This window comes from Gopherus evgoodei, chromosome 24 (assembly GCF_007399415.2).
Source record: "Gopherus evgoodei ecotype Sinaloan lineage chromosome 24, rGopEvg1_v1.p, whole genome shotgun sequence".
In the NCBI taxonomy this organism is placed as follows: domain Eukaryota; kingdom Metazoa; phylum Chordata; order Testudines; family Testudinidae; genus Gopherus; species Gopherus evgoodei.
This window is the reverse complement of record NC_044345.1, coordinates 7,240,151-7,296,803: the sequence shown is the minus strand read 5'-3', so window position 1 is coordinate 7,296,803 and position 56,653 is coordinate 7,240,151. Positions and strand designations below refer to the sequence as shown.

Sequence of the window (56,653 nt, the reverse complement as noted above, 5' to 3'; positions counted from 1 at the left end):
AGAACCACCCTCCCTTTGGCCACGCCCCCTTCTGACCACGCCCCCGTATGTGGGAGGGGGTGGGGGCGGAGCGGGCGGAGACAGCCTACCCGATGCACCAGTTGGCCCCGCCCCTTTCCCCTCCCTGCCCAATGGGGAAGGGCCAGGGCGAGGCTCCCGCCCCCGCAGCCGCTGATGTTGAGCGGACAGGTTCGGTTGCGCCGCAACGGGGAGGGTTTTGCTGCGCCGCCATCTTGGAGGTGGCAGTGGGACTGAGCGAGCGAGCGGGGGGGGCGGTCCCGGGACCATGGCAGCCGCCGGCAACCCGGGTGAGCGCAGGGCCCGCCCGCCCGCGGCAAGGGCGCCGGGGACCCTCAGGGGCTGGGGTGGCGTTAAGGGGGAAGGGGAATGGATGTGAGATGGGCCTGGCGGGGGGACTGATGAGGGACCTAGTGGGCAAGGCTTGGGGGAGGGGTGACTTGAGGGGAGGGCCTGGGTGACCTGGAAGGGAGGGGAGGCTGGGGGTGGGGTGCCTTGGAGGCGAGGCTGGGGGAGGGGAGGGGAGGCGAGGCTGGGGGAGGGGGGGCCTGGAAGGGGAGGGGAGGCTGGGGGTGGGGTGCCTTGGAGGGGGAGGCTGGGGGAGGGGAGGCGAGGCTGGGGGAGGGGGGGCCTGGAAGGGGAGGGGAGGCTGGGGGTGGGGTGCCTTGGAGGGGGAGGCTGGGGGAGGGGAGGTGAGGCTGGGGGAGGGGGGGCCTGGAAGAGGGGAGGCGAGGCTGGGGGAGGCCTGGAAGGGGGGCGCTGGGGGAAGGAAAGCTGGGGAGGGGTGACCTGGAAGGGGAAGGGAGGCTAGGGGTGAGGTGCCTTGGAGGGGAGGGGAAGCGAGGCTGGGGGAGGGGTGACCTGGAAGGGGGGGGTCTGGGGGAGGGAAAGTTGGGGAGGGGTGACCTGGAAGGGGGGTGCTGGGGGAGGGAAAGCTGGGGAGGGGTGACCTGGAAGGGGAGGAGAGGCTAGGGGTGAGGTGCCTTGGAGGGGAGGGGAAGCGAGGCTGGGGGAGGGGTGACCTGGAAGGGGGGCGCTGGGGGAAGGAAAGCTGGGGAGGGGTGACCTGGACTGGAGGGGGGGTGCCAGGGATGTATGATCTGAACTCAAGGTGGTGGAGGTTAGAAACTCTAGACCTCAGAGTTGGGATTGGTGTGGGTCCCCCTCATATTTAAGCTTGGGGGTGTAGGCTTAGCTGGGGCCTTTAATGGGGAATACACGAGGTGAGGCTGAACTCCCCTCACCCCAATGAATCCTCCCATATTTTTTTCCTTCTGCACTTCAGTTTTGTGCACCTAGTTGGGTTGTGTTGCTGGCTAGCATGTGCCTCAGTTATACCCTGCTTTCTTTCAAGGTCCCCATCTGTATACAGTCCAGACAGTATGCTTGGCACCTATGTCTCTTTCCCAACCTCTGTAAAATCATGACTGGTTGGCATGCTGTCGGTGCACTCCAGAGAATTCTTATTTTTGTGATTTTTTTTTAAATGGCTAATATTGGGGTGTTATTTCCAGATCTTTTATGTTGTATGTTGACTTGTTTTTGCCTTAGCAAGAAACAAACTCTACTGTTGCTAATTGCTCAAAATGTATGGACTTTTCACATTGTAATTCATATCAATAAAAACAACATCCCATTTCATCATTTCTAAACTGATTGACAGGCAAACCTGACAGCACACAAGGGCATGAGTTTGGAGTGTGTAGTCAGTTTCTAACTTTCTCTCTTTGTAAACTCTAATTTACAACAGGAGCTCTTTTTGTCTGGGTGTAGGGTGAAATCTGGTACTTCTGATACTTTCTGATTTAAAACTGAATCTTTCATACCTTGTAGATTTCTGGCTAAATTCTTATCTCATTTGTATTGGTGTATCTGGTATAAGTTCCTTTATGTCAGTGAAGTTATTGTTGATTTACAATGTTGTAACTCAGATCTGAATTTTGGGCTTCTGCTTGTGTTCCTTTGAACTGTGGTGTTTTTGTGTATTCTCATTTGTGGCTTGAGGCTGATTAGGGGTCTCAGGCTGCCAGAGTTCAGGTTCATCTAGTACTGTTCAATAAAATTTTGAAGGATGACATTTTCATCCCAACTAAATACTACTTGGATATAGTAACCTTTTGTGGCTTTCAAGATTAAGAAATCGTCTTTGGTCTTTAGCTTGTGGTGATCTTGAGGTGAGGGTGCAGCGCTGACGTCTAGAAATACATAGTTGTGGTTTCGCATACGAAGAACTGAAATTTTACAACCACCTAAAGCTAGAGTTCCCCATAATTGAGTCATTGATGCTTGTGTTGCCATTCTGTCAGAATATGGCAGCTGAGATTGAAACTTAGACCCCAATCCTGCAAATACTTACCCATGTGCTTAACTCATCAATGAGACTCCTCAAAGTAGTAAAAAGTTAAGCATGTACATATTTGCAGGATTGGGGCCTTATTAAGACTTTTCTTGTCTGCTCCTTTCTTGTCTGCTTAGACAGTTGTTGTATTTTAGTATTGAATATTGTTTTCTCTTGCAATTTCATGAGCAAAAGAGATGTAGTTAAATCCTCAGCAATAATTGCTTGGTGCGGTAAAGCTAGAGAAAAAACATTTGTAAACCAGACTTTGTAACACAATTACGTTTCTTTGAACTACAAAGGAAATACTCAAATGAGTGTTTTTGTATTGTTCACACATGACAAAATGTTTATGGAACTTCATCCTGCTGAGTTGCATGATATTTAGCATTATAGAGGCACTCTTTAAACATTGCTAAATTCACATGTCAGGAACAAGTTTTCCATCCGTGGTTAATGTTTATAACTGCATGGCTGCAGTTTGACAAGCAGAGCAATAATAGCTTGGTTCTCTAAACAGGAAAAATTATTTGCTCTCTGGGTAAGCATTCATTATATACACAAGGATAATGATTGTAAGATAATTTATTTGTCAGCTGCTGTCCTTGCAAGCATTGACCCCCCCCCTTTTTTTTTTTTCCTCCCTTTGGTCTTAAAAAATGGACTGCAAAGTTCAAGTGAATCACTGCATATTTCTGGGCTTAACTCAATGTCCTCATATTAAGGAGGCTGTGAGTGTGGTGATGGGTAAAACTGGTCACAAAATATGTTGCAATTTACAACTTGTTAAAAGCATAGAAACTTCAGCGTTAGGCCCGGATCCTTAAGTTCTGCACAGGAAGACCACTGTGCCCTTGTGGACCCTCACTGGCTTCACTTTCTGCAGGTGCTGGGTATGTTTGTGCCAAACAGCTTGCAGTGTCGAGTCCCAAGCTTGTTTAGAGGAAACATTCAGTGCAGGTTTCTGGGCTTAACTCTATTTTCACATTAGCCTTGCTGTTCATAAGTGCTTATGATTCAATCTAAGCAGCAAGCAATAACATATTGCTGAGTGGACTACAGTTGAAGCACCCCTTTTCATTTTAAAAAAAGTACTTCTCACATTTTAAATTTCTCCTTAAAGCACCATATCTTTCCACCCCTCAGTCCTCCAGCAGTTAATCTGTGGCTCCCCCATAGCTTAAAGTTTCATTGCTTAATGGAAGAAGGATTTAAACGGCTGAAGAGAATTACATAGTATTTTAAGGATAATTTTTAATGACAGATTTTGCTTGTTGGTAAGATTTTTGATTGGAATGGCGGAATAACATCCGGAGAATAAAAGGGAATAGTGAAAGGAAAAAATGCCTTTCAGATGGAAGTGTGCAATGAGGCCTGCTTTACTCAAATCAGTCTACAAGTGTAATATCTATTTGGATTATGGGAACACTGTTAAGGTCGATAGGACAAATATTTGACTTTCTAGTTTTGTTATGAACCTCCATTCCCTGTTGTGCATATCTGCTTTTTAAATATTGGCAGTGAAGTGAAAGGTACAAGGTTTATTTGTTGTTGGATTCTTGTTAATGTCACTTTCTTTTCCTAGGAGCCTCCTAAAGTGTAAACTGTGTCCTGACTCATAATAAATGCACCGCTTTTTTATTTTTTAAAAATATGCTCTGTTTTTTAATATACCTGAGATACTAAAGGTGACCAAAACATTTGGAAAACTTGTAACTTTTAAGGGTAATCAGTTTTTTTTGCCAATTACTTAGGTTCAGGTTTGCTGTGATTTCTTTCCTACCTTTCCTAAACAGGGGGAACCTATTAACTTCGGCTTTATTTAAATGAAACAACACCAGTATGCAATTTCCTTCTTAAACTTAGTTATGCAAACCAGTAAAGTCAGGCACACTGTTCAAACAGTAAAGCTTGCAGTTCTGTGAGTGAAATAGAAGAATGCAATAATCAAGTCTTATAACTAGCTAAACATACTACTCTGTTGTAGCTGCTCTGTTGTAGCTGATACTGATCAGCTTTTTTGTAAACTTCCTTGCTGTTTCCATACCTAGCCTATTGTCAAGTTTCAGTCAAATAAGTCTTGTGCTAAAATATGCAAACCTGATACTAAGCTGGCTAAACTGACAAGAGCAGATCTCTTAAAGTACACAATTCTGAATTCAGGCATTCTGTCTTTCAAGTTTTTACTTCTGTGGTATTCCACCATTTTGATGCCACCAGTTGAGGCATCCTCCTTCACAAACAGAATTGATGTGCAAATCTGGATATTCAATTTTAAGTGCTAGAAGAGAAGGAAGGAACTGAAGGTCACGTTCCATCAGTTATGTTTCAGCCTCTTCCTGTTCTGGATGGAAGTTATGGTGTTTTATATTTGCAGTCAGTCGTATTGGTTAGAAATGCAAAAGATTGATAGCTTCTCTGAATCGTTTGATTTTTGTTTTGTTCTTTTGTGGTCCTGGTTTGGTGGTGTTCATTTGATATAATGGGTGTTGAAGGCAAACACGTATTGCTTCTGTATGGAGCTGCTGGAAAGGCTTGGAACAAAGACTTACATCTTATCATTCTGGCTATGTTTCTGTGATGACGATAATGTAAAACAGATCCTGTTTGCAGGGTCATGGAAGATTTGTCTTTTCCACTTCAACAGACAAAAGTTTCTCTCAATGACGCATTTGATCTTGCAGAAAGTTGGTTTCTTCACACTTAAGAACATGACTCTTTCCTGTCTTCCTGCTTAACTCCCGACAGTGTTTACAGTTTACTTCAGTAGAATAATGCTATTGTTGCGTCAGTTGATCTGTTACTTCAGACCATTCAAATGCTTGTTTTCTATTACTTCATCTGTAGGCAGCTTTAGTCAAAACTTCATACACCGGCATTTGGTAAGCACTAATTTTTAGTTTGCTGTATTGGTTAGCAGCTTCCACATTTAATACAGTGAGAATAAGAAACTACTTAATGATGTCAATGCTGAAGACTGAAAAAGATGAAGAATCCAGTGGGATGCCCAACTTTCATTTCAGTCATTTCTAGGTTAGCAACATCCTGAACAGTTCATAACTCCACCATTTTTCTCTTGACCATTGATCCCACCCACTAGCCATGTCCTTCTTTTCAGTCTCTCCAGCCATTTCCCTTCACCTCTAGGCTCTTGGATAGTTTTATAACTTTAATGTTCCCTAAGGCACCACAAGCCTTGGTCTCATCACTTCCCTTCTAATTTCAGTATAAAATTTGTATTCAGATTAAGATTGGAAAAAAGACTGGCGCCTGATGTTTAACATTTGAAAGGGATTTATGATCATATAAATATTTCCAGATGACAAAAGTTCTCATATTTTTAACACAATTTTGAAAGAGGGTTCCCCCCTCCCGGGTGAAGGGAACACAAATGGATTTTCCACAGCCCTCTCCTTTTTATCCCTTTAACACTTAAATATGGGCCTTGTCCTTCTGTAGTACTTTCTACCCTCTGATCTCAAGGCACTCTACAGACTGAGTTTTCTGTCCCCTGAGGTAGGCAAGTGTGCAATGCAGTTCCAGTTTTTACAGATAGGGAAAGGCAAGGGATAAAGTGACTTGCCCAAATTCACATGGTGCATCTGTTTTTTAAAAACAAACAAACAAAAAACCCTGAAGCCCTGAGAGCTAAAAGAACAGTTCTGGCAGTGGCCCTTGGAAATGCAGTGAACATTAAGAAAGCTCTTTTCTGATATCTGTTTAAAATAAATTAATTAAAAATTGCTATTTTGCTCGTAAATCAGTCTTAAAAATATACGGTCATTTCCTTCCTCTGTCTTTAACCGGAAGTTCATCCCGTCTTAATAGAACAGTGACATAGTCAGTTTCAGGAACTCCAGAAATGCAAATATCACGGTTTAAACAGGAAAAAATTACATGCACCATAAACCAACAACTCCTTGAGCAGCCACATATACACAAGTCTAGACAAAAGGCAAACTCCTCCTTCGAGATTTCTTCTAAACAGATTAAATTACCCTTAAACTGAGGATTAGGTTTACTAAACAAATGAAGCAACATCAAAACCATATCTCTGAGTGCTGTAGGCTTTAGATCTCTAGAGACAGGAGAGGCTATGTATTTAAAAAAAACAAACAACCTAAATCAGTTTCAGAACTATTGTGTTCCCCACACATTTAGGCAATTAAAACATTTAAGAGCCTTATGCAGAATAGGTGGTCTAGTCACCAGAAAGGAGGTAGGGGAAGGATGTTTTTTAGGGCTTGGAAGCTCCAGGTCTTTCCAGACGCACCTGGAACTCACCACTTTGTGGGAAAATTCTTTGAATGGGTTTTATTTTTAAAATATCCATATAAGTTTGACAGGGAACGTAGGTAAGAACCTAACTGCCCTTTGCCCTTAATCTACTTTGCCATATTGAATTCATCTGCAGAATGGGGTTTTCATGCTGACAAAGTTTTGGGGCTTTTAGTAAGCCGTCAGTTAAAAAAAAAAAAGAAATACCCTTTTCTGTTGCTATAGTAAAGTATTTATTTATATCAGAATTCCCATGCTGTTGATAAGGCTGAGAATAATGGCTCTGCTAATTGCCAAGCTCAATAGCTATTCTACAGAGCCGTCACTGCTGGTAAATTCTACAAACTGGCATAGCCTTGCTGTGATATTATGCAGCGGTATGAACCAAACTCAAGTTGGGAATGCAAAAGAGACTAATGCATGCTGGCAGTGTATTTTGGTGAAATGTTTGGGTAGAACTTCAGGTACTGTTTAAAAATGCTTTGGAGTATTAGGCTTTAATCTCTTTGAAATCAGATCACTTGAATTATTGCACAGATGCATAACAAAAAATGTTTCCGACTATTAACAATGACAATTGTTAGCTTATTTCTTTTTGTTGTGTGGGGAGTGATTTTTCTCACAAAATGGCTTTAAAAATCCCCCAAAACTAGTCTAGTCGTGGAATAGATCATTCATATTTCACGCCCAATAGATCTAGTATATATTTCTTGATTGATTTGTGGCTGAGTGCTGTTCATTTTACTCCGAATGGATGGATTTTATGGTTCATAACAAAATGTCTTGATTACAGTATTCTTGGCTAGCTAATGCAGTTATTGTAATGATCTATAGTGATATGAAAATTTGTACAGTATAGTGTGTTATGCTGTGTAGTATAATTGCAGCAAGAGAACAAAAAATGATGCTGACTACAGTATTTGTAGTACTGTAAGCTGCCAGAGACTCACTACTTTATTTGTATTGCAGTAGCACATAGAGGCTCTAATTGAGATCTGGGTCCCACTGTGCTAGGCACTGTACAAGTTCCTGGTAAGACAGTCCCCTGCCCCAAAGAGCCTACAGTCTAAATAGGCAAGAGAAAGTGGAAAGGGAAATGGAGAAACAGAGAGGAGGTGTGACAGAGCCAGGAATAGTTCCCGGAATGAAATCCTGGCCCCACTGGCTTCAGTGACAAAACTCCCATTAATTTCAGCTGGGTCTCTTGTGAGTTCCAGTCCAGTGTTCTATCCACTGGACTACACAGCCTCTGTCTCCCCTATCCCAGCCGGCCTGATGAGGCTGAAGTGTTTTTTCACCCTCAGGACATGCTGCAAGGCTCAGTTTGCCCAGGCTGTAGTTGGCGAGTTCAGTGGGATTCTTTAGTTGGAGCGAATAGCTACTTTGGTTGCTTTGTCTAACACGGGTTAACAGTTGCGTGAGCTTGGTTATAAGTGAACCTAGAGGTTGGTGACACATTATAGAAATGTGAAAGATAAATACCTGTCTAGTGCCCTTCATACACTGCAATTCAAACCATGCTAACTAGAACGGTACGCCAACACTTTTCTTGCTAGCAATGCACTTTCATAATTTCTGTGTAGAGCAGGCCAGTCTGAACAGTGGTGTTAGCCGTTTGACAAAGCATACTATGTGCTCCATAAATAAGCTTGGCAGAATTAGAGTTGATGATTGATTGTTTGTTTTGTTTTTTTATAACTTCAGTGGATATCAATGGGTTTTTTAAGCTTTTTTTGTTTTTGTTTTTTTCCAATTTAAGTTTTCACTGTTGCAGGAGATTGTCAGGGGAGTTGTAAAATAACTATTTAGTGATAGTAGACTTAGATTCAAAAGGTTAGTTTTAGAGCCATTGCATTATAAATTGTCAACATCATATGTCAAAATATACAAAGTAAACAGCTGAAATCAAATGCTAAAGTTCTCATAGACTTTAAGGTCAGAAGGGATCATTATGATCATCTAGTCTGACCTCCTGCACAATGCAGGCCACAGAATCTAACCCACCCAGTAACAAATCGCTAACCTATGTCTGAATTATTAAAGTAATCAAATCGTGGTTTAAAGACCTCAAGGTGCAGAGAATCCTCCATTTGTAAGTTCAACTTTCATGATAGAGAGATTGCACTACAGTACTTCTAATGGGGGAACTGAAAAATGCTATTTTTTTACAGTGCATATATTTGTAATAAAAATATAGAGTGTGCACTGTACACTTTGTATTCTGTGTTGTAATTGAAATCGGTATATTTGAAAATGTAGAAAACATCCAAAATATTTAAATAAATGGTATTCTATTTCTCAAGCAGCAATTTTCTCATTCTGCCTATCTGTAAATTTTAATGGAAATATTTTTGGTTGGTTTGCATGTGTATAGTGAAATTGACATTTACTGATTTAAAAATCTAATCCTTCTGAGCCCATCTATAAAATAGCTTAGGGCACAGAGCCATCCTCTTTGAGGGCCAGGGAAATCCTGCTTTGTGCCAGTGCACAGACTGCTTTCAAGCTCAGTGCCTGAGCTTGCAAGTAACTGAGAACCCTCCACTCGTATGAGAGTTGAAAGCTGTTGACATTTAATAAGCTTGGCCCCATAGTTTGAACTGTGAATGAAGAACTTGAAAGCTCTTTGCTGATAGGTTTCAGGTTGTTTTCAGGTAAGAATTGTTGTATTCATGTCTTAAATCTTTCACGTTACCATTTTGAGCATCTTGTATTTCAGGTGTGGAACCTTTTTATAGAAGTTTTATTTCGGTATCAAGTACCACAGTCTCTGAAGACCATGATCATTTCCTCACATGGTTCTTCTCTCTCTTCTGGTTCCCTTCTGTGTTCTAACCTAATGTAGCTTATCCCAATTAAATAACATGCAAAAGATTTTTTTGTTCCAAAGATGGTCCTAAATAGGAGGAGTAACTTATGCCTTGTTTAGCCAAAGAACTGTTTCTGGGTGAGGTTTGTGTGACTTGCATCTTACCATAAAGCTTTCAGTCTAAAAACAAAAACACAAACCACGAACTCATCCCATTCTGACATTTGATTCAATAATCCTTCAAATGGTGGGCAGTAGGCAGGTTGGATCCTTTGTTACAATGAGGAGATGCTTTTTCTATTATGCTATTATTGTGAATGTCCTTCTCTCTCAAAACCACAAACTTATCAGATTTGGTATTCCCAAGATCTCTTTTTTTCCCTCTGGTCTATTTTATTGAAACGTACCATGCAGGCACTACAGTTACTGACTTTTTAAAGCAAGTAATGTGATTAACATATTCATTTAGAGATTTATATGGTTAGACACAATTCTTACTTGGAGAATGAGCTATGAATATGTTAGAAAGGGGCAGGAAACATCTCATTAAATTTAATTAACTCAGCTCAATACAAAATGTGAATAATTCAACTGGCTTTGAACTCTAACGTGCATTTTTTAAATCTGGCTCTTTTCTTGTGCTCCCAAGTTGCTCCGGGTTAAAATCTTTACTTCGGCTTAGAGGGTTTGCAGCAAAAACCTTAGTCCCTTAATAAGAACTTACTTATACTATGCACTTTCAGTAAAAGGAAATCTCTTGGGTTAATTGTTGTGGCACCAAAAACGGGGACAATGCTGCTATGTCAAGTATGCTTTCTCCTCAATTGTTCTGCCATTTGATGGAGGCACATGGTTAATATATTTGTGGTCAGATGGAGACAGTGCTGTTTAGCTTTGAGTTTCAGCGTAATTCCTCAGTGTGAAGTTGTTCTGGAACTGTAGAAGCAAGCAGGGATTAGATCACTTCGTAAAGGACAGACAGATCTTTCTGACTCAATCACCAGTTTGAATCCAGCCCAGATTGGTAGTGACCATAGCTGCTGCTGTTCCATGTTGTTGAGGATAGGTAATGAACAAGAGTGGTGACCAGTGTTTCAATCCTCAGCCTCTCTGAGATTGTGTGGTTTCAGGGTGTCTCCCTGGTCCAATTCAGCACAGTTACTTACATAATAAAACTCCACTCTTCTACCATGTTTCATCTGTAGATTTCAAAAGGGTTCTACAAACATTGGTTGGCTGCCCAACACCCTTATGAAGTAGCGTCCATAAGAAAAATGCATGAAAATGTACTTCCTAGTGCCAGCTCCAACATGAGTTTGATTCTTTCCCAATTGTATTAATCATTTTAGTAGCTCACAGCTTTCCTTCCCTATCCCTTCTGCATACCAGAGTGGGGCCAGCTAGTATTTGAGACAGTCTCCGCTTCCATCCATGACCACACCAAGCTCCTCCTCCTCCTTAAAAGGAGAACATCTTTGAGTTTGATGATCTGAGCTTCTGATCTTATGAAAACAGCATGTGCTTAGATCCTTAATACAGGCTCTGAAGAGGAGAGCTCAATGAGAATCCGACTTGCACATTGTATAAAGTCTACCCATTTAAATACATTATGGACTTAACTGCATTGGGGCTCAGATTTAATCGTTTCTGATGGATAACGTGCTTCAAAATCTGAAACCTAGTGGGACTTGGCATAATTGCTTTTTCTCTCCTGCTCAGAAATGGCATCGGATGTTCCCTCTTTGAGTGCAGCAGTTTCTTCTGGGAACCCTGGACCCGGTACACAGGCTGGAGTAGCCATTGTCCAGAGGACAAACAAGAGACGACCAGGGTAAGTTGTAATCACTAAAAACACAGTAAGCTCCTTGAGACAGTGTCTACTTCCTTGCAGAGCAATTTGTGTAACCTAGCAAGGAGTGATCAGCCTTGTAATGAGGAACCATCCTTCCCTTTGAAAAGGATTTAACTATTCCTCTGTCACTTCAGCTACCCTTTGACTTCTGTTTAGGCCTTGTCTACGCTGCCATTTTACAGCACTGGAACTTGCATCGCTGGGAGCAGTGGGGTTACCCCCCTGAGCAAAGAAAGTTTCAGTGCTGTAAAATGGCAGTGTAGACAGTGCTGGGAGCTATTCCCCTCGCAGAGGTGGATGGGTTTTTTTCAGTGCTGGGAGAGGAGCCGTGACTACACAGCCACGTTGCGCGTAAACGTCGGTTCTGTAGACAGACGCTCAGTCTTTTTATCTTGTCTTTTATGCAAACCATATCCCCAAATGCCTCCAAGTTAACACGATTAGAGTTAAAGGGTGCAGTCACAAGAAGTTGAGTTTCAGGACAAAAGAGAGAAGATGTCTTCATCCAAGGCTGGGAATGACGGCGGGGGGGTCACTGAAGCACAGATACAAGGAGTCTGCTCCAAAATATGGTAGCTGCAAAGGAGAAAACACTTCTGCTGGTGCAGAAGCTGAGACTGTGGGAAGGGATGGAGAATGCCAGTGGATCAGTAATGCTCCTGCAACGCCTTTCTGCTGAGACCCTGTAGGGAGAACTTTACGATAGCGGTAGTGCTTGCACTGCAGTTTTTTTTGCTAAAATACCTTTGCAAGTTGAAGGGACAGGGAAAGCACACTTGAATAGTTTCTCTTAAAATGCCCATTGCTGATAAAATCCTCTTATTTTCAAGCTGACTAAAACATTCCCCCACCAGCTTTGCTCGCTGCTCCAGCACATGTCGCTCCCACTCTGCATCCTACTTGTTCCTTGCATTTTACTTACAGACTCGTATGCAGCTGAGCTGGTTCTCTACGCCAGTTTCCAAATTTAAACGAAGTAAAGTGATAACTTTTTTCCCCCTCTCGTGCATAAAGAAGGTGGTCACAATAAAAATGGTGGCCCTTGTCTACCGCAGTGATTCCATTTAATGTCACTGAAAATGTCACTGGGCAGTTCAGACGTCACTAACTTTTTTTTATTTTGTGTTCTTTTTTTAAACTAAAGGAAACGTGACTCTTTTAAAGTTGCGAAAACCAAATTCTCCAGTTGGAGACTGCCACTTGGTTCAGATCAGGGTGTGGGGAGTGCAGGGAGCTACACCTCTACCCTGATATAATGCGACCCAATATAACACGAATTTGGATATAACACGGTAAAGCAGCGCTCCGAGGGGCAGGGCTGCGTGCCTTGGCGAATCAAAGCAAGTTCGATATAATGCGGTTTCACCTATAATGCGATAAGATTTTTTGGCTCCCGAGGACGGCGTTCTATTGGGGTAGAGGTGAATCTGCTTTATCAGATCACTCGCTGTTCTCAATCACCCACAATACTTGGTAACCAAGGTTAACGCATGGCGAAGGTGATCTCATACCAAATGGCCTTCCGCACCGTTGCACACTCCATTTCTGACAAGTGCATATGGGAAGCCCCCTATTAGAATTTCCTGGCTCTTCTCAGTATTACTGTAATGTGGGGTTGTTTTTAATATTAGTTTCAAACAAATTCTGCATCTTTCCAAGGTGCAAGTTGCAGGGCTGACAGTAGATAACCAGCTTGAAAGGAGAAACTCTCTCTGGTAATGGTTGCTTCTCCCGCTTCTGTTTTTCAGTCTCGATTTTGATGATGATGATGAGGAAGAAGAAGAAGGGAGCAAATTCCTCAGGTGAGGTGGCTCTTTCCATTCATATGCTTGCTAAAATATACAAAACTTCTGGTAAAACATGGGGTGAAAACACCCTCTGCATGGGGAGGGCTTCCCTCCCAGCACTAGTGGGAGTAGGGTTTACCCTCTTTAGAGGAACGCACAGCAGCCCTCCTTGGGCAGGGGGATGATCTGCAGTAATACAAGGTCTGTTGGATAGGGGTGGGAGAGAACACAGATGCTCAGCATTTAGGGTCAGCTAATCAAAGCAAGGAGACTCAGATGATGATTTTTCTATTCACATATCCCTGGTGTGCTAAAGTGCTAGAGAGAAATCTCAGAACAGTATGTGTCATCCTGCATCCCAGTATGCTGTCCTATCTAAACCCACTGGAGTGAGCCAGAGACAGCGTTAACTGTCTGTCTGGAAACTAGACTGGTGTGTTCATTCACACCATGCAGTGGTATTCGGGTAGCTTTCCGACAGGGCAGACCAGATAGTGTCCTGTCATGTGTTCTGTTGCTGCCCTCTGTGTTGGAGAATTCCTGTTAGAATGCCTAAACCAAAAATGTTTTCTAGTGGTGAGTCTTGATGAGCCAAGACAAGACAGGTGCTCGCTATAGAGTAATACATCACTCGGTTATTTCAGTTGTTAAAATTAAGTATGGTGCCGCAGAAACATCCCTGCTAGTGTAACAAAGTGGCTAATGGAGGAAAGCAAATGTGATTTAACTCCTTTTAGATCTTTCAAAGGCAACTTAAGCAGCTGTTCGGTGTGTCCTTTGGGAATACAAGTCTAGCCTAACAGTATGTTTCTCCTATAACAAGGTCAAACCCTTTTGCTAATGAGCTGAGTTTCCATTACTGTCCTAGCAATTTGCCATTCCATCTATTGTACGGAGGCTCTAGGTTAGCTTACAGCAGCTCCCTACAGCTGAGAACTCCCAGTGGCTGCAAACGTCCCTATTTATCATAATCCATATGGAAGATTGGGAAGTCATGAAGAGCTCATGTAATTAATCTGTAGTTACATGGATCGTTTTTTTGATTTAGACAACTCTAATGCAATCGTAGGATGCATTAGACGAGGTATTTCCAGTAGATATGGGGAAGCGTTATTGCCATCATACAAGGCAGTGGTGAGACCTCTTCTGGAACACCGTGCTATTCTGGTCTTCCATGTTTAAGGAACATGAATTCGAACTGGAACCTGTAGCCCTTCTCCGCATGATCAGAGGAATGGAGAACCTACCTGAAGAGAGGAGACTTAAGCAACTTTTCTTGTTTAGCCTAACAAGGTGAAGGGTTTGGGGGAGATATGATTGCTCTCTTTAAATACATCTGAGGGGTAAACACCAGGGAGGGAGAGGAGTTATTTAAGTTAAGGGCCAATGTTGGCACAAGAACAAATGGCTATAAACTGGCTAACTTTAGGCTTGACATTAGCTCAAGGTTTCTAACCATCAGAGGAGTGAAGTTCTGGAGCTGCCTTCGAAGGGGAGACATAGTGGTAAAAAATCCTAACGTTTATGAGGGGTGCCTACAATGGTAGATGGCCCATCCGTGACTGCTATTAGCAAGTATCTTCAATGGCCAGAGATGGAACACTAGAAGGTGAGGGCTCTAAGTTACTACAGAGAATTCTTTCCCAAGTGTATGTCCTGTGGGTCTTGCCCACATGGTCAGGGTCTAACTGACTGCCATATTTGGGGTCGGGAAGGAATTTTCTCCTGAGATCAGATTGGCAGCGACTCAGGGGGATTTTTTCATCTTCCTTTGCTGCACTGGTCACGGGTTGCTTGCTGGTTTGAACTAGAGTAAGAGGTAGATTCTCTGTCATTTTAAGTCTTTTACTGAAGTCCTCAGATCTAGATTTACTCAGCTTGAGGCTATGGGCTTACCACAGGAGTGGGTGGGTGAGTTTCTGTGACTTGCAATGTGCAGGAGATCAGACGAGATGATTATGACGTTCCCTTTTGGCCTTAGAGTCTGAGTCTAATGAAACTCACAATCCATATGTCAATTTGTCAGTTTTTCCCAGGCTGCATGGCATTTTGCTATGCAATTTAATGCCATTCAAGCTTTGGAATGGCTAATGAGCATGACAATGGTTCCGGCTTCTTTATTTTTGTAGTGAATGTAGGATTTATCTACTGATTTCTAAGTCATTGAATGGGTGAGACTATGGGAAAAATGGCATCTTCAAAGCGTAATTTAAGCTATTTTACTTACGATATTCAGGCAATGAGAGGTGATCTTGGCATGAGATCACTCTTATGTGTCATATGGAAGAAATGTAACTAATAGGCTTATTCATCTCTAAGCACTTGAGAATGGGGAACAAAGCTATGACTTCACTATGTCAGGTTGTAACTTGTATTCTACGTAACTGGTGTATTTTGTTCAGTGTGTGGCTCTCCCACACAATTTAATCAGCTTGTTACTTTATTGGTGAAAAGGAATGACATGTAAGTATTTTAAAACATTTTTTTCCTTTCTCCCCCTCCTAGATGTGATGATGATCAGATCCCAAATGATAAAGAGAGATTTGCCAGGTAAGAATCCATAAAACCCACAAAGTCCTACTGCTTACATCTGGGGCACCTCTCCTGCCTGGTAGTTCATGTTCATCACCCTTCTCATTTTTTGTTTTTGTTTTTTTTTTTCCCTGAGGAAAGCCTACATCTTGCACGAGGGAAGCTAAAAATCCTGCAAAATTGCTTTAGAACAGTTTGATTGTAAAGGTATCAAACTAATTCAGTGTGACTTTTTTGCGATGCTGCTTCTTGTTCAGCTGTCGATTAGGAGCCCCCAGATCTTATAAAAATACAAGTGTGCCGCATGCTTGTAATGAACTGTACTTGTAGAGTGTTTCCTTTTCTGCCTGTAGTATGCCTCCTGCGTGTTGCCTGCTTGTGTATTTTGTAAAGGAATTCTGCCAGAGCGGTGTGGATAAATGAATTGGGTTTTTTTTACAGACCAGATAATACAATAGCATTATTAGAACTCTTTGACCTTGAAGTTTGAGGGAAGTGCCTGATAATGTTGGTGCTGTAGCACTTTCCTCAAGCACAGCTGAAGTCAATGGGAGCTGAGGGCACTGAACGCTTTGCAGGAAGCTCTCTATACCATCCAGAACTGGGTGCTGGCACTGTTGTATTTCTCTGGTTGCCTTGGGCGCATTGAAGGGGCACCGCAGGGCTAGAGTGAAGCTAATTTAAGCTGATTTGAAATGTTTAATTTATATGTTTTTTTTACCGTGAGTTTGTAATGTTGCCAAATGTTTGTGTTATGTATGTTCTGAATGCTGTCTCCAGTCCACATCTTCATTGTGAGAGTCCATTTTGTCTTCTGATTTTGCTAAACTCTTAGCCAAAATAAGCAGCTCTAAAGCATTAGCATCACTGCATGCAATGACTTGTATTAAGCAGCTAAATCATGCAGCTAGAACCAATGAATGCGCTAGATCGATATGCTCCTGAGCTTGGTGGAGTTAAAATACAGACTTTAGAGCATGAGGCTCATTTCTGGGTATAAATTATGGCCCTTACTCAATGTCAGAACTGCTAGTATTCCTCCGGAGAGAAAGCAAAGGATGTTACTTGGGTTTATAAAGAACTTCCATTCACTAAAATGCTATGGGCAAAGGGCCTTGCAGCGTAGTGGATCGTGGATCTTGAGGTTTGGGGGTGCAGAGGAGGCAGGAATGGTACTGACCCTTCCGTAGGGAGCCCGTCTCAGGCAGGACTGTGTGCACCAGTGTTGGACCTCTGAAAGGGAAAAAGATTAAAAATGGTGTGTGTGGGGGTGGGGCTTTCGCAGAGCTCCTTGGGTAAGCTATAGTGTTCCTGTGCTCGAGTTCTATTGTTACAGTAGCTCTGCATTTCCAGGTTTCTTTCCTAACTCCTTGTTATGTGCATTTGCACTGCAGCTGTAACCTTCTTAACAACAAAAGTCGCAGCACAGAGAGCGAACTCTCAAAACCAGCCTCTTCAGGACTATTAGGGGCAGTACATACATCTACAAGATAACACTATGGGCTCAACTTCACTAGGCTTTTGTACTTTGAGTTAATTGCCAGTTCACTTCAGTTCACATTAACCAACCTGCACTGGCTAACCTGTGTGAAGAAGACTTCTTTCCCTAGTATAAGTATGGCCTTGGTGGCTTTTGAAGAAACTTAAATATAATAAAAAAGGCAGATTCTTTAAGCATTATCGATGCATAATGTAGCATAGGTTCTCTTGGTATCATGTGATGTGATATCCTAGAACTGCTCTACAGGGTCAGACCGTTAGCTCTCGACTTGGATATACTGTTTCAGTCCCTGACTCTTCTCAGGAGTTGAGTTGACTCTATAATACTCCAAGCCAGTGGTGCAGTGTTGCACGTGAGGTTGTGTGGAAATTCATCTTGACCCTCTGCATGTGATCAACTCATGCCCTGAAGTATGAGATCAGGTTCTCCTTATCTTGGCATACATAGCTACAAATGTTAGCAGCGATGGACCTTATAATTACCCAGGTTAAAACAAACAGCTGCTGCCTTTAACCTCCACTCTTGTGGTTAAAAAATTAAACAAATGAAACAGCGGGGGCATTGAGCTGCTAATGTGCAGGACCACTGTTTCCAACATCATTCTGCCTATCTTCAGCACTTAGTGTCTGTTCCTTAGTGGTGTAAGTGGATACATTCTCTCCTGTATGTGTTGACTGTAAGGCAGCCAGCAAGACAGCAAGTTACTTCAAGTGTAGAATAGTACTGCAAATATGTGGGTGTTACATTGGTAGAATACAGGTCTGTCGTATCTTAGGCGCATTTAACATGTGCGATTTCAGCTTTACGCGGTTGGCAAAAACAACAAAAAAGAAAAATAACAATTTAAATACTGTTTCTGTAGTGTGGGTGATTCCGCCGCCATTACACTCAGTGTAATTTTGACTATACGCGATTTTCGCTTTACGCGCTAACTGCGGAACGTAACCCCAGTAAGATAAGACAGACCTGTATCAGGGTTGGAAGGGACCTCAGGAGGTCATCTAGTCCAACCGCCTGCTCAAAGCAGGACCAATTCTCAACTAAATCATCCCAGCCAGGGCTTTGTCAAGCCTGACCTTAAAAACCTCCATACATTCCTGCTGTATGATTACTCTTTATCAGTGTGTAGAATTGGAAACTTTCACTGCTGGTGGAATGATGAATGCAGTAAAGATTGGGGTTGGATAAAATATATATTTATACAACACATTCGATCGTGATACCCAGGGACAAAAGTCCTTTGTATCCATGGAATTAAATTGCACCTATTTTGCCCATTAATCCATCTCTATTGGGACCTCTGAGCATCTTTCATATGGCCACAATTTACCAGCTGAGAGTCTCTCTTTCTTCCCCTGCTCCCCCCTTTTTCCTCAAAATATGTATTGAGTAAACCAGGGCTCTAAAGTCAAACATCAGCTATTCAGTACAGGACTGATAACTGTTTTAAGGGCCAGTAGATCACAGTTGGCCAGTGCTAGAAACTTATGCTCCACTCCATGAATCCTAACTCTATTTTGAAGAGCGTGCTTTTTTTATGCCTGGCAAGCAGTGGGAGACTAAACATAAAATTGTAGCTCCCTGATTTATAGAGAACATTTAGTATCTGAAAACTTACAAATGTAGCTTTTGAATCATGATGTGGTACCTTAAAGCAACCTGGTTTGAAGGACAGGGAGGTTTGGAAAAAATATCAGCAAACTTTTGAAAGTTTCTCTCCCCCTCACCCCCAAGACTTTTCTGTAACAATGCTATATGAGCAAACGTGGTGGTGTGATAAGGTTTCTGTAGGCTCCTTGTTTAGATGGCTTGCACAATACCTTTGTGGTTTCACCACTCTTGCATAATGTGGTTGTCCCAAATGTATGCCAACTCCGTCTCATCACGTGGTGTCTGTGTATTTTACAGTGTTATAAAGGGCACTTGTGTCTTGGTCTCTGACTCTCTTGGCATTTGTGGGTGTCCTTGTATGCGAAGTCTGAGTGTCTTTTGTCTAACTCACTAGTATGTTAACACTACGAATCAACAGGCTGTTTATATTGATTAAAAATACCTTCCTTCTCGTTATTTAGGGAGGTAAGTGTATTTTAATGTGACTGAGAGTCAGGACTTCTGGGGGCTTTTTCCAGCACTGCTGCTGACCTTCTGCAAAATGATTTGTGTGCCTCGGTTTACCCATCTGTAAAAATGAATCTGACACTTGCCTACCATATAGGCTTGTTTGATGTTTTCAGAGCGCTTTGAGACACTTTGATAGAAGATGCTAGATAAGTGTATAACAGAATACGTTTAATGACCTCTTTGTTTTGTGGTCTGTCTTATTACAGAACAGATGTATCTGCAGGTTGGGTTTCCTAATACATCTTCCCGTTTTTTCATTTCTTTAAACTTTTTTCCATTTTAGCTTAGTTCACTAATTTTATTTTTAGGTCTGATGATGAGCAGAGTTCAGCGGATAAGGAAAGACTTGCCAGGTAGGTAGGAGAATGGAGATTTCAAGCATGGCAAAGCAGAGTACTTCCTCTCCTTGATGTTTCTCCAGGCATCTCCACTTTTTTTTTCCCCTTATCTGCTGCAATAAAGGACTTGAAACTGGACAGACTTCTGGAAATCTGTGTGATAGTAAAACTTCAAGCTGTATTCTCCTTGTGAGAACATCTTGCAGGAATACCCTCAAAAGAATTGGTTTGCATCCAAACCCAGACAGCAGGAAGATTGCAGGGCAGTGTGTGGCTGGGCCAGCGCTTTCACAGATTACTGTAGCTCTGCTAACTTCAGCCTTGGCAAGTAAAACCTCTCTTCTGCTGGACTGAGAGAGGCTAGGTGCCGGAATACCCAGTTTGTAAGCTCCTGCCCCATTGCGATGGTGCCTTTTACCACGGTATAAATAGATATCACATTTGTATTGGCCAGACTTTTTCTTAACGCAGGACTATGCCAAATACTGGTTTGTGTATGGCCAAACAGAATGGACACGGTGCTGTAAAAGAGGAAGGTTGTTTGTTTGTTTTTTAATGTTATTGAAAAGTCACTCCTTAAGTAATTCACAGAATCATTACGTGGGTTTGTGTGTTTAGAATCTGACAAGGTTCTCGTTGGCTTATTACATTCTATCTAAGAAACAGACACACCTTCTGGAAATGCAGCATTTCAGAGTTGAAATATTTCTGACCAGATAAGAAAAAGATGGTCAGTGGCTTAAAGGAAGACCCCTAAGTGTGTGTCTGGCGGACGAGGGACTTTTTAGCTGCTTGTGTAGACAGTAGAATGCAGTACTTCCAGGAGTCCTCGTTCTTCTTCAATTAAGCAGCGACCCCACAATCTCTCGTTACGGCTGCCTTGCAAAATCCTTCTTGTTGGGAAGAGGTTTTTGCAATGGGGCAAGTAAAATAGCATTGATTGATTTCCCCATTATCCTGACAGACAGAGTAGGTGAGTAACACGTGTCTGGGCAGGTAAATTTTCGTTGCAACAATGGAAAGCTAAATTAAAGATGAATGGGATATTCAAAGCACTGTGCCAAACGCCATTCTCCCTTCAGCATAAAGCAAGTCCCCATTAAAAACTGCATAAGCCTAATAGATGAGACTTCATTTTTTTTTAAAGTTTTCCCTTTTTCATCTATCGTATTTAGTTCATTTTTTTTACCGTTTCTTCCACTTGCTGTCATCCATCCAGTTTCATCTCCCATCGTGTGATTCCTTGCATCTGATCCACTCTGTTTGCACCTCTAATCAATCTTTCCTATAGGAAACCTGGCATTATCTTCTGGTTTGAAAAATCCACCTTCATAACCCAATTAAATTGCACTTGATCCATAAATGCAACATGTGAACACGTTAGCCTCTATCCTGGGGGTGCCAATAGGGAATGTCCCCCAGGAGCAGACGGATTGCTGAGACAGGCATGTTAAACCCACTAGTGGGATCAAATCAAGGAACCTTAGTTCTAATGCATCTCTAGGAATCTGTACCTCTGCACCAGTGGTAATGTGGTGGGACACGAGGTACAGGTATGTGTCTCACAGGTAAGGACATTGGGCTGCTTGTAGAGTTCACTTTGTTTTATACTAGAGATGAAATTAGCAAGCCATAGTCCCTAATGGTTGTATATAGAAACTCCAGCAGTGGACAGAAATTACATTTACAACCACTCTACAGCCTTTTTGTGTCCAGCATGGCGTAAAAGGTGCTTTAGTGTAACAGAATCAGGTCTGTACAGTTTACTTATTTCAAAGGAGCATCACCACAGTAACTGTGAGGAAACCTCTATTACTGTTATAGGTTAGTGGTTTTCTGCAGAACTGTGCTCTCGATCAGCTGTAGAGAGCTTCCCGTGTTGAAGTAGCTTAGCCCTAACTTGGTGTCCTTCGAGACTTCTTTAATAAATATAATTTAGAGCGAGATGCTCTTGTCTTTGGCAAAGATGTCCTGGCTCTAGCTTCTCTCCCTTGCACTTGTTTTTCCCGTGTTCTTTCATGCATGCCCAGCATGGGAGGCTTTTGCAGCCCTTCTGAGGATTCTGGCCCATCTTTTTGTTTTGCGCTCCGGCCTGGCGGGAACCCAGGAAGGGTGGACGTGGCAAAAGAGCTGAGCCGTTTGGCTCTTGTAACCTCTCCACATCTGCTTTCCCAGGGAGAATCACAGCGAGATAGAGCGCAGGCGTAGGAACAAGATGACCGCCTACATCACGGAGCTGTCAGACATGGTGCCCACCTGCAGCGCCCTGGCTCGCAAGCCTGACAAGCTGACTATCTTGCGTATGGCTGTGTCTCACATGAAGTCTTTGCGGGGCACTGGCAACACTTCCACTGGTGGCACCTACAAACCCTCGTTTCTCACTGATCAGGTCTCTGCTGATTTTGCTTCTAAGGAAAGACTGAAAGAGCTCAATGTGTAGCTCAGCCAGAGGGCGACTTAACGTGGGCGATTAAGAGCTTGAAGGTAGCTGGTGGGTGATGACTGTCTCGTCACTGGGTTAAGAACATGTCTATTCTGTATGCAGGAACTCAAACACTTGATTCTAGAAGCAGCCGATGGCTTTCTGTTCATAGTGTCTTGTGAGACCGGAAGGGTGGTATATGTCTCGGACTCGGTGACTCCTGTCCTGAACCAGCCGCAGTCCGAATGGTTTAGCAGCACCCTGTACGACCAGGTGCATCCTGACGATGTGGACAAACTGAGGGAGCAACTCTCCACCTCGGAGAATGCTCTGACAGGTAAAGAAGCCTGCTGTGGAAACTGTGCCCTGCCGACGATTCCCAGAATTTGTAGTGCACCCGTTGGCCTGGCATGTGGATGGTCCTATGAGGCTAGAACTGGATCGTTTTGTTCCTAATAAGCGGAACAGACCACCCTGGGCCTCTAACAAAGATCCTGAGGATGCATCAGAAGATGCATATAGGCTGAATTTCCATTGTTCTTCTTGTTCACGGTGCTAAATCTGTTACTGGGAGGGGCACGCTACTACACCCCTGTTAAAGCATTGCATCTCTCTCTCCATCCTCAAATATGCATGGACATGAGAGAGACACTACCTTCCCATCTGACAAGTGGATGGGCTGCCAAGGAACCCTTAAACAATGTGCCTGGATCTGCTCAAGCTGTTTAGCTTTGAGGTCTTTCCTTTTACCCCTCTAGCATCAGGGCTGACCATAATGCTGTCAGCCTCTGGAGCAGGGGACCAGCTTCTGTAGGAAGACCCAGATCAAGAGCCAGTCTTTAGTTTCAGTGTCATGTGGGATTTATGCACTGCTGTGTCCTAGTTTAAAGCTGGTTATGTAGTAGCTGCTGCTTAGAAAATTAAGTGGTGCCCGTATGCTGTCTGGTGTATCCTGGTGATACTGAGTGATGATCCCAGAAGTTGTCCTGCAGAGCAGCGTCACTTTGCTTGTCTCTTTCTTCTCCCCTCAGGCCGAATCCTTGATCTAAAGACTGGGACAGTCAAGAAGGAAGGCCAGCAATCCATGAGAATGTGCATGGGCTCAAGGAGGTCCTTCATATGTCGAATGAGGTAATACGGGGACTCTGATAGGAGATCTGGTTGCATGAGCCCATGGCTAAACCTGCGAACTGGCTGCTTAACCAATATCAGAGCAGTTAAGCTTTTCTCTGTCTCTTTCAGCCTTCTTAGGTTCGATGAAGTGGAAGGTGGCTCTGTAAAACCTGATTTCCTAATGGGGTTCAGCTCTAAGACACTTACTTTTCCCACTCTGCTTTAAGGGGATGGTACAGCTCTCAGAAATGTAACCACAGGCAGCTCAAGGACTCCGAGTCTGTTCCAGCTCTGCCATTGACCTGCTCTGACCTTGGGCAGGTCACCTAGCCCTCTGCTTCAGTAAAGTAGGGCTAGTTACCCCCAAGAGGCGGTAGCGATGTCGGCTTCTCCCATCGACATAGCACTGTCTACACCGAAAATTCAGGCGATGTAATGGTATTGCTCAGGAGTGTGGATTTGTCATGCTCCTGAATGACATCGTTATACTGACATAAGTTTGTAGTGTAGACCAGGGCTCAATTCATGTTTGTGAAGCATTGTGGAATCTTGAATAAAGGGGCAAAGTACCTTATTTGCAGTCTTTACCATTGGGGTTTACACCTTTTTTTTCCCCCTCTTGACTGCTCCAGGTGTGGCAACAGCTCAGTGGATCCAGCCTCCATGAATAGACTCAGCTTCGTGAGGAGCCGATGCAGGTAATCTGCAGTGATCGCATTTAAAGGTGATGCATATGAGTCTTGCACCACACTGAGTAACAGAGTTAAAAAAAAAAGACCTGAGAGCGGTGTGGGTTGCGTGGTACAGAAAGCATATATGAGATGCTATAGCACAGCCTCTTTGAGTGCTTAAATACGTACGCTGTCAATGGAGAGAGACCTTAGCAATGCCACTTTCCACAAGACACTGTTAATGTGCAGATTAAAACCTCAGACCCCATTATTCTATGCAGTGTATAGATTAAAGTTCCAGCAGTAGAGCACAGGTTGAGATTCTGTTCCCATAGGCTTTAATATATTTTGAAAACAAGGGCAGTGTTACTTTTAAAGGACATTAAGGCAGGCTCATATGTGTTCAGTGCCTGGAAATTACAGCACATGTAATAACTCATTGTGCATGCGTCTGACCTTAAGAACATAAGACCGACCATACTGGGTTAGACCAGTGGTCTGTCTAGCCCAGAGTCTTGTCTTCTGACAATGGCTGGAGCCAGATGCTCCAGAGAGAATAAATAGGACGGCAGATCTTCAGTGATCTATCCCCTGGCATCCAGTCCCAGCTTCTGGCAGTCAGTCTTAGGCTTGGTCTGCACTACAGAGTTAGGTCGATTATAAGGCAGCTTAGGTAGTCCTAACTCTGTGTCTGTACTACGATGTCCCTCCCAACGATGTAAGTCACCCACTACGCCAATGTAATACCTCCACCTCCACAAGAGGGGTAGCACTTAAGGCGATGTAGTTAGGGCAGTGCAGTGTCTGTGTATACACTGCGTTATGTGCATCACCTATTGGCAGTCAGCCCATGTGTGGCTTACAGCTGGGAAAACCCCACCCTCCGCGCCCCGGGTCTGACAGCCCGAGCTGTTTGGGACACCCAGAGCATGGGGTTGCGTCCCTGACCATCTTGGCTAACAGCCATGAAGGGATCTAAATTAGATTTCATTGGGCGGGCAGGCTCAGGGACTACTCCCTCCCTGAAGGCCCTTCATTTCAGTTATTGAAAGAATCCAAAATAAGCTGAGCCTCTTAAACATAAAAATAATAATCTTAATTGTTTTGACTTCTCTAGGAGTGGCTTGAGTGCAGTGAAAGATGGGGAGCCCCATTACGTGGTGGTGCATTGCACAGGGTATATAAAAGCCTGGCCCCCAGCAGGTAAGGAATCATGCCAGCTTCTGGAAGTGTTTGAGTTACCAAGTCTGCTCTTAAGCCAGTCTGTGTTGTTGGCACATTCTTGTTCTTGCTTTCAGACTGGCCATGCTGCTAAGCCGGGGTGTTTGGAGACACAATTCAAAATTCAGAGAGAACTAAAAAGGGTACCGAACTCTGCTGAATCAGTTCCTATAGGTCTGAGAGTTTATCGAAGGATGGGATGTTCCTGGTGGTCAGGAGAGTGGGTTGCGCTTTCAGAACACAGTCCACTAGAGAACCCAGGGCTGAAACTAGACTCACATTATTCTTTCCTTTGTCTTTCATATAACAGTTTGAGTAAGCTGAAAACTGCACAGGCGTTGAACTTGAACTTGTTTTTAGCCTGTCAAACCCTTTTGACTAGGAGAAAGTGACTGGCGGCAAAATAACAGAAAGGTGTGAAATGTTGAAATCAGAGATGCTTCTCTTGCTGCTTCCTGTGTGGGGTTAGGGGTTTCTGGTACGCTTGTCATGCTGTAATTCCTTCAACTTTCTCTCGTCTTTTGTCTCAGGTGTCTCATTGCCAGACGATGACCCGGATGCTGGCCAGGGCAGCAAATTTTGCCTTGTAGCCATTGGCAGACTACAGGTCAGTAGAAACTTACATTCAACAGGAATGTGGTGCTGCTGAGAATTAAAGCACCTTCCTATTTTCTCTCCAAGGGCCTTGAGCAGTATATTCTCTCCATGCAGCCCATCTATGTTCCTTTCCTCCCAGCCGTGTCATTTGTGGGTCTAGATAAATCAAACACAATAAATCTCTGGAGAATAAAACTCTGGCTTGCAACGCCTACAGAAACTTAACGGTGGATTTCTCACAAGCCCAGCCCAGCACTCTGAAACCTGCCATGTGCATTCTGGGGACTGATATGCCAGCAAGTGCACTGAATGCCCCATCTGGCTTCACAATTCCTGCTCTTTATCTCATGCTGGCATCTCAACTCATGGGGGTGTTGTGAGCATGTGGAAATGTGCAAAGGGCTGTATAAGTGTTAGTAAATATTTAATTAGCCTTTGAATTGGGTATGGATTTACCTGGGCTCAGATGCCGCTTTATTCCACCTTTCTGACATACTTTAGAGACATTCCTATTTAATATCTGCCTCCTGTTCCTTTCCAAGCAGCGATGCCTGCTTCATGGTTCAGTGGGAGAAAATTCTTTTCAACCAGGCCAAGCACCCATTGTATACATGGCTGGGAGGGCACGCTTGCACGTCTTAGTGGCTTTCTTTAAACCTGAAACCAAATCTGTCTTGTTTTTCAGGTCACTAGCTCACCCAACTGCACAGACCTGAACAGCATTTGTCAGCCAACTGAGTTCATCTCCCGACACAACACCGAAAGCATTTTCACCTTCGTAGATCACCGCTGCGTGGCTACAGTTGGCTACCAACCACAGGTGACAAACGGTAGAAGCTTCCCAATGTAGCTTGCTGCAAATCAAACTGGCTTTCCCTCCTCCCTGCTCCACATATCATGGCTTCAGTTGTCTGATAGAACTGAGCTAAAACAAATTAGTTCTTAGGTATTGAACCAGCCATCAATTTCGGCTCCTCTAGTTGCTTAGAAAACAGATGAAAGGTGACAAATCTGAGGAACTGTCACAGTTTTGAGGTGTCAGTAGAGGAAGTTTTGGAACAAATCAATACATTAAACAGTAATAAGTCACCAGGACCAGGTGGTATTCACCCAAGAAGGAGCTCACATATGAACATGCAGAACTAACAACTGTGGTATCTCACTTAAATCAATTTTATTTCCAAATGACTGGAGGATAACAAATGTGACACCAATTTTTAAAAAAGTCTCCAGGGGTGAGCCTGCCATTACAGGCCAGTAAGATTAATTTCAGTACCAGGCAAATTGGTTGAAACTATATAGTAAAGAACAGAATTATCAGACACCTAGATAAACACAATTTGTTGGGGAAGAGTCAACACAGCTCCTGTAAAGGGAAATCCAGTCTACTGGAATTCTTTGAGTGTGTCAACAAAGACATGGATAAGGGTGATCCAGTGGGTATAATGTACTTGGACTTTCAGAAAGTCTGTGACAAGGTCCCTCACCAAAGGCTCTTAAGCAAACTGAGCAGACATGGGATAAGAGGGAAGGTCTTCTCATGGATCAGTAGCTGGTAAAAGACGGGAAACAATGGTTAGGAAGAATGAATGGTCAGTTTTCATAATGGAGAGAAGTAAATAGCGGTGTCCCCCAGGAATCTGTACTGTTACCAGTGCTGTTCAACATGTTCATAAATGATCTGGAAAAAGGGGTAAACAGTGAGGTGGCAAAGTTTGCAGATGATACAAATTTACTCAAGATAGTTAAGTCCAGAGCAGACTGCGAAGAGTTACAAAGGCTCTGACAAAACTGAGTAGCAGGGCAACAAAATGGCAGATGAAATTGTGTTGATAAATGCAAAATAAGGCACATTGGAAAACATAATCCCAACTGTACATACAAAATGGAGTCTAAATTAGCTGTTACCGCTCGAGATCTTGGAGTCATTGGAGAGTTCTCTGAAAACAACCGCTCTGTATGCAGCGGCAGTCAAGAAAGCTAACAATGTTAGGAGCGATTAGGAAAGGGATCGATAATAAGACAGTAAATATTATAATGCCACTATATGAATCCATGGTATGCCCACACCTTGAATGCTGGGTGCAGTTCTGGTCACCCCATCTCTAAAATATATGTTAGAAACGGAAAAGCCACAGAGAAGGGCAACAGAAATGATGCCAGGGTTGGAACAGCTTCCATATGAGGAGAGATTAAAAAGACTGGGACTATTCATCATGGAAAAGAGGCGACTAAAGCGGGATAGGACGGAGGTCTGTAAAATCATGACTGGTGTGGAGAACGTGAATGAGGAGGTGTTACTGACCTCTTCATGTAACACAAGAACTGGGGTCACCCGATGAAATTAATAGGTACCAGGTTTAAAACAAAGGAAGTACTTCTTCACACAACGCACAGTCAGCCTGTGGAACTCATTGCCAGGGGATGTTGTGAAGGCCAAAACTATAACTGAATTCAAAAAAAGAATTAGGAGGATAGGTCCGTCAATGGTTATTAGCCAAAATGGTCAAGGATGCAATCTCATGCTCTGGGTGTCCCCAAGCCTCTGACTGCCAGAGTCTGAGACTGCCAGTGGATGGATCCCTAAATAATTATTCTGTTTGTTCCCTTGGAAGCATTTGGCATTGGCCATTGTCAGAAGACAGGACCCTGGGCTAGATGGAGCATTGGTCTGGCACAGTGCGGCCATTCTGATGTTCTTGTGTAACACAGGTCAGTGGAGGGAGGTAGATCTGGCATATATTTAGAGCAAATTTGATTGAAGCAAGGTCTTTGACTCCACTTCTGAGTTACAGATTAAACATCAGGGTCAGCTGCTGTGGTGCTGTGTTTTGTAAAAGTGCATCAGTTCCTAAAATCGGTGGATGGCCTGAAGTTTTTGTTCCGGAGAGTTGTATGTGGGAGTTGTAAGCATTAGTCCAAAGTGGAACTACTCGAGCAGGCCGAAAGCAGGGAGTCTGCTTGTTAAATGGAGACTTTTTTTTTTCTTTTCCACTTCAAAATTAGGAACTCTTGGGGAAAGATATCGTGGATTTCTGCCACCCAGAAGACCAGCAGCTTTTGCGGGACAGCTTTCAGCAGGTAATATATTTAGCCAGCTTGGCTGCTTACAAGTTGATCTGCATCACAGCTCGTAAACCCATATTCCTATTGGCTGTCTGCTGTGCACTGGAACTAAACTAGTTTAGAGTTTTGTCAAGGCAGCAAATCACACCTCGTTGGCCTTAAATTTCTCAGTTACTGAGTAGCATACATTTGAATAGATTATTAAACACAAGAGAACTTGCTAACATGCAAAATGAAACTGGGTGGGTTTGCGTGTCTAATTTATTTTTGAATTCCTCCTTTTGCTGCTAGTTGTCAGAGACCAGAGATGTGAGTACAAAGTGTTGATATCAAGGCCATGCTTCAGTGGCTGTGTTCAGACACCAGTTCATCTGCCTTGCCATGCGTAAGGTGTCCGAACTTTAAATGGATGTGGCTTGCTGGCCCTCTTGGTGCTGTTACTCTCTCCTCTGAGGGTGCTTGACTTGACAGGGCAGGAAAGACTCCACTACTGATGATTCTGAAAAGCAGCTCCTCATTGGTTTTACCCAATAGTAAGAATCATAAACTGGACAATCTTTAGTTGCTGGAGAAATTAACCTTTTTGTTCTTATTTTTGTATATTCCATTGCTGCAAAGAGCATTAATTGAAGGCATAAAAAAATGCTACATTCCACTCCCATATCATCATCCTGGCAAGTCAGGACACTGGAGGAATATAAAAAGAGTTTAAAAGAATAGAGTAGTTGTATTGTGGCTGGGAAGCAGGGTACAATATCGTAGCCTTACGACAAAGAGTGCCATAGTCAGCTGCTAGCAGGGTGGGTGTTTGCTTATAAACAACACTGTTCTCAAACGTCTTATTTTTATCAGGTATTACTGATGGCGTTAAATTTTTCTAGGTGGTGAAGTTAAAAGGCCAGGTTCTGTCAGTCATGTTCCGATTCCGGTCCAAAAACCGTGAATGGCTCTGGATGAGAACCAGCTCCTTTTCCTTCCAGAACCCCTACTCAGATGAGATTGAGTACATCATCTGTACCAACACCAACGTTAAGTATGTACATGGCAATGGCTTTCAATCCATGAGCACTTTCAGCGATAGCATGTGCACTTTGCCTGACCTAGTGCCTCCCTGTATGACCAGCTACACAGATCGGATGCTTTATGAGCTTGGGTTCTCCCACCATCACCCCCTCTTTCTCCCTCCCTCCCCAAGCTTCTGTGCTTTCCTGAAAAATCACTAACTACACTGGGCAGTATTCTGACCGTGGTGCAGTGCCGGCTGCGAAATGTTTTTAATATTCATTTGGATGCTCAGTTGGGAGTTTAGGGCGCTGTCAAAATTCAGTTGTTTAACTTCTTAACGTGCTGGTGGTGCATTGACTCTTCAGGCTGTATATCTGCATTTGGAGTGTTACTACTAGGAGAATGTATTTTAACATAGCACTTGGCTTCCATGGCAGCAGGACGAGGCATGGATAGGTTGGGGACTGGATTTTAAAAGCCACCCTTTGAATGTGAGCTGAAAAAGCCTCAGCTGACACTAGAAATTAAATATTGACTTTGGCATTGTCTGCTTGCTTCAGCAGCTCATCCTAGAGTCAGGAAAGAATCTCCACTAATTGTGAAACTGCAATAAAAATTGTGCTCTCTCTGTTACTATCTTCACGACCCACCACCCTTTCCCTTCTTGGCCATCATGGTGGCGTGGCAATACTGTGCCATAGTTGGCTGTCCATCGTGGGTAGTCGAGGGATGCTGCCTCTTCCTAGGGGGAGCACAAGGCTCTTCGTACAGGCCTAGCACTTGAGATCCTGAGAGGGAACGCTTGAGTCTGGCAGGCACGTCTCTTGTACCTGCACAGCTAATATTGGCCTTACAGGCCATCTGTCCAGCTGGACAAGAGGCAAGGCAGGTCATCTGTGCTCGTGGACAAAGAGGGCAGCCTTTGAGTTGGATGTTCAGGGTCCCTTGTGGACCTTTCTCTATCATGCTGTACAGTCAGCAGTGCACCTTATCCACCCACCAGTAGGAGAAACCCATTCTAATCAGACTCCCTTAAAAAGATTCAGAGCAATATTAATTCGGTCCCTCTAGGGGCTTCCCTTTGGTTCTAGACCACCATGATATGAGCAGGGGGTAAGGATCCAAGAATCTGTATTCTAACCGCGCTTCTGATGTGCACTCTAGCTTTTCCTGGCATTAGAGGCATCTCTTTGATCGTATTCTCTCCTTCTCTTATTCAGTCCACACAAATCCATTCCCATTTCCATACTCCAGATTCCAAATATACCACTCGAGTTCAGACCAGAAAAGCACAGCTGTGCAGCGGATAGCATATGGTGCATTCCAGCTGCCAGGCTCTTCGCTCACTCTGTGCACTGTGCTCAGTTTTATTTTTCACAGACCCAAGTACTCTCTCCTGGGCAGAAGCAACAGCTTTTAAAACACATGTTGAGATGTATCAGATTTTTCTACCTTATGGGAAAGCTTGTTAAAGTTGAGTTACGTTCCGCTAGACAGGCTTGGTGACTAGACTGAAACAGAGCCCAGAGGATACCGTCAGGGTTTATATTAGGCTTAACAGTTGCCCCTTACTGCGGGCATCCTGCTCGATCTATGATTTATTTACTGACTCATATGGTAAGTCATGTATGTTTTAGGCCTGGTAACCTTGGGGAGTGCTGCTTATTTCAGCTGTATCTAACTGGGGAGGCTTCCAGCATATACAAATGTAATAGCAGCTCTTCTTCCTGTTGTGTATGTTTTTTTGGGGGGGCTAGTGCCCTTTGGATCCCAGCTGTGTATCCTATTAGATGTCTCATTCAAAGGTCGTTGAAGTTTGCCGATCGGTCCATTGACTTCATTGGGCTTTTGCAAAGATGAGGCTCTCGGACCCACGTCTGAACCAAAAGAGGCAAATTTTAAAGGATGGTAACTGACACTTGCACCTTTACTTTTCTCTCTCCCTTTGTTTAAACGACATTAAGGAACTCAAGCCAAGAGTCTCGGCCTGCTGTGTCTAACTCGATGCAGCGGCCACAGCAAGGACAGAATGTCAGCCTCCCCCTGGACGTGGGCACAGCTCAGCTGGCATCAAGGTGAGAGGCGTCTACCGTGCCTTTAACTTTGGTCATCTCCTCTCTCTTCCCCTACCTGGCCTTCTTGTTTTTATAGGCCTGTCAGTTCTCTCATCTTGCCCCTACTTTGCTCTTTGCCAAAGGAACAGACACTCTAGGGTTAAAGGTCTGAGTCAAGAGCGCCAAAATATTTATTACAGCAATCAGCTGACCTAGTTAAGTAGCAGGGCTAATGCTGAACTGGTAATTAATTTTTAAATGAGCGGAAAAGAATAGCAGCTGATCTGCTGGAGTCCAATGGGCCATGCAGAAGATTGATTGCTTACAAGAGAGTTGAATGGTTGATGCTGTGAGCCTCTGTCGCAGAAACCTCCTTTTGCAGGGTGGAGTCTTAATCTGGTCATGCTGGACAATGTGTGGGTTTTTTTTTTTTTTTTGATGGGGGTTGAGCATAGGCAGAATCTCCAGTAGTACTGTAGCAGTCCTGCTTGCTTTTGTAGAGACACTCACATTCCTGGCTGCTGGCGGATCAGAGCTCAGTTGTTTTTAGCAAGACCCAGTTCTTATTACATTCACGTTCTATTTTAGGCAGCAGCAGCCACAACAGACTGCGCTGGAAGTGGTCCCAGGAAGAGAGAGTCTGTCCAGTTATGACCACTCGCAGGTAAATCAGCAGGGATCTTGATGGTCTTTGTTCTGTGTGTTGTGATCTGTTCCTGACTATAGATGAAAACTGGCCCATAGAGCAGTAGCTTGAGGCCACCGCATAGGAGTCTGAGTTGCTGGGTTTCACTGGAGCCCATGCTGTGACTTTTTGAGAGAACAGAGTTGGGCCTGCCACCTGCCCTGCATGAGTAATGCCCTCATCTCTCCATCAGGTGCTGGCACAGCCTCTCCGGCAGAGCAGGGCAAAGCTGCATCCAGAATTCTGAGTGCCCTGGTGCTCAGTTCCTCTGCTTGGGGTGCCCATGTCCCCCTGAGAACTGCCTCTGTGCACTCCCCATTCTTGAGCCGTCAATACGCTCAGCACCATCAGTCTGGACCAATCCAAGTGGACATTGAGTCTGCGCTAAAGCACCTTGCAGACCAAGGTGTATGTAAAAAGACAGGCAACAAATGCCCTCTGCTCTTTATCATAGGCAGCAGCTTCCTAAGTGGCTTCCTCTGTAACCTCATAGGCAACCTTCCTTTGCCCTCTGTTTTGCCTATTGGTTGCTCGTGCTTATATCTCCCTCCTATGATCCAGGTTGCTGTCCAGCCTGTGACTGCTGCTGGCCCAGAACGCAGCAAACCACTGGAGAAAACGGAGGCTCTGTTTAGTCAGGAGAGGGACCCGCGGTTCAGTGAAATCTACTCCGGCATCAATACAGGTAGGGATTGTGGTGTGCAGATTGCGGAGTTAGCCTAGAAGTTCATTTGGCTCTGTTCCTCGATCTTAGTCCTGGCTTGGTATCATCACTTGTTCTGTTTAAATGAATCTAGTGCTAGGGACAGGTTCTGAAGTGGAGAGAGCAGTCCCTTCTTTTGCGGAACAGGAATGTCTCCAGCATCCCACTCACCCACCAGTCTGCCTCTAACCTTTTCCCTCTGGTTGCTGCCTTCCCAGCAGTGCCTTCCTCACTGCAGTCAGCATCTTGGCAACGCTTCAGGAGGACAGGGGTAGTCTTTTGCCCTACCCCTCGGGCCAAGTGTCTCGGGTCTGGGATCTCCTCATAACCCCTTCTGCCAATCCTCGGAGAGCAAATTTGTTTTCCGTGACTCGGAACAGACAACAGTGAACATCCTAAGCCCCAAAAAGATCTTAAGGCCAAGCTTATTAAAAAACAATTAAGAGGCAATCAAATTACATAAGCTGTTAAGGAACCATCTGCAGTCTGAGTCTGGGTAATGCCTGTAACAAGACTGTCCCTTATCTAGCCAAGCTGTTTAAGCCAAAGAATCAAACTTGACATGGAGAGCTCAGGTGTTTAGGTTCCTTGCTAACAGCCTTTGTCTTGGCCTCCCACCCTTGGCATTGGCTTGTCATGGGCGCTAACCTGTTTGCCTTTCTTTCACAGATCAGAGCAAAGTCCTTCCTGCCAGCACAGTGCCGGCCAATCAGCCACTCTTCCCCCAGGGAAACACTTTCACTCCTGCGCGGCCCACCGAAAGTTTCAGGTGAAGTTGGCATGCTGGACTGGGGTCGGGTTGCTGTGAATTGTATCTTTCTCTTTCTGCTCGGTTTGTCCAGGCGTAGTTTTCTGGAGGAGCAACAGAAGAAACGAAGGTGACAGTGCTGTGTGGTGTCTGGCCGCTGCTAAAAGATAATTGGATTGTAATAACTATCCAGAATGAACAGACTCTGTTGCCCTAAAGGGGACTCCCAGTACACCAGAATTGACTGTTTCTTGCAAGTGCTGGATCATATCACAGTGGAATATTCCTGCAGTTCTTAAAATGCAAGTTTAAAACCCCTAGGAAACATGTGGCAGGGTGTCTCTAGTACTCAGACACCATTGTCTTTTCATTCACTGAAGCCACTTGATTTTGCATGTTTGTTTATATTAATTGCCTGCTAGACACTGGTGGAAATATTACTACAAGTGGACAGACAGCATAGGCAGGCGTGCATGCTCTGACACATCATCTCCAAGTTGGGCTAGCAGCCCAGCCCAGCACGCGCTCTTGTTTTGTAATTGAGGTATACAGGTTGTGTGGGCATTGTGGATTACCTCCAGATGCATAATACCTGTCTGCCCATGCTTGTAATGCCTCCTATGGTGCATCTAGTGGTAATTGTTAAATCTAGGCTAACTCTTTTAACCATGTTCTCTCCTATTGTAGGAGCAGTAGCATGGTACCCCCTGTCATCAACATCCAGCACCAGCCTGCTTCAGCAGGCCAGATTTTAGCACAGATTTCTCGCCACTCCAATACCGCTCCAGTCACTGCAACTAACTGGGTGTCGGCGACACGACCGTCGTTCACGGCACAGGTAACATTTCTCAGATTGCCCGGTGAGCCTTTTTCCAAGGGATACAGGTTTGCAACAAACACACACCTTGCTGTCATGAGAATTGCTCTTTCGTTAGCAGCCTGTAATATTAGTGCTCTGAGGGGGTTGACTTCTGAATAGCAGAATGATGGAGAAATTCCTCTGGCACATGGAGTGCGTTGTGTTGGATGCATTCAACAACTCCAGTTTGACAGCGATCACCATCTCTTAGCAGCTGAAATCCCAGCAGCTGCTTGTGTGAATTGGTCCAGATCTTTTCTAAGGAGACAGGTGTTCGACCTCCACCCTGAAAACAATTGCTCTATCATTGAGCCGAACTGCCCCCCCCCCCCCCCCCCCCCCCGGCACAATCAGCAATAAGAGTAGAGCTCGTCTGGGCAGGAGACAGAACTTCCGCAGGGGCCAGTCCCAGACGAGAATGATCTCCCCCAGGAACAAAGGCCCATCCTAACCCTCCCCTCCTTCCACTCCAAGGGCAAGGTTCATTTCTCTGACCTGGCCTAGATAAATGCATAGCAACAGGTATATTTATAAGAACCAAAAGAAATCCCCTATTAAACCAAGGCACTTCACTGTACATCTTTCTCTGTCTGTGGAGAGAACAGATGTGTGACAGATGTGTAGTTGTGTTGCTTAATGCACGGCTGGAAGGCGCTCAGATACCTGAGAGAGTTCCTCCAGATGCCGGGCTGGGACAGATTGGCGGGGAGAAGCTTGCAATGCACATGCTGTACCTTCTTTGTAGCTGGGGAACGTCGCTCACCAGAGCTGCGTCAGTCCAGCACCCAGTGCCATTTTCAGATTAGAGCAGAATAAGTACAGCATTTACTTCTCGTTGCTATTCTAGCAAGTGGCTTCGCAGACTGCAAAGACTCGATCCCCTTCATTTGGAATAGGGAGTTTCCAAGGCACCCCTTCCTCTTTCAGTCCAATGTCAGCACCTAGTTCCACAGCTTCCCCTGGCGGGGCTGCTTATCCACCCCTCGCCAACCGCGGCACAGGCTTCGGTAAGTGTCGTTCATGTCGCACAAGGAATATACGTCGAATCTTGCTTGGGGGGGCAGGATAAAAATCTCCTTTAAAAAGAGGCTTGTTTGGATTTGTGCTTCAAGATAGGTCTAGGGCCAAATTTAGGCCAGGTGCGGGCAGATGCAGCTCCCCATGTTCTTCCTCTGTTTTTGTAAAAACGTCATGGATGCTATACTAGTGTTACTTCTAAACCTGAATTCCTGCCTCTCCTCTCTGAGCAAGGGGTGACTGAAACCAAAGAGACTCCAAACAGCTGCAGCATGGGCTGGGGGGAGGAGAGGGGACTCCTAAAAATTCATAGGTTGATTAGAGTTAGAAGGAACCACTCGCATCCCATTGTCCTGACCTTGTCGGAAATTCAGTCCAGAGCTGGTTGGACAATACCAAGGATGGATCCTTCATACTGCAGGATCAGATTTCCCTTGCTGTTAAGTGGCTGGGCGTTATTGCCATACTAAGTTGTCCACCTGAAGCAATACCATTGACCAGCCAGTGCTTGTGTTTACTGACCCTTAAAGGCTCTTGGATAGAGACTCTTCTGTGGACTCAACTTGCTGACCTTATTACTCTGTTGAACAGCCACTGAAACCGGGCAGACCCCAGCCCAGTTTCAGACACGGACAGCGGAAGGAGTTGGCATGTGGCCTCAGTGGCCAGGACAACACCACGGGCGGAGCTCTGGGGAGCAGCACGTCCAGCAGCAGCCGAGCCAACCTGAGGTCTTCCCAGTAAGATGGCATTTTTGTAACCCGTTGAGGGAGGGCTGTAAATCCTAGTTGAACGTATGGGCTTGGTTTACAAAAGTGCAGGCTCCTTGGCCAGCGTGATGTGAAAGCCGTAATAATCCAAAGTGGGGCTGGATCGCAGGGGAGGAACCGGTCAAGGGATCTGGAGCTGTTCACTACTGTTAGGTAGCTGGTTTGAATCTGGCTGAGTTTGGGATCCCAGCGGGGCCTGACGTGTTCCAGTGGACAGGAGTCCAATTCACTCAGCACCGCCAGAATTGGCTTGACTCACCGGTCTTGGAGGTATTGGGTGCTGTCTGAGTCTTGCCCACATGATCAAGGTTTAACTGATCGTCATATTTGGGGTCAGGAAGGAGTTTTCCTCCAGAGCAGATTCGCAGAGGCTTTTCGCCTTCTGCTGCAGCATGGGGCACGGGTCATTTGCTGGAGGATTCTCTGTAGCTTGAGGTCTTCAAACCACAATTTGAGGACTTCAGTAACTCAGACGTAGGTTAGGGTTTGTTACAGGAGTGGGTGGGTGAGATTCTGTGGCCTGCATTGTGCAGGAGGTCAGACTAGATGATCATAATGGTCCCTTCTGACCTTAGTCTCTGGGTCTATGAGGTACAAAAATGGCTGCAGACTGACTTCCCCTCTGAGGCGTTTTGTCCATAACTGGGCTAAGGCCTCTGGGTGGGGCCCTCTGCAGAACTCGTGTTGCTGCCTGAGCTGGGCCTGTTCTGTGGAGACAGGGAACAGTTGGGTTTTTAAAACAAAGTACAGCCCCGTAATGACTGTTCACAGAATTTCTCTGTGTTGTGCACTCCACAGGGTCCGGTTGTCAGCTTCAGCCCCCCGTTTGCTCAGGGGAGTGTAGCTACAGTTAGTCACTGATCCTATGAGAAATATAGCTTGTATCCAGACTACGAAAGGCAGTTGGAATGTGTCTGCCGGACTCTTTAGACTGTAAGCTCTTGGGGAAGGGAGTATCTGTTCTGTTTTTGAACAGCGCCTAGCACAAAGGGGCCTTAGTCATGATGGGGGCTCCAGCTCCTACATGCGACTACAGGACAGGTACAAAACTTATTTTGTTCTTCCAGGACATGCTGTCAATGCTGGGAGACCAGGGAACCAACTACAGCAATGAAGAATTCCCTGACTTAAATATATTCCCTGCCTTTTCAGAATAAAATTAAAAAAAAACAAAACCAAAAAACCCAAACCCTTATATAAATATCTACCTGTAAAGGAAAAAGCACCTAAGTCTTTTTTCTCAGACCCCTGAACTTTCTAAACACTTCCTACTTCCTGGAGGTGGAAATTTCCAACCAAGAATCCAGGATGGACAGCTTGTCCCGAAGGAGAAGGCGGGGTCTCTGCAATGCTGCCAGCCCTACGTGGAAGATGCATGGGATTGTTCATCAGGCGGCGTCAGGACTCATGAAGCATTGGTGAATGCAGGAGGGAGACTCCCACAGACTGCGGGATGCATGCAAGAGGCTTACTCTGTGCACTGGGTTGGGAGGAGAGACTCCTGGCTCCTTCAGAAAGCATCTCCCAAAGTTCGAGGTGTTTTTTTAAAAGTTTCAGTCTTTGATACCGTGACTTTTTAAAAGACTTATTGTAACAGCTTAAATATTGGAACCTTTTTCTCAAATGTTACCCTAGGATCGAGTTATAAAGGGTTAACACACGCTGGGGGGATTACAAATCCTTCTTGGCTTACCCAGCCTTTCTCACTGGGACTCCAGGTCTCCTCAGCAAGGAAGCTTTTGTGTCATCTCTCTGGAGAGGAAAGAGTAGGGTTATTACGGGCTCCCCGGCTTGTGATCGGGGTGTGTTTGAGGAGCTTCCATGTTCAGGAAGAGCATGTTTGTTTGAAATCCCATCTCTCTTCCATAAACAGTGCAATTAATATTGGTATTTTAGTTAGCATGACCTATAAACTTGGGGATTTTTCATTCACTTAAAGATGGGAAAATAATGAGCCATAAAGTGTTAAATTATCATATGTAGCTTTGCTTTCTAGATGCACCAGTCCACAAGTGATGGCTTCAGTGCTGCCATAAACCAGTGTTAAACGGGTTTTCAGTGAGTGTATCTATTAAGACTAACATGGCACTTTTAGTGCAACTTTACCATTTTTATCTCCTTTCCCACAATCTCCATTTCTGAGTTGTAGGCCCAGCTCCTGTTGGAAACAGACTCTTCTGCCTCTCTCGCTTCTGGGTAAGGGATCTGGTAAATAGCCAAGAGTTGTGCTCTTCACTCAGCTATCAGAGTGGCAATCTCCAGTCTGATGTTCACTGACCCCTTAAAGAACTTCTTACTGTCAGGTGCTGATCTATTGCCAAAATACAAAATGGAGGAGAGCGAGACAGGTATTTAACTTGAAGATTCAAGCCTTGTGTTCACATTTTCTGGCACCTTCCCTGGAAAAACTTGTGGCAAACTTCACGCTCCCTCCTGGTCCTGTTTTCTAAAAAGTGATGGTGAAATCGTACCCATGGCAAGAATTTGCTGCTTGCATTCAGTAAGTAGATCTGCCTGCTGTTGGGTTCAACACTGGGAAACTAACTCTCCAATGCTGTGGTGGAAAAACAGAATCTTTCCTGAAAAGCGAAATCTGTTTTTCTTCAGGATTAAATGTGTTGGAAGCTGGTCTTGTTCCTTTAAAGCATGCACACTGCTCCATGTTAAATGAGATTAGGGATGCTGACCTCCTGGAATGCCCTGGGGTGACTATCTTTCAGCCAGTAAGATCAGAGCTAGACAAATAATGGAATTTCCACTGGTTGGCAATTTTGCAAAAGTAAAGAAATTTGGCTGGGTCAAATTTACCATTTCATTTTGATTGTGAGAAATTTCAAGCTTCTGAGTTTAAAAAAAAAAAAATCAAAGGAAATTTTGAAACTAAGTTCTTTGGAACTAACATTTCAACCTTTATAAAAAAAATTCAGTGTCTTATTTCATTTTATTTAAACAAAACAGAGAACTGAATGCAAATTCAAAGTGTTTCATGGATGCAGAATCTGCATTTTTCATAGAATAATTTTTTGTGCAAATAATTAGAGGGAGGGATAGCTCAGTGGTTTGAGCATTGGCCTGCTAAACCCAGGGCTGTGAGCTCAATCCTTGAGGGGGCCACTTAGGGATCTGGGGCAAAAATCAGTACTTGGTCCTGCTAGTGAAGACAGGGGGCTGGACTCAATGACCTTTCAAGGTGCCTTCCAGTTCTAGGAGATTGGTATATCTCCAATTATTACTATTACTAATTTTGCCAAGCTCTAATGGCAAGATTGTGAAAAGGAAGGATGTGGTCTTTGTCAGACAAGTAGATCTTGCGGCAGTGTTGAGGGGGAATCTTTGCCAGCTCACATGTACCTTCCAAAGAGCAGATTTCCGAGACTTGTAGGGCAGGTAACCTCTCTCTGTGGAAGTATTGGAGCAAAACACATTTGTGTGAATAACTGTTGTAAAGTGCGATGAGACGTTTCAATATTTTCTGTATCCTGCCAGAGATGATATTGACACTAGGATTAGAAGAACCAAACCTATACTGTATTCTCACGCTTTCGTTGGTAAAACAGTGTTCAGACACTAGTGACCTTGGTCAAATCTTCAGAAATTCCGAAGTCCCATTTCAAAAGTGATTCAAACAATCACTTTTAAAAAATCACTTATGAGCTTTTGAAAATTTTACCCATATACTTAATCTGCTCTCTGATGGGTGGATTATAAGGGTGTGGAGCTGAGCTAACAGCAATAACTGCATTTGGCTCTTCTCTTCAGCTCTGGCAGTTCACCATGTTCCAAATAACTTTATCACAAACTCTTTGGCTGTGCAGCCTGGGGGTTTTCTCAGGCTTAGAGCAGATCTGTTTGGTAAAGTTGTAATGTGTTAACTCTCCCAGGTATTTCTACTCAGTATGGCAGTGTCTGCCTGTGAGTTAATTTGCAGGGCTTGTGAGTTAACTTGTATTAACAGGATGGCAGAAGCATGCGTGTGAAAATGACTAGAACTGTCTGTGACATCTCCCGAATGGTAAAGCTGTAGTCATTTTACCAGTCTCATAAAGGTGAAAGGCAGCTCTGACCTTGAAAATCAGAATGAACCTGTTGACAAATGCTCTGAAACTATATGGCCATAAGGAAAAAAAACCTGTTTCTACAGAAATCATGTACTGTATGCACACTATTGTAACACGATATTGAAGAGAAACTCAACCTTTTTTCATTCTACCGCTAGAATCTTTCCTGGGGCTTGCCGGGAGTGGGGAGATCACTTAATAAGGTCAGTTGCTTGGCTTTGTGTTTGCATCGTTTTCTGCGGTCAGTTCTCTCCAGTGGTGCTCTGAATTTCCCATCCCTAGGGCAGAGAGCAGGGCACATGCGTGGCCAGATGAGCTCCTGCTAGCTGGGTAACGACCTTCTCCACCATCGCATTCATAACTCCTGGGTGACTAGGTTTGTTTCTTAGCTGGGCTGCTACCAGCAAGGGGGAGAACTTGGCTCTTAAGCTGAGATGATGGCCCTTGCCAAGGGAGACTTGCCACAATAATGGCTTGACCTGGGGATACCATTTTCCCCAGGAGGTAGCGTTGCCCCCACTCGTGTTGCTCACTCGTGGGCCCTTTTTGTGCGGTGTGTTGTCCGCAGGGAAAAAAAGGACGCACGTCACTGACTCAGTGCTGTTATGTGGGACAAGAGTCCCAGAACCTACATCAGGCTCCTAGCTCACAACACCTTAATGCGGTGGGATTCAGACAGCTCCCTTGCCATCCACAAGACCAGAGGTTTCCAAACTTTTTTTATTAGCTACCCTCTTCCAGATCTGCCAACTGCCCATAAACTCCTACCCTTCTCAGCACTGATACTTTGTTCTTAACGCTACCTGTCTTGAGCCATCTGTCCATATTTCACTGTTATGTACGGTTATAGTTACAGTGCGATATATATATATATAACCAAAAAAACCCCACCCTATGTTCTGAGCTCAGTTAGATTGGACAGTTGCTAAGCGACTGAACCCACGCTGTACCGTGATTGGAGGTGAAGGCTCTGTACATCAGCAACTCTGTGTTCTCATTGCTATATCTTGAAGTTAAATTAACTACTGTATTTTATATAACAAATTCCCACAGAGTTTTAAAGCTTCATTTGAGTAGCCTGGTATATGAATGCAATAAATAAAATCTACCATTACACAATTTCTATCACGTACCTCCAGAGATGTCTTGCGTACTCCCAGGGGTATGTATAACGCACTTGGGGAACCCCTGCTGGTGGTGGGCTTAGTTTGGTGATCTAATACTGCAGTGTTGGGGTCCATATTAGTACTTTATAGTCTGTAAACCTGATTTTAAGCACCCAGTAGGGAGGATTCAGCAGCTCTGGTGGGGCAGCCAGCCAGTCATAACTGATGGGAAGCCCCTCTCCTCTTAGAGCTCAGACTTCATGGGGTTTGACCTTGCATTCCTTGGAATTAAATCAGTGCAGGGATGAGGCTTTAAGAGCCTGATCCTATGAAATCTGACATCCCATGGGAGTGGCCAGTTGTGCTCACCCTCCTGTGGAATGACACCCTGACCCTACACATGTAGTATACCCTGTGTGCCTGCAGATTACACCGCCACCTAACTGAATTATCACCTGGCAGCCCAGCTTAGAAACCAAAAAATAGCTCTGTTTTTGCCATGCAGGTGAAAAGAGCTTGTGTGAAATTTCCTTCCCTGCTCTGGATGCAAAGGAGGTGCAAAGTCTTATTCAAACAAAAAATCCGGTAGGCTAAATGAAAAGAGGTTGACTTTCACTCAAGTCCTGTTTTTGATAATCAAATATTTTAAAATGTGAGTATTTTATTGTACAGTTTGGTTGGGGAGGGGTGGGGGACGGGAGATGCTAAACGTTGGTTCTTTTTTAAAATGTTCTGTACTGAAGGCTGTGTTGTGACAGAGGTTGCATATAATTATATGTAGCAGAGATTTTACAAGAAGATATTTTTTTCCTTTTTAAAAGTGCAGTCTCTCTCTTTTTTCTGCTAGGTGTCTTTTTACAGGCGTTCCGCTGGCCTGACTAAACCCATTTGGCTTGCAGTGCCTCCATTGGGCGTGCTAACGGCCCTGGGTCTAAACGTGCCCTGCAGTCCCTGACGAAGCTTCAACCTGACTTTTTTTTTTTTCCTTCCCAATCCTTCTCCCTAGCTCTGTGTCAGGAGATCTCCCCACACGACTAGCAGCACGGTTCTCCTGAGTTGCCTAACAGATTTTGAAAGGCTCAAATGGGGCGGTTTCATGCCCAGCTCCCGTTGAAAGTGAACGGGAGCTGGTGCCAGATTCCTCCAAGTTGGAATCATTGGAGAGACCTAAAGGGAAAAATTTTCAAAAGAGCCTCAGGCTCCTGAGTGCCTAAGTCAATTTAGAAAAAAGGGACTTCAGGCTCCTAAGTCATTTAGATACTCTTGAAAAATTCACCCTAAATCCCTACCACTGTGTTCTTGCTCAGAAGATTCAACTCCCCAATGTGGTAAAGCCCCGCAGATCCCAGTGGTGACTAGGTGTCTGCTGTTCTGCATTGGTTTGGGGAGCAGAGTAGCTTCCCTCCCCACCCAAACTGTGGCTATGTCAATAAGTGCTGCTTTTTCGTGTGCCAGTCTGAGTCTGTTTCTAGACAACTCATTGGGCACCTTGGGGGGTATGCCCTGTTCTGGAGATGTTCAGAAATGTTCTGACCAGTGTGCTTGGTCTGAGGAGATAAGTAGTAGCGCTGTGTTCCCCACTGCCCAGAAACTTAATATTCCATAATCTCTGGCCTCAGTCAAGCACCGACCATCTCAGTTGTTTTTCAAATGTGCATCCCCCCCTCGTCTTCTCCCCACCCTCATCGCTTGAATCAAAGCCAGGCTTTTTATCAATGACCAACAAGTTTATGCCAATCTCCGGTCCCTCGTAGCCAGCGCCGTCCGTCCTGCTGGGGCTGATTAAGAAGCAGAGCGGGCCCGTTACTCCAAGCGTCGGCAGGGCTGTTGCAGGTAACCAATCGTTAAGCCATAACCAACACAGAGCTGAACTCTCTCCTGCCATCTTTATCCACCCCACCAGCATCTCCTGACCTCCCTGGTAATGCCGTGGAAGCGAAGAACAACTTCATGGGTGGAAGAGGAAGTTTTCTGCATAACAGATGGTGTAACGTTGCTCTGCTTGAGCAACTTGGCCCCATCCAGTACAATCAAGAAAGATGATTTGGGGTGTTGAAGGGTTTCCTTTAAAAAAAAAAAAAAAATCTGATTGTGGTTAGTTGCAAGCCAGTACGACCCTCCTGTGCTCAGCAGCTGGATTGAGCTCCCTGTGTTGCTAATATTATCTCAGTTTCTTGGAGTAGGAGTTGGAAGGTTCCTTTAGGCTATTCTAGCAGCATAGTAAGGAAGAAGGGGTCGTGCCCAAGGTCTGAGCCCTGCCTTTCCAGCCAGCCAAAGAGTGGCGGGGGGAAGGTTGTTCTAGGTGTCAAAGCCATGAGCAAGTGTGGGCAGGAACAGGGAAATGGCTGCTCGCAAGTCAAACCTGCCATCTATCCTGCACCCCATTCCTTGTGTGAATTGGATGGAAGTAGTTGCGTCCTCTGCAACGTGCAGGAAAGAAGGGCCCAGGTTCCAGGAGAGACCTGCCTGGGAAAAGCTGCTCAGCCTGCAGCATAGCTCTTGCTATGCTTGGGAAGTGGGCGGGCATGTTGCTTTCAGAAGCTCACGCAGCTGTGCTGTATTAACATGTTTTACAGAACTTTTCAGGAGCTGCTCCAGTTTTTCACTGTTCCTAGCAACTGAAATTATGGTGACTGGACAGCTCAGGGGTTTGCTGCTGAGCATGAAACAGGAGCCTTTCACCTCCAGGCAAGCTGTATCCAACACCTGTTTAGCCTCTGTCTGCGGCTCTTGGCCTGTGCTGTGGTGGCCAGCTGTCCATCACAAATGGTGCCTCTTCTCCACATCTTACTCAGAGAAGCCATGGAGACTGAACTCCATGCTGACCTGCGGAGGATGCAGGGAGCCCTTCCGGTGCATGCCTTGGGCGAGGGACACTTGCAAAGCCTCCTTGTACACAATTTCTGGAACCCATCTCATCCTGAAACTCGCTGCACTGCTCTGAGCATCTTCCTGAAACGCCCCTTCAACAGAAATCTGCTGAGGAGGAGATTCCTGAATGCTCCGAATTGGGGTAAGCACAGGGCACCCTGAGGAAATAACCCTAGAAACCTGTTCCAGAGGGGTAGCTGTGTTAGTCTGTATCAGCAAAAACAACGAGGAGTCCTTGTGGCACCTTAGAAACTAACGCATTTATTTGGACATAAGCTTTCGTGGGCTAAAGCCCACTTCATCAGATGCATGCAGTGGAAAATACAGCAGGAAGATAGATATCTACAGAGAACATGAAAAGACGAGTGTTGCCATACCAACTCTAACGAGGCTAATCAATTAAGATGGGCTATTATCAGCAGGAGTGGTTGTGTTCAGCCCCTAACCTTGGCCACAGCTTCCTTGTGGGACCTGCGGTGGATCACTTAATCTGTTCTGTACCTTCATTCCCTAGCTGTAAAAGGGGTTGGTATTCCTCTACCTTCCAGGGCTGGTTATGACGGTAAAAATCTGTGAATGTTTGTTGCTCAGGGACTGCGCTAGGCCCTGTACAGACATGGTACTCCATGGTTGGTTCCTACCCTAGGGTCTACAATAGACAAAGGAAGGGTCGGTCTCCCCCTTGCACAGGTGGGGAACTGAAGCCCAGAGACACACTCAAGGTCACACCGTGAAGCTGTAGCAGAGCCAGGAATAAAACCCCACTGCAGAGTGTTAATCACGAGCCCCACCTTCCTGTACCACCTGGCACAGTCCGCGTTTCCCCATCTGCGGTAAAGGGCTCGGGGACTGAGGGCTGCAAAGTGCCATTTCTGGCCAGTGCTTGTGACTGTGTTTTATAAAAGAGAAGGGGATAGGGGCCAGCCCATCCTTCCCTTCTTGCTCTCGCAAGCAGCAGGCCTGATCAATGCAGCAAAGCAGATGCATCTGGCCATGCCATTAATCCCGTCCAGCGTGGTTGGAGGCGGAGTGCCCTGAAGAAAGATGCCTTTCATAAGAGGAGAGAGGGAAAGCTGGAAAGCATATGTCTGGTGAGCTAATGGTTCCCCAGCCCCTTTCATCTCCTGTTCTTAGCAGTGTTTGAAGTGGTTTGAAAGCCAGAGTCAGAATTAAAAGGGGAGCAGAAGGGATCTGGAGCCTGGGCTCATTCTTTCCCTTTGAAGTCTCCTCTTGCTCTGATGTGAGGTGGCAGTTTCATTCTGCTGCAGCCTGGAGAAGACACCACCATCATGTGTCTCCTGCATCATCCTTCCCCCTTAACTGCCTGCTCCGCTGTCTCCAAGGTTTAAACCCTGCTCAATTTTAGAGCGGTGCTGTGGCCCAGTGGGTGTGGTGCTAGGCTGGCACTCAGGAAACCTGGTTTCTATTCCTCTGAGCTGCTGGCTGACCTTGGGAAAGTCACTGCCCCTCTGTGCCTCAGTTTCCCCTCTCAAATTGTAAACTGGGGCAGGGAGAGTTTCTCACTGTTTTGTCCAGGGCCTACAGCAATAGAGCGCTGATACCCTACTGCAATACCAAATGATCGCTGTCCTTTCATCTGGGTCAGCTGTTGTGTATCCACCAACCAATCAAAACAATTCCCAGGCCCTGATGTCACTGCCAGATGTTACCCATTGTAGGTAGCACCTCTCCCAGCCACCGACGCAGCCAACATCCAACCCGCGATCTTCGCAAGTGTTTTTAAAGGGCCTGTCACCTGAGGATCCAGTGGCTGCGATGGGTGGAAGAAATGGACCACGCGGTTGCAGCAGTTTGCTGAGTTAAGTCACAAGCTACGACAATTGACTCTTTAAGGAGCTGCCTGAGCCAGCCCCCTGGGGGTACGAAGTGACCAACTTTCCCATGGACGATGGGAGAAGGCAAAGTGTGAAATTCTTTGAAGAATGGTGAGCTCTTTCCTGCTGCAGATCTTGGATGGCTTGGTAAAGGCACATGCCTCTCGGGCTGTTTGCAGTTGGGGAAACTGAGTCACACGGGGCCAAGACTTGGCTACAGTCACCCAGTGAGGCAGCAGTGCCTGTGATGCAATGCAGGCCTCCTGCAGCTCAGCCTCCCACTCAACCATATTCCCTCCCCAGCTTGAGAATAGAATCCAGGAGTCCTGACTTGATGCCTGTAGCCACTAGGCCATGCTTCCTCTTCAGTGGTGCAGGAGATGAATAAACCAACAGACCTCAAAGGGCTCAAACTCTCCCTCTTGCCACCCAGCTTCAGAAACCAGATCTACCAACTCTGAGCTCTTTCCAGCTTTGGCCACTGATCAAAGCGAATTCCTTCATTCTGCTCCGCTCCCCAGAGGGTGATGTTCCGAGTATCCTGGCTCATTCGCCATTGTTCTGCTGCGGCGTCAGCGTGAGCAGACAGGCAGTGTCCAAGTGATCTCATGCAAAACCAGCTACTTCAGGGTTTAAGCCAATTTCTAGCTAGCAGAGACCTAATGCCAGGAGCAGATGATCCCCCGTCTGTCTACGGTGGGGTTCTCTAACTCCTTCCTCTGCAGCATCTAGGGCTGGCCACCTCCAGAGACGCAGCGCTGGGCTAGATGGGCCTCGGGTCTGATCCAGCCGGGCAATTCCTCCTCCAGCGTACGCGTGCTCCCAGCTAAAGATCGCGTGCCTGGAACCCAGCTGCTGGGCTCCGCCTGCTGCGTGAGCCAGAACGTCCCCCAGCTCGCGCTCCGTCAGCTGTGTCGTCCCCTGCAGGAGTGATACAGAGTTGGCCTCTCAGCTTCCAGCGCTGCCCCTGTGTGGGAGAGGAGTGACAGCTGCAGAGGGAGCTCTGTGTAGCCCAGCCCAGAATGGTGCAGAAATAGTTTCACCAGCAGCATTAACCGCTGGGCAGCCCGTTGGTAACAGGGGTGAGCTCATGTCCTAAGCCGCTGGTTCCTGGCACGTTATTTCACCCCCTCTCCTCAGTGCATCAATCAGAGCCTGATGCTCCCCAGGCCCTGCTGTGTTGAGGGGGTTGCGTCAGCACCTGAGCAAACAGAGCAGTGCAGGCGGCTGGAGCTGGGATATTATCTGACAGGCGGCGTCAGCCACGTCCAGGTGCTGCCCCGACACAGTCCCTGCCCCAAAGAGCTCCCAGGCTGAATAGACAGAGTTGGGGAAAGGAAGGATTGTTCTCCCCATAAGACAGAGGCTCAGAGATGAAGTGACGTGACCAGGGTCACCCAGCAGAGCCGGACTGAATCCAGATCTCCAAAGCTCTGATCGCAAGCCTTTTCCTCTCTCGGGGTAGAGCTGCTGGCAGGAATCCTCTGTGGTCGGCTGACATCCATGCCTTGCTCCAGGACTGAGAGTCACTGTGTGTGTGTGTGTGGGGGGGTGTTGTCAGCAGTGTCTTTCTGCAGCCCCGTTGTCAGGATTCCCGTAAGTCAGGATTTCTCCCTGGCTGGCTGCTCCCTCCCCTCCTGCTCCTTTAATTGTTTGCAGAACCCTTAGAGCTGGGTCTGGATGTGATTACGCTGGGAACTCTTGTGATCATGAGATTTCTGGATTCTGTTTGTCCTTTTTAAAATATCCCGTCCTCCCCCTGATGTGGTAAGAACTCCACAACCGGCGGTGGGGGGAGGGGAAGGGGAGATGCAGGCAGACACACCCGTCCTCAGCTTCAGAGAATCTAGGTTTAAAATCCATTGCCATTTTAGGGGGCGTGTTCGTCAGTCACAGCCCCGCCAATAAAATACAGGAGTCCTGACTCCCGGTCCCCTGCTCTGTCCACTAGACCTCAGTCCTCACTCCCAGAGCTGGGAATGGAACCCAGGAGTCCTGGCTCCTGGTTTTTTTTCTACTCTAACCACTAAGTCACATTCCTATGAAAAACGTTAGGGGGAAATTTCCCCTCCTTGGTATGAAATACTCCCCTGCTTTCAGCATGAGAAAAGGAAAATGGGATTTTACCTTTGTGTCAAAATGTGAAACTGTGTAGCGAATAGAGCACTGGACTGGCACTCAGGAGACCTGGGTTCTATTCCTGGCTCTGTCCCTGACCTACTGAGTGACCTTGGGCAAGTCATGGCACCACTCTGTGCCTCAGTTTCCCCATCTCTAAAAGGGGGGATAATGATATTTTAGAAAGCGCTTTGAAATCTAGGGATGACAAGTGTTGTACAAGAGTTAGGGAATGTTCCCACCCCCAATCATTCAGGAGTCAGGCCCCTCAAATATCATGAAATTGGCTTAAGATTTGTAAAGATGTTAAAAATAATAAAAATTGAGTTCTTTAAGTTGCCCTTTTGCCTTTAAGGGTCACACTTGCCTTTAGGGATCACACTTTCTGCCACAATCACACGGGCTGGAAACCTGCTTTAAAAATAATAATAAAAAACTCTGAGATTCCCACAGAATGCCAGGACTCCAGGAAATGGGGCTTTAAAAAAAAAAAGCCAAATATTGCAGGGCTTGTGATAAAATTGTGACTTGGCAATGCTGCTGATCCTGAATTCAGGAGCACATAGGATGACCTCAGAGGCTGATCCCTGGTTGGAGAATTCTTAATTCTTTGACATATTTCCACTTCGCCCCGTATCTTCGGTGTCTGCGCTTCTCTCTGCCTAGCTTGTTCCCGATAGGACGCTGCCTGGACCTTTTGCTGTGTTCATCATGGGGCTTGTCCTTACCACATTGGAGGCTCTGCTTCGAAGGAGAGGTGCCCAGAGTTTTTAGCACCTTCTGGAATGAATGCTACAGAGTAGACATCCTGCGAGCCTGCCTGGCTCTGAACTGACCTCTAGTGACCCCCAGTACGTACTGCAGCTTTGTCATTTTCAGCATCTGTGCCTTTGTTAATTATTTGTAATGCTACAGAACTTCAGAGCCTCAGTCACAGACCAGAACCCGCCCCCCCCGTGCAAGGTGCTGTACGAACAGCATAAAAACTCGGTCCCTGCCCCAAAGAGCTTGTGACCGAAGTACAGAACAAGAGATGATGGATGGATACGGATGGATAAAACCACTGAGGCAATGTTGCTCAACCTGAGGGGCTGCGTAACCCATGTTGAGACGTTTTGGTCTGGGGCATGGCCAAGGATTGTTTTGAAGAGGCATTGGAAAGAGGAGCATGAGGCCGTTTTGTGGATGTTTAGAGAAGGGGGAGCCAGCGGTCGGATGCGATGCGGTCGGATGCGATGCGGTCAGAGCGACGGGCTAGGAAAAACCATCTTTGTGGCAGCGTTTGGACAGGATCTGAGCGGGGCCAGACCGTGGCTATCCAGGCCAGAGTGACGGATGTTGCTGCAATCGAGAAGCGACATGCCAGCCTGGATAAGAGTTTTAGCTGCGAGGGTGACTAGGAATGGCTGTAGCTTGGAAAGAAGCAGCAAGGTTTAAAGGCAGCCAGGATCTGATGACCCAGAGAGAGGTCTGAGTCAAAAATGCCCCCCAGGTTGGTGACCTGACTGGCCAGCAGAATGCCAGTGTTCTCCACAGTGAATGAGACAGGAGGTAGCAGGCAGGGTTGGGGGGTGGGGAAGGGATTAAGATCTCCGTTTTAGCCATGTTGAACTGGAGCTCGGGTTAGACATCGGGGAGGGATAGCTCAGGGGTTTGAGCATTGGCCTACTAAACCCAGGGTTGTGAGTTCAATCCCTGAGGGGCCATTAAGGGAACTGGGGTAAAAATCTGGGGATGGTCCTGCTTGGAGCAGGGGGTTGGACTAGATGACCTCCTGATGTCCCTTCTAATCCTAATAGTCTATGATTCTATGATCCCCGAGGAGACGTCAGAGGGACTGACCCACATTTTGGGGGGCAGAAAGTGAGATCTGAGCGTGCCCAGCAGAGACGAGAAGATGCCAGAAGGCAGAGCCCCAGGGAACCCCTGCAGAAAGCTAGGGTGGGAGAGGATGCTCCACGGGACGTGAGAAAGGAGCGATTAGAGAAATAAGAAGTAAGCCAGGAGAGAACAGAGTTGCCGAAGCCGATAGAAGGGAGATTTCCAGAAGATGAGCGCACGGTCGATGGTGTGACTGTCCCAGGCGGAGAAGCAGTGGTTTTTTTGCATGTTCCGCATCACACGCTAGGATGCTACAGGCTGCAGTGCGTCCTGCAATCCTGGGTGGCTCGGAAGTGACCTCTAGGGGGTGTGAGGGGAGATCAGGAGGTGAGATGGGGTCACTGGGGCAACACAGGGGTTAGAGAAGGTGAGCAGAGGAGAAGAACTTCTGTAGCTGTGACTGGAGAAGGAGGCAAGAGTGGGGGGGGGGAGGGCACCTGGTGTTTTGTTTTTTTTCTCTTGTAAGATGGTTGCAGAGGGGGAAATGGAAGCAAGCAGGGCTGCGGGGACCGGGGGGAGGAAGGGTTTGAGGAATGAGTCAGAGGTGGCTGGTGGTGTCAGTGTGGGATTCAGTTCAGTTGGAGAAGTAGGAAGTGGTTATTTAGGAAGGAGGAGAGACGGGGAATGGGTAGTGGAGGAAATCAGCCTGCAGCTTGGAGCAGGTCCCCTGCTAAGCAGCTCACCTTGCTCATCATGATTGTTTTGATTCCTTCAGTCCCAAGCCTCTGGCCGGGGGGTTTTCAGAGCTCTGCCTCTCTGATGTGCCCTCCCCATCTGCTGTCTCCCCACATGCATTGATGGAATGGGTCACGCTCCCTCCTGGCCCCAGGGCCCAGCCAGCTCCCCTCCGTTTCCTGTTCCTGCTGCAGACTGAAGGGGGCACTGGGCTTGCCACGAGCCAGGTGTCTGTGCCAGAGGTGGAGGACGGAGAGGCGCAGAGCTCCCAGGATCAGGCCCGGTGTTGGTAGGAGGGAGAAGCTGTGGCACAGTGTGGTGTGGGAGCCGGCTCCTGTGCCCAGACTGTGGAAAGTGGGAGGCAGAGCCAAGAGGAGGGAATCTGCCGGCCTCTTGCCCATCCAGTGTTACTGATGGGGAAGGGGCTTGTGGGGTGAACGAGAGGACCCCCTTGTGGGGGGGGCAGCAGGGGAAGCAGCAGCCAAAAGCTAGGCTCTGAAGAGGCGTGAATGAAGCCGAGCCTCGTGACTGCTGGCCTGGCGCTGAGCCAGCTCAAATGCCTGGCCCCAGGAATGCAGCTATTCAGCTGCGTCTCTTGCACTGCAGTGAGCCTCTGTCAGGGCACATTATGGAGGGAGGGTGGGCAGGAGCTTCTGGAACAACCCCAGCTCCTTGGGTGGCTTCAGGTTCCTTCCATGCCTCAGTTTCCCCATCTGTAAGGTGGGCACCAGAGCGAGCAGCCTCTGAGGCCTGGCTGGGAAACCCCAGGGCCCTGGGTCCAGTCACAAGAGGCTAGAGCTAGGGCCTATAGAAGTAAAGACTCCAACTTCCAGGAGTTAAGTGTCCAGCTGCCTTAGGCTGGGATTTCCAAAGGGACTAAGGGCTTAACCCCAATCCCTGCCATTGGCCCACCAGCTGCACTGCAGAGGCCCAGATCCGCTATTTGCACCTGTGCAGCCCAGCCTGGTTTTAAACCGGGTTTAAGTGGTCTTGGTGCGAATTGTGGCTTATTGGCCCATTGATTGCAGTTTGCCTGCTGCATCTCCACCCCCGACAGGAGCCCCCAGCATAGTAAAGCCTAAAACAACCCCCCCCAAATCTTCCCCCCTGGCCCGGCAGTCAAAGATCCTGCAAGCTGACCCCGTGCCCCATTTTGCTGGCAAAGGCCAGATGGTGCTGAGTGTCAGAGCTCAGGCCATGCCACGCTGCCACCCTGGGGGGTTGGTATAATAGGTGGGGAAGCAGCACCCTCCGTTCTGCTCTTGGCTTCAGCGGGCCGTCTGCGATCTGTCCCGGAGCTGGATAAACAGCTCCCGAAGGAGTCAGGCCCCCATGACTGGTCACAAGCTGCTTGCTCACCCGCGACGGCTCCCTGGGGAGTCGTGCGTGTCGGGGCTGCAGCCCTTGGCAGAGATGACTCCACATTTGCGGTGGCTCCTCTGCTCTGGCTGATTCATGCTGCTTCCATGCAGCTCTTCCTAGCCAGTGTGCACGAGTGCCAGGAATGTTCCTCCTGGCAGCTAGAAGCAAACAGCCCCATCCAGCGATGACGGGAGGGGAGAGCCGGTCACGGGATCTGCCATCATGAGTCTCTGCTCTCCACGGAATAGCTGTGACCTACTAGCTGGAGATCAGAGAAAGTGATCTTCCTCCTCCTCCTCCTTCCCACACAGGCTTAATAACACACACAGCTAAAGACCCCAGCTGAGCTCAGGGCCGGGAGCTGCCCAGATGCAGCAAGAGACAGGCCCTGCCCCAAGGAGCTCCCTGGGTGAAAAGACCAGGCAGACACTGGATTAGTCTCCCCATTTTAGACACATCGTCACCAAGGCCAGAGGGGGGCTATTAGATCACCTCCTCTGATCGCCTGTATAATCCCAGTTGGAGAATTCTCCCCCGTTTCCCCTATAATGCGCCGGCTAATTTGTGTGTGATGAAACCATCACTCTGATGGGGCTCTGAGAGCCAGAGAGGGGACATCACTTGTCTCCCGCCTCCTAGATATATATTTTTTCATTTTAACGTCTTTCCACGCAGGCCCCATATCAAAGCAAGCCAGTCTGCTGGAGAAGGGCTCTGTCCTGCACCGATGAATGTCCCCGCACCGCGGGCCAGATCAGTTTGCGAGAGAGGGACGAGACGTGATCCCAGAGCCACTTAGTCTGGGGAACAAGACTAAGGTCTGTCCCGGATTTGTATCCCTGAGGGGGTGGCACAATCAGCTGTCCCTAGTTAAACGAGCAGGGGGATGTTCGTTACCCTCCTTGGGCATAAGGGCCACTGTCTCTTTACACTTTCTAAAATGCCCATATTAGGAAGCGAGGGAGCCTGGGTCAGAGCTGGGAATTGAACCCAGGCGTTCGGAGGCCCACCCCAAGGCTGCCCTAGAGATGAAAGGAGCAGGCAAGGCCATGCCCCGCCGAGCCCCAACCTCAGGACGCGGGTTTCACGCTTTGAGCCAGGCTGTTGGTTTCATTTACCTTTATTTGTTTTGATTTCAATGCTACTTTCAAAGTTCACCTTTCCTGTTCAGTGGTAGCAGCAGGACTTTTTGTCGTGCGCGTTACTGGGGAAAACGTGCCTTCCCCACTGTGTGGGACTGTGGTATAGTAAAATGTGGACTGCCCTTGGAGTGGAAAAGCTTTTGCCCCACACACGTACACAAGAGAAGTGCCAAAAAGAAGACAGGTGCTCAGAAATTTGGGTACCCTGTTTAGTACTCCAAGGAAGGCTCCCCAGCTGGCAAGCCAGAATTGTCTGACTATTAACTTGATCCTGAATACGTACTGAATAACGTAACTGTGCCTTATGAAAGCGTTTGGCTTTTAGATCACCCATACAAATCTCTGGATGCCCTGGCCTGCAATTCCCAGAAAAAGCCAGCAGCGTTCGACTATTGATTTGAGTAATATTGCTAGAGGGCTGGCCAAATCCAGGATAAGCGTTGTGAGACATGACTCCGTCGCTTCCTCAGTTGGGCTGGGCTGGGAGCAGAAGCTCTGGAGGCCTCGTTCAGACACTGATGGGTATTGTGGTCAATGGAGACTTGGCTAATGACTTGGATGGGCCCCTTCCCCATGCCTCAGATTCTCCCTCTAAGGTGGGGAGGATGGGGCTTGCTTTAGAGGGCGGCCGTGTGGCTGCATTACCTAATGCAATGCGGTGTATTTATTAGTCAACTTTTGACTGATGTCTTTGCTTGTCCCAGTACTTTTTCAATGGATAGTGCTCTGATTGATCCAAATGTAGCTTCTATTGCTGGACAGAGATCTGCTACTGTTGTAACAGATGCCTGGATGGTATTGTTTAATGACCCAAGTGGTTTCAATGGTAGATTGACAAGACAGAGAATGGGAATGGTCTTCTCTGAATGTAGAAGCAAAACTAGTCTACGAGCCTCAGTACTTAGATCCATCCCATCTTGGTAGATACTTTCCAAAGCCAGTAAAAACAGCTGAAGTAATTTTAAGACAACAGCCAAGGATCGCTCATGAGAAAGCCAGAGGGTTTTCCCAGGTTGGACTAATTTGAAATTCAGTCCCAGTGTATCTTCCATGTTTTCCAAGATATTCAGTCTTTTTGGACTCTTGCTGAAAAAAATATATAATGAAGACATTAAATTTGTAGCTTTTTCAAATGTCTTTTGAAGAGTCTGCAGCTTGTACTAATGCTAGTTGGAGTAGATGGCCTCTGCCGCGTGTATAGGAGAGATTAGGGTTACACTTTTCTCTGAGTAAAGCTTGTATTCCACCATGTCTTCCAGAGAAGTTTGCAGCTCCATCAAATGCACAAGCAGCTATCTCTTTGGGTCCAGCTGACAAGCATTTAACTCTCCTAAGGTGTGGGTTGTCACAGATGCAGCTGATGTGTCTTCTATAACTTGAGCATCTAGAAATGCATCTACTGGCCTACCCCTGACATCAAGATAACGTACACAATGACTTAATATTTGATGCCCCCATCTGCATCGGTGCATTCATCAGCCATGTATGCAAATGTGGTGAGAAAGTTCTTCACTTTTTCAACTGTTGAGTCTTCCACTGTTGGACCACATGCTTCTAGCCAGCCTGAGTTTCTTGCAGAGCATTTGCTGGTCTTGTTCAGAACTGTGTTCAAATTCAGGATGAACAAGTGACAATGCACTTAACATTGTAGTGTGTGGTATCTCTTGCTTAAATAGAAAGTATGATGCCACAGCCATGATTGTTCGCGTGAATTGTGTTGTCTCCAGCATTCTGAACAGCCTCATTAACACTCACTGATGTTGTCCTTGGTCAGTGGAGACTCAGAGTTCAGAGGTGCTTTCACATGAGTTCAACTCCTAGGTGGGGGGCAAGAAGGGATCTTGCTCTTTCCTCCAGCTGCTCAGTGTTTGCTCCGGCCACTTTTGTTTGTTGTGCCACCGTTCACTCCATCGCTCTGTTGCCAATGGCCCTGCGCCGTCACTTTCTGCTGCCACCTGCCACTGTGACCTCTGTGAGTTGGACTCTTGAGGTTCTACCCGGCTCTCGGTGATTTCAGCTGAGCTCTCAGTGTGGGAAGCTTGGTGCTAGTACAGACTGGGCTGTGTCTTCCACAGAAACATTGTCCCACAGCAGGTCTAAGCACTTAGACCTGATTCTCAGTGATTTCAACTGTAGTGGTCACTTAACAAAACAAAAGACTCTCTGTGGAACCTAATCAGCTCTGTCCTTAAACAGTGGAGAGCGGTAGATCAGATAGTACTTGTGACTCAGGCAGACCATCAAGCAAAACGCCTGTCCCCACCTGTCATAAACAGATAGCTAAGGGTTAATGTCTCTTACACCTGGAAAGAGGTAACCGGAAGCACCTGACCAGAGGACCAATCAGGAAACCAGACTTTTTCAGGTCTGGGTGGAGGGAAGGTTGTGTCTGAGTTCTTTGTTTTCTGCCTCTCTCTCTCTCGGCTATGGGAGGATTTCTGTTTCCTGCTTTTCTAATCTTCTGTTTCCAAGTTATGAGTACAAAGATAGGTTTGTTTTTTTGTATTTACATGTGTGTAGTTGCTGGAATGTTTTGAATTGTATTCTTTTTGAATAAGGCTGTTTATTCATATTTCTTTTAAGCAAATAACCCTGTATTTGTCACCTTGATACAGAGAGACCATTTTTATGTATTTTTCTTTCTTTTTATATAAAGCTTTCTTTTTAAGACCTGTTGGAGTTTTTCTTTAGTGGGGAATTCCAGGGAATTAAGTCTGTGCTCACTAGGTAATTGGTGGGAGGAAAAAGTCAGGGGGAAACCTGTATGTGTTAGATTTACTAGCCTGACTTTGCATTCCCTCTGGGTGAGGGGGGAAGAGAAATTAGCTCTCGGTACTTCTATTTTCCAAGGCAGGAAACGGGGAGGGTGGAATCCCTCTGTTTAGATTCATGGAGCTTGCTTCTGTGCATCTCTCCAGGAACACCTGGAGGGGGGAAGGGAAAAGGTTTATTTCCCTTTGTTGAGATTCAAGGGATTTGGGTCTTGGGGTCCCCAGGGAAGGTTTGGGGGGACCAGAGTGCCCCAAAACACTCTAATTTTTTGGGTGGTGGCAGCTTTACCAGGTCCAAGCTGGTAACTAAGCTTGGAGATTTTCATGCT

General features: G+C 46.0%; 1 protein-coding gene across 4 annotated transcripts; it reads left to right on the top strand.

Moving 5' to 3' along the window:
• Positions 1-222: 222 nt before the first annotated feature.
• ARNT (aryl hydrocarbon receptor nuclear translocator) lies at positions 223-39,367 on the top strand. 4 transcript variants are annotated; one of them, XM_030541920.1, is made up of 22 exons: positions 223-308; positions 11,163-11,274; positions 13,044-13,097; positions 15,588-15,632; positions 19,545-19,589; positions 21,750-21,963; positions 22,120-22,333; positions 23,028-23,127; positions 23,742-23,807; positions 24,898-24,983; positions 25,532-25,608; positions 26,284-26,418; positions 28,605-28,679; positions 29,546-29,697; positions 31,634-31,744; positions 32,312-32,387; positions 32,970-33,093; positions 33,781-33,880; positions 34,547-34,697; positions 35,566-35,725; positions 36,327-36,475; positions 37,573-39,367. In XM_030541920.1, the coding sequence occupies exons 1-22, from the start codon at positions 287-289 to the stop codon at positions 37,660-37,662; spliced, it is 2,358 nt and encodes a 785-aa protein (XP_030397780.1). In that variant the 5' UTR covers positions 223-286; the 3' UTR covers positions 37,663-39,367. The 4 variants fall into 4 exon arrangements, with proteins under 4 accessions (XP_030397780.1, XP_030397781.1, XP_030397782.1 ...); XM_030541921.1 differs by lacking the exon at positions 19,545-19,589; XM_030541922.1 differs by lacking the exon at positions 35,566-35,725.
• The last annotated feature ends 17,286 nt before the right edge of the window (positions 39,368-56,653 follow it).

Bases quoted from the DNA above. Each gene is read 5' to 3' on its own strand.
- ARNT (XM_030541920.1), top strand. From the start codon at position 287: ATGGCAGCCGCCGGCAACCCGG. The intron at 13,098-15,587 runs GTGAGGTGGCTC...TCCCCCTCCTAG, and splicing joins GAAGGGAGCAAATTCCTCAG to ATGTGATGATGATCAGATCC. The intron at 33,881-34,546 runs GTGAAGTTGGCA...CTCCTATTGTAG, and splicing joins CGGCCCACCGAAAGTTTCAG to GAGCAGTAGCATGGTACCCC.